The following is a 71,903-nucleotide window of genomic DNA, read 5'->3' as shown; positions in this document are numbered from 1 at the left end:
AACAACTTATTTTCCAACCTATTATTTCAGCTGGGAACATCATTTCCTGCATCTTGAGCCAAGTCACCTCTCACATCTGAGCAGCCCGAATCCACATCTCCTCGTGGAGTGTGGGACCAAAGCCTGGTTCAGTAGTGTTCACACTTGGGATTCTTGAGGCAAATGGACTGTGACACAGTCTATAGTGAGAAAAAAGACCTTGCTTGGTCACTTGCGACTCAGTTCACACAGCGCTTGTGACAACAGAAGGGTCAGTCGATCGACCTTCAAAATTGGTGGTCCAACTTTCGCCTCACCTTCTCTTTATCTAGAAAGTAACACCATACCATCCTTTTTGTTTCTGTCCCCCAAGTCAGAACGCTGCTGATTTCCACCATCCAATTGACTGCGATGCAAATAGATAAGGAATCATTGATCCTCTTGTGAGGTCGTTCAGTCTTCATGCAGCGTTCCATCACATGAAGGACGTCAGAGTTCAGTGATACAGCAAGATGAATGCTACCGTGCTAATAATAGAAACATCGAAGGTAAGATAAGAGCACGTCTGTTAATCCTCCAATTGGAAATTCTCTTGCTGAAGTTAAGTGCAGGAATGACTCTAGCAAGGTGTCAGTCATCCAAAAATGCAGCAACTTCTTCTTCTTCTTTTCCTTTCAGCTTCTCCCTTCAGTGGATCACCTTCCTCCATCTCCCCCTGTCCTCGGCTTCCTCTTCTCTCAAACCTACAGACCTCATGTCCTCCTTCACCACCTCCATCAATCTCCTCTTTGCCTTCCTCTCCACCTTCTGCCTGGCAGTAAAAATGCAGCAACTAAATTCCTATAGGTTCTTTAGACATCCTGTATATTCATCAGCTTCATTCAAGGTCGTCGGTTGTGGTGCCTTTGGTTGGCTGCCGCACCTCCTCACTAGCCCCATCCTTCCTCCTCCGACAGGAGGAGTCTCTGACGGAGTCAGAAAAGTAGGTGCCATGCTGAGGAGGGCGACGGTTCACTAACACTGACATGAGCGTCCGTCAAAGACACCATGGTGGATACTTCAGTCAATCCCCTCTCCAACGTCCACACACTCACACACACACATTACTCACATAGTTAAGCTCAACAACATCCAGCAGTAATAAAGACACAAAAGAGGGGATGTGTGTTTTGAAGCCCAGCAGAGCATGACACCGAGGAGAAGAAGTCGTCTTGTTAAAAGCTCAAGCAACTCTTCTGTGGCTCCCACTAATGGATGGGTAAATTTAGAAGTATAGCCAAAAGAGGGGAGCATGGGAGGAAATTGTTTCAGCCTGAGGAGCCTTCTTTTCTTCTTTTTTTTTTTCCTCCTTCTTCAGTCGAGGTTTGTAAAGAGCTTTCCTTAATACGGCGAGAAGGAGTTCAAAAAGAACAACCTGCTCCAAGTGGTTTAATCTACTGCGCAGAGGAGAAACAACAACTTCCCTTTCGTACGACACTGTGGAGTGGAAGTCAATGTCAGAGTCCTCTTTAAAGTATGAGAGGGTGAAAATGACAGCGGAAGGAGAACATCTATTGGGGGAGTGGAGGGGGGTCCCAGCGTAATGATATTCATCCTAATGCACCATCTGGAGTAATGGCTTTTGGATGGGCCTTTGACCGAGCCCCCAGCCACTGTGATTTAATGATTTATTGACTGAGGTATGACTCGTGGCTGAGGGTCTGAATAAACATCCATACTTGTCACTCTCGAATCATCATTCGATGCAAATGACATGTCGGTGACGCTGCCTGAGGTGTTGCACGTCACAGATATCTGTCAACAAGTTTTACTCTGGGTACTTCAAGTATCGTAGTTACGCAATAGAAAATAGTTGCCACGATAGAAATGAAATAAGACCATAAAAAATGAGGAATATTTGGGAGCTCATGGAGTTAACTTGAGATAGAAAAGATCTGGGCAAAGCGCGGCCCGGTGGCCACATGCGGCCCTTACTCTGTATTGATGTGGCCCTCATGTGCTCACAGCAAAAGTACAAATTAATTTTATCTTGTTTTCATCAGTCTTTTTTTGTCTTCATTTTATTTTAACACATTTTAATGGTGATATTTAAATGTTACATTAAATTCTATTGTCTTCTTGGACCTTAAAACACATAAAAGATGCTGAAAAAATAATATTTACGTTTTATCTGTTGCCTACATACTTCAATAGTCATGATTTATGTCGAGAATCTTTGAGTAAAAAGTCACAGCTGATTTTGTATTTTGTCTTTCCTTAACTTTCGTCCATGAAGAAGGGTTGTTGATGAATATATTTCACAGTAGGAGATTGGACTCATCCTTGAGTTTAACGGGTCCAGTTTTACCATTCGGAAAACACGACAGTGACATGCACAAAAACTAATCTCCCACGTCTGAAGCAACTTCTAGATAAATACATGTTTCTGTTTTCAACTAGAAAACTACTGAGATGAAAACTTCTACTTCCTGTTTATGTTCAGGGAAGCCATCTTGGATTGCGGAGTTGAGGATTCTCCAATTTTTAGAATATCACACCGGGTGACGGAGCAGTTCCCAGCACAACTGGAACTACCTCAAGTCAAGTAAATCGATGTCTAATGGGTGAGCTACACTACCGCCACCCGCTGGCCTGTTGAGATCAATTGATTGACATTTGAAACTTCCGCAATATTTCACATTAAGAAAAAAGTATCTAACTAGATGGATAAATTAGAGATGTGCAAAGTGCTTTTCCAGCTACCAGTACGTAATATAAATGATACAAAATAACCATATATTTTTTTAATAAACTGTGCTCCGCTAATGGGAATTGTGCTTTTATTATACAATATTAATATTGTTGGAGATACACCTCCCATGTAGCTCCACGCGTCCATCTACTCATGAGAATGAGTACCAAGAATCCAACAACTTATATCCATATATATATATATATATATATATATATATATATATATATCTGAGGTCTTGACCCCGTTATAAACAAAAGTTCCCCATGTGGCTTCCGTCCTCAGCCGTTGATGCCAGTGTCGGTCGCTGGCTCCCTTGTCACCATGGCAACGATTGCAAGGCTTGCTCCCCTCCTTTGGACCCAGGTGGCTCTTATCAGGACCAGCTCCTTCCAGCCCCGGAGAAGATGGTACTTTCCAACCTCTTCCTTCTGACCTTGGACCCGCCAACAAGTTCCATGTCTGCTCTGGCCTCCAGTGTGCTTCACTCCCGTCTTTGAACTCCACCTGTAACTTCTCTTTCTCACACAAACTCAACCACACTCCCTTCACTCAGCATTCGTCCATTCGTAAATAACTTCTTTATCAGTAGCACAAGCAAGTCCAACAATATCTATATTGTATAATAAATGCACAATTCACATTACCACTACTATCCCCTTTAAGACAACAAGAACAGATTTGAAGTAAAAACTTTTATTTTTTACAAATTAAAATGTAAGGAAAAGCTCGACTTTTGCAAGCGCAACAATTCACGTTGCCATTAAATATGCTAAAACTGATCAAATTTAAGAAATACAATCCGGTCGACACTAAATATAAATGTCCGCCAGCGGCTGTTCCAGAGATCAGCGTCCTCAATTAACCTTCCACGAGAGGAAGATTAAGAATCTCCAAGAATAATTTCCACCAACCACATTTTTCTCTTTCATTGTTCAACCGAGTTGTGAATTGTGTCCAGCAGCCTCCAAGAGAAAAGTGTTTTTTTATTCTCCCACCCACAGCAGGAAGAAAAAGGAAAAGTGGGCTTTTGTTGATACTTTAAATGGTCTGTCTGGTGGTTAAAAAAAAAAGAAAAATCCCTTCCCCTCCTCCTCCACACATGTCCTTGAACAAGGCATCTGCTCAGAGCTGCTCCGGTGAATTAGCTTCACGTCCAGAGGGGGCGCCGCCGCTCCCAGGTGACTTCACTTCTGCACCTGAATGAGCAGAAGCAGGACACTGCAGAAAATGAACAGATGTGATAATTTAGCTTATCCTTGGGTGATTTAGAGACGAGTGCGGTGGGAGGAGAGGGACTCGGCTGCGATGCGAGGGACAGGCCAGAGTCCAAATCTGTCACATCTTTTCTGTATTCCATCTAGAGGTTTCATTGGAGATTTTCTCACTCACTAGGTGAGAGATGACTCATCAAAGCATGATGGTTTTTGACCTTCATTACCTCATTTTCAGTTAATTTCAGTACGTCCTTATTGTTGTCGTACAAGGCATTAAAACATCCCATTTCTGAAGCTCGAGTAATTTCGTTTTTTCTATTTTTATGTGAATATTCTTGCATAAACTGACAAAATTACAAACGAAAATGTGCAGTGCTGAAATTCCCAAAAACTTATTATTGCCTAATTTTTTTGTGAAAGACTTTTTTCACTTTATATCTTTGTTGTTCATCCACAATTTGCACATCCATAAATTTGGTGTTATCTATTTATTTATTTTTTAACTTTAATTGTATGATTTATTTTATTTTATTTTACTGGAATTTTTAGTGCTTCAGACCTCACATAAGTTTTTTGGGTTTTTTTCAATTCTAGATTTGTCATTTTGAAGGCCCCATTTAATACCTCTTATTTTTAATTCACAGCTGTGTTAACATTGTTCCCCTACAATCTTCCCCTACAATATGATATATCTAATATAATCCATTTAAACAAAAATAAGTAATAATAGATGAATAAATCTCTTAACTTTAGCCTTGTAGCTCAGCTCTATTTTTATTTATTTATTTTTTTTGACGGACGGACGGAAGGACCGATAGATAGATAGATAGATAGATAGATAGACAGACAGACAGACAGACAGACAGACAGATAGATAGATAGCTAGATAGACAGATAGACAGACAGATAGATAGATAGATATATAGATAGATAGATAGATAGATAGATAGATAGATAGGCAGACAGACAGACAGACAGACAGATAGATAGATAGCTAGATAGACAGATAGACAGACAGATAGATAGACAGATAGATAGATAGATAGATAGATAGATAGATAGACAGACAGACAGACAGACAGACAGACAGACAGACAGACAGACAGACAGACAGATAGATAGATAGATAGATAGATAGATAGACAGATCGATAGATAGACAGGTAGGTAGACAGACAGACAGACAGACAGACAGACAGATAGATAGATAAATACACGTTTCTGTTTTCAACTAGAAAACTACTGAGATGAAAACTTCTACTTCCTGTTTATGTTCAGGGAAGCCATCTTGGATTGCGGAGTTGAGGATTCTCCCATTTTTGGAATATCACACCAAGTGACGGACTCTTTACTTTAGCCTTGTAGCTCAGCTCTATTTTTATTTTTTTTTATTTTTTTGATTGACGACAGACCGATAGATAGATAGATAGATAGAAAGAAAGAAAGATAGATAGATAGATAGATAGGTGGATAGATAGATAGGTGGACGGACGGACAGACGGACAGACGGACAGACGGACAGACGGACAGACGGACAGATAGACAGATAGATAGATAGATAGATAGATAGATAGATAGATAGATAGAAAGAAAGAAAGATAGATAGATAGATAGATGGACGGACAGACAGACGGACAGACGGACAGACAGACAGACAGACAGACAGATAGACAGATAGACAGATAGATAGATAGATAGATAGATAGATAGATAGATAGATAGATAGATAGATAGACAGATAGATAGATAGATAGATAGATAGAGTAGAAAGCGATGCAAAAGTCCTTGAAGAAAGTCATCGTCCATTTCCGCTGCAGCAGGATTGTTCTGGCTCCAGCCGCCGCGCGTCTCCTGCCGTAAGACACTGGGACACAAAGACTCTCACCACATCCATGCAAACAGGATTTTTACACTCTCACACCAAATGAGATTATTTTTTTCCTGCCCCTCAATTTATTCCGACTGCTCAAGCGCATATGTTTATCAAGGGGTGGAAAAGATAATTTAATGAGAACGGGAGTCGATTGCCGGGTTTCATCTCAGCTCATCACTCAATCTGGCCTCTTGACGTGCGGCTCAGGGAGCGGCAATGAAATGAATAATGTTTCCGACTGTAGACAAAATTAAACAAGTTCCCTCCCAATTCATTTCTCAGTCAGATATGGGGAAGTCTGGATGTCGGCCACTTAAGCCCGAGGTGGATAAGTGTTTGTTGTGGGGAGACTCATTGTCACAGACAACGCCTCACTGAGACGGCTGTGTTATTGTGTGAATTAATGTAGAGCGTTTTACAGTCTTCCACAGTAGATTCCTTCATAGAAAGAAAAGAAGCACATGTTCTCTCCTGCAGCTCAGAAGCTTTGACAGTTTGTAAATATAAAACATTTACAATTTGAATATAAAAATACAAACGTAAAAGCCATCTCATGTTTTCATATCAGATATTCTGCTATTCTGCTATTCTGTAGTGATGCGCTTGTGAGGCTTCATGAAACAGTGTCCTCACTTTCTGAGCCCACTAGATGGCACTCTCAGCACTGAAATCTTTGTCTTCACATCATATTTTAACCTATTTACATAACATATTTTAATATTAAGGAGCACCACCCACTGAGCTCTGAAAAGGAGGCTTCATGAAGCCTCATCCGCCCATCACTACTTAGGGGCTTACATTTTTAAACTACAGTTTTTAATTCACGCCGATAATTTCCATCTTATCGCCTTAATATTTTAACTTTTCTAAACTAATTTAATCTCACAAGATTTTTTTCATAAAAGAAATAGGTCAAGCACAATTTCATATTTTTTATCATTTATTTATGAAAAATGTGTTTGCTGAATTTGTTCAAATTAACTCATGCTTTAAGAAGTTTTTTTATTATTATGCATATACAGGTTTTTTATTTTGTATTTTTAAAAATGTATATGCATATTTTTTGCAATTTTACATACTCAGAAATTCATCACAAAAATTAGGGTACAACACCATTCTCAAATCCTTCATCACCGTTCGGTTCTCTGCTGCAATACTACAAGGCTAAAATATACTGCAGTGGTTTATTTATTTAGATAAGGAGTTTACACCACACAACTTGGTTGGAGGTAGCGATGGGTAGATCAGGTTTCATGACACCGTATTGTACTGTAAGGTTGAAGAGGTTTCATGAAACAGTGTCCTTGTGTTCGGAATTCAGTGAAACCTCACATCATTTGTAAACTCAAGAACTCTTTTGCACACCTTGCCATCATACTCCTCACTTGGGGGGAAGAAGTAGTCGGGTACGCTACACTACATAGTAATGGACACTTGTTCAATGTGCAATACCCGTCTCTGGTGCAATAACCTATTTTAATCTAGTTTAATTTTAACATTTTTTATTTTTATTTTTAGTTTATTAGTATCATTATTTTATTCTCTGTGTGATGCTCTTCCTGACCACATACCCTTTCTTGCCTCTATTGCTGCTGGAACTGTACATTTCCTGGAGGGAGTCATCCCAAAGGGATCAATAAAGTCGAGTCTAAGTCTCTCTAAGTCTAAAACTATTTTCCGATCTGAGGCTAAACATCATAAAGAGCATCACATTAAATGATAAATATACATTTAAAGTTCATGCAACTCATAATACCACAATGCCTGTAAAAGATGAGCTAGCTGAGTCTAAACCAAGAGCGCCATCTAGTGGCCTCTGAAAATTCCGACACTGTTTCGTCAATCCTCCAATACTGTTTCATGATACCTCATCCGGCCCTCAGTAGTTATCGGTTAGTTGAAACCAGTGTCATTCTTTATTCATGTTTGGAGACGCTGATGCCCGCAGTCAGTTTTAAAAAGATGTGTCTCAGCAGTCAAACTGGGATCACAGGACTCCGCTCGCTGAAGATCTCTCAACTTCAAATCCCGCTCCATTTCTACTCCCTTCATTTACTGCGGCGCCTTCATCCGGGCTCCTGTATTTGATGTGGAGCGATTAAAGCGCCACTTGTCAGCATCCGTGTGCGCTTCCAAATGATCAACGGCACTCGTGATTAAAAAGCTCAGCAGCGTCTAACAGGTAAACGTCGGCTCAGACAACAGTGAAGACGCGGCGGCAGTTCATTTCCCAAACTATTCCTGTGTGGCTTCAAATTGCAGCAATTGGATTTTAATCTGTGTACAACTGATTAGTCATTTGGCTCCCCAGCCGCCGGGTCATTTGTTCCACAACAGAGAACCGCACAGTCAAGTGAACACACACACACACATACAGTAGGCTGGGCTGAAACACACTAAGAGAGAGGGAGGGAGGGAGGGAGGAAGACAAAGGATGAAGGGACAGGTGGAGAGAAAGACGCCTCAGGAGTTTGGGCAGTGAATTACAGGATTGAAAAGTATCTCAGCGCCCTCTAATGTCCACTGAGAGCACTTCATTCTCTGGAAAGTGAGATTGATTCTGCGCATTAAGTGGAAGTTCAGATGACCAGAGGGGACACCAAGGTCGTTCACACTTCTCATCTGTTGGGACCGGAACAGCGAAGTGACGGGCCTCGGCTGGGACACGTCGAGGGAGAAGCCCGCAGCCAAAAGGCAAAGTGGTAGAAGAATCCCCAACCTGCGGCCCTTTGGCTGTATTTATGTGGCCCCTCCTGGAGTCTGAGTAAAACTATTGAACTGACATTCTCTCTAACATTTTTGTCTTGTGCGTTGTTTTGTTCTTTATGATGCAACTGAAACACAACTTTTCTCGCTTGATTCTTCATTTTTTCTTGTTTTCCGTTGGCTATTTTAGGAGTATTTTCTGTCCCGTAAAACACATCCGAATTGATGTATTTTAAATGGAATGCGGTTTAAATGAAATAAAACACAACAAACCAACGTCTTCTGAGGATTTTTAAAGCGTCATTTCATAAACACATGATGTATTATTTTCAATATTCTCTTACGCTCCTTTCTTTTGGTTTGACGGCCCCTTTCAACGGTCACAATATGTAACCCAGCCCTTAGGAAATTTGATCGCCCACCTCTGTTCTAGGAGGAAGATTGTCTGACGTGTTTTTATTTATTTATTATAAATTATTTAATTATTTATTTATTTAATTATTTAAGTTGTAATCATCTGGCCTTGGCCATTTTTAATGATATCATCAGTTGAATATTTTTGGGAGCTTTAGCTATCACGTTTATTCCCATAAAAATATTACAATGAGGTGTTTTGCGTGTTGCACACGCGGATCTTTTCTTTTCACGTTTTAAATCCATCTATTTTATATTTTAAACTGCACGTTACATTACTATTGTTCGACATGCAATGACTGAAAACGTTAAAATTAAAAAAAAAAAAAACTATAATATTACAATATTAGGTTGAATATGAGTAAGTATGCTGTTGCAGTTCGGATCGTTCAATTGGACTGTATTTGCCCTACGTAATTCCCCGTCGGTGCTTCTCAACATTCCCCACTAGATGGTGACAAATATGTGATGTGTTTCCTTCAGCACCCCTTCGTTCCAAAAATATTTCCAGTTGAGAGCGTTTCTTGTAGATTTTTGTGTATATATTCCCTTGCAAATAACTTGGATAAGCATTTTTTTGCTGACGTCATCACTTTGATGTGTACTTGTAGTTTCAATTGTGAAATGTTAACTGTCATTTAGAGAAACTGGCAGTAGTTTATATGACACAAGAACTGCAAAACTAACAACAGAAAAATATCTGGGTGCTCTGCTTGCACACAGTGTGCAGAAAGTCTTTGCTTGTAAAACTATTTCAGTTCACTAGTTTTTTCTTGCTGAGTTCAGATGTTCACTCGTAGCAGTAGGAGAGTTTGTGGTTCTCTAGTAGTGTCTGTAACACCTCAACCTGTAGGGCGAGTAAACTTTAGTAGAGTAGAGAGATTCCGCTCTCTGACAGACTAAACTGTTTTCAAGAGCCAATAGGATGCCATTATTCCCCTTTCCCTGGCCCCTTATTAGCATATAAGGCTTACTAGTAGAAGAAGTTGCTTTTTTTCTCATTTACTTATGCACTAGTGGACAAACACCATCTGAGTACTATCAGTGCTCTACTAGTAGTAATGGAGACACCTTTTTGTCCTCAAAGTACTCAAAAATTCAGTACTAGTAGAGATAAAACTTCCGTTCCTTATTACTGCCACAGAAACGGCACTGAGATATCACCATTATTTTCATGACTGCTATATTTTCACCCATGCTACAACCTTCACAACTCCTTCTATCAGTACTGTTAGCTCAAGAACCTGTTGCTACTGCTGCTAAAGTGGCAACTACTAGCTTTACTGTGATCCCTACTTCCACTACTATAATATTAGAGGATAATAAGCAGGTAATAATTACAATAAAACTTCAAATATTCATTATATTTTAAATCAAATTTGGTTTTTTAATCTTTAGTTTTTTACTAACCAGTCTATGCTGGTGCCGCCAAAAATATTTATTACAGTTCATCGAAACAAAAATGACATTTATTTTTTATTCTCAGAGGTCTGAGGTTTCATAACTTTTGATTTACATATTTCAAGGAAGCTTGTTTTAAAAAGTTAAAAATCACCCCAAACTCACCCCCCTTGAAGAACAAATCATGACGATTCATTGAGATATTCGATGATATTAACTCATTTGAACTGTGGACAGTCGCGTGTCGCAGTCATTTCACTTCTATGTTTGGCCGGTCACTCCTCCAACTTAAAAAGCACGTCGGCTTATGTTCAAGACAAACGGACAGATCTGAAGGTTCCAAATGCTACGGCACAGCTGGAGCTGGACAGTATGTTTGGGCACTTTTCCGAAGTCTCAGACTCGTCCTATCATACAGACACACAACATGCATTTTAGAGTCAGAAACCCGAGGATGGAGGAGCTCCAAAGTCAGCTTCTGCGAGGTGAATAACCTCAGCGCAGGTCTGAAGCCGCCTCCCACGAGCTCATCCCAAAGTGAATTTCGGCCATGTTGAATGATACTGAACTCACAATCGCGGCGCCTACTCCAGCAAAAGACAAACTATTCATTAGCTTGTTGGTCGCCGACCCTTAGAAACAAGCCAAGGATGTTCAATCAGACCACAATCAGTCCTGTTGCCATCACTTCAAATACTCCACGGCTCTTTGGAGCCTCTCCAGGCTCCGCCGGCCAATCAGACGCCTTTGTTGTCTCTCACCACAGGTTCATTAAGCAGACATTCAAGGTGCAAGTCTAAATTTAGCGATGCCAGGGTAACACCCCAGCTGTGGGCGAAGGGATGGTCAGGTGGAGTAAGATCTAAACTGTGTTCTCCACGGAGACAGTCACTCGGACACGCATCTGGCCGGGCAATTTTGGGTCCTTGAGCCGCAGAGAAACTGGTGCTGTGTCATTTGCATGAGCTGCTGCTTGGTCTTTCATCTCTCAAGACAGTTGTGTGATCCATATTTCATCACTTTGTTTGAGCACAATAATCTCCCTAAAATTATAAATAACTTTTTGTGGGTGTATGAAGTGATGTAACGGAAGAAATATTTGTGGATGGAAGGCCCAAGAGTTTCTTTAAACTGGATTAACATGAACAATTACTTTCTCACTAAATCTGAGGTTCACCCTGGACAAAACTGTCAGATTTTCTTAGTGAAGTAAAAACACCTTTCATGCAACTCCGCTTTCATCAGGCCATGATGCCGACACGCTTAAATTTAACATAGAAAATCACTTCAAATACATCGACTTTCATCTTTTGCAGGCCGCATTAAATGAGTTTGTGTGCTACATTTGGCCCCCAGGACTTGAGTTTGATACATGTGGTCCTGCTAGATAGATAGACAGATAGATGTGATAGAGTGACTCAAAACACCACAAAAAGTTTGTATGTGCAAATGCATCCAAATACAAATAAATAAATAAACATCAACAGTATATCTGAGTTTATTTGATCAGATATTGGGGGGAAATGAAGCTATAGTTTTGTGCACTACCAAACCCCAACAGCGCCTCTGTTCCTCTCCAGTCTTCATTAACACAGCTTCACCCCGACACGCCGACACACGACGCTGGCCTCTCCTGACTACCAAACCTATGTTACCAGGCAACGGAGACTCCTTGATGTGATGTGGGGGTGTGGGTCTGGACGAGAGGACATGGTGGATCGAGAGCACTAACTGCTTCCTCTTCTCAATATTGCTGCTGCCCAATTAGACCCACACCCTCTCCCACAAGGCCACGGAAGTATGGACACTTCTTAGCCGCACGCTGTTTGTTTGTTGTATTATTACTCTCTTCTCTTCTCTTCTCTCCTCTCCTCTCCTCTCCTCTCCTCTTCTCTCCTGTCCTCTCCTCTCCTCTCCTCTCCTCTCCTGTCCTCTTCTCTTCTCTCCTCTTCTCTTCTCTTCTGTCCTCTCCTCTCCTCTTCTATTTTCTTCTGTCGTCTCCTCTCCTCTCCTGTCCTCTTCTCTTCTCTCCTCTTCTCTTCTCTTCTGTCCTCTCCTCTCCTCTTCTATTTTCTTCTGTCGTCTCCTCTCCTCTCCTGTCCTCTCCTCTTCTCTTCTCTTCTCTTCTCTTCTCTTCTCTTCTCTTCTCTTCTCTTCTCCTCTCCTCTCCTCTCTTCTTCTCTTCTCCTCCCCTTTCATTTATTCATCTCCTCTCCTCTTCTCCTCTCCTCTCCTCTCTTCTTCTCTTCTCCTCCCCTTTCATTTATTCATCTCCTCTCCTCTTCTCCTCTCCTCTCCTCTCTTCTTCTCTTCTCCTCCCCTTTCATTTATTCATCTCCTCTCCTCTCCTCTTCTCTTCTCTTCTCTTCTCTTCTCTTCTCTTCTCTTCTCTTCTCTTCTCTTCTCTCTTATCCTTTCTTCTCTTCTCCACTTCTCTTCTCTTCTCTTCTCCTCTCCTCCCCTCTCTTCTCTTCTCTTCGCTTCTTCTATCCTCTCCACTCCTCTCTTCTTCTCTTCTCCTCCCCTTTCATTTATTCGTCTCCTCTCCTCTCCTCTTCTCTTCTCGTCTCTTCTCTCTTATCCTTGCTTCTCTTCTCCACTTCTCTTCTCTTCTCCACTTCTCTTCTCTTCTCTTCTCCTCTCTTCTCTTCTCTTCTCTTCTCTTCTCTTCTCCTCCCCTCCCCTCCCCTCCCCTCCCCTCCCCTCTCTTCTCTTCTCCACTTCTCTTCTCTTCTCTTCTCTTCTCCTCCCCTCTCTTCTCTTCTCTCCTCCTCTCTCATCTCTTCTTCTCTTCTCTTCTCTCCTCCTCTCTCATCTCTTCTTCTCTTCTCTCCTCTCCTCTTCTCTTCTCTTCTCTTCTCTTCTCTTCTCTTCTCTTCTCTTCTCTTCTCTTCTCTTCTCTTCTCTTCTCTTCTCTTCTCTTCTCTTCTCTTATTATTCAGAGATATTTTTCACCTGGGTGTAATACTTCCACCAAGTTTGCCAGCTGTCAGTCATTGCTGCAGGTTTGTGCTCTGATAAAACTGGTGTTAACATCACCATGCCAGTAAAAAGTGTGAATGTAATCCTTTATGTAACATTTTTACACAAGACCTGTGTGAATTCTGTGATATTTTTAAAGATGTCCACTGACAAATGTTCGACAGCCAGGTGATGCTTCATATATCATGAGGTCAGGGTCGACGACTTGGCTGACATTTAGGAGCCGCTGAACGGAGCGACCACAAGTCTGCGCTTGGTGGACTGAATCCACAATAAGGGAAAAAGCAGCTATGACACATCAAAGTGCTCCCAGCTGGAATAAGACCATGGCAACCAGTTCAGCTCGCCCTCCACCACAGCAGCCACTCTGTGTGCAAACGCTTTATCTGGCCTCTCAGTGAATGAGGCTTGAAAGTATTAGTCTCATTGTGAGAGCCAAGTGACAAATCTAAACACTGTTTTGGGTAGCTACTTGAAAAGCATGTGTCATAGCCATGAATTCACCATGTAACACAACTTTTATGGAGAATAGAGGCACCGTATTGAAACATTTTTCACAGAAATTGTTCTTTTAGATATATTAAAAAAATGCTTTTGCAGTTTAACTTTCAAGATAAGAGGCAATTCTGCTCATGCTGGAACTCCATTCAGATGACCAGTCTACCTAGGCGCCTTACCATGGACAGTTCCGGGATGCATCTGGATAACCTCAGCAAGGCTGTTCAGGATCACTTGGGGTGCGTGTCGGAGGGGCCCTGCCTGGTGGATAACCATCATCTTCATCATGGCTGAACAATGAATCATTGTGACTGAAGATGCTACATCTAATGTGTCAAACTCAAGGCCCAGGAGCCAAATCCGACCGAAGGAGTCATTTTATGTGGACCAGGAAATCAACAAAAACATTCACGGAATATTGATTTCAAGGGAACCAAACATTTGGTCTCCATTACCATAGGTCATGTACTGATACCATGCAAATGGAGATTATTAACGTCTAGAATTGATCTGGAAAATACCTGGAAGTTGAGTAGATTAGATTAAATTAGATTAGATGTCCTGCTTTTTGTCCCACAAGAGGGAAATTCGACCCCATGAATGTTTTTATTTAAGTTTCATAAGAAAGAATATGTCATGAAACAGAAACAATGCAGGACTCAAGTGCAAATAGCACCTGGAAACATGGAGACAATGAGACAGCGAGGGTTCTATTTAAGGTGTTTATTAACACGGACAGGAAAAGATCACACAAGACGACAGAAAACAGACAAAGAAGCAGAGTAAGGAGAACAAACTAGTGTATGAATAACTGGGTAAACTGCTGTGCGCCATAAACTGAGAAGCAAGAAACAAGAAGGCAGGAAAATAACACAAAATAAAAGCAGAACATGGCAAAATAGCATTTAAATTGTTTGGTAAAGTGGAATTTAACTCAACACACGCCTTATTCTCTCTGAAATTTTGACCCCTTGCAAGGTCGCGTCCGACACCTCTCTGCCAACCCTCTGCCCACCTCATCCTCCATCCTGAGCTGATGCTACAGAAGGAAAATACCTTTCACATTAGCTCCCAGTTATGACCAGCGATTGCCTAAAGCAGGAACTTTAAAATCCCGATCATGCCAAGGCCAAAAAATTCGAACCACATCTTAGTCTCATGGTGAAATAAAGGAAACTAGTGGAAAAAAGAAGAAACAGGAGGCTAATGTTGTCGATGTCACCAACATGCTCTTTCAATGACTTTTGAATAAGATTTGAAATTTGGACTTGCAGCCTGACTTGGAGGGAGTTGAGTTTGAGAACGTCAGAGCAACAGAAAACAGGAAATGGACTCACTCGTGGAAAAAGACCACGGTAGTCTGAAACTGCTGATGTTGTCATTTTGACGACAAGAAAGTGCGTCATTTTAAAAAGAGCTATGATGCGCTGCCTTTTTTTCCTCATTGAAATGGTAATGTCTGTGGTGTCTTCGGTGAGCGTTGCAAATACATGTCCTTCATTTTCAAGTGATATTTGTGTGGATGTTTATGATAATATTAATCGGGGACAAAGCTTGTTCGTGGGGCAGCGAAGTGTCTGAGGGGAGCAGCCGAGCACACCAGTGCTGAGGTGCTCCCATCAATGTGAAGCACATTGTTTCTGCTATTCTCCCTGGATTCAATCTTCTTTCAAAAAAACCTGATGGGATATTGACGTGCCACACTTCGTGGAGAATTCCACAGCTTTCTATACAGTACTGTAACCTATTTCTTGGTTACTATGGTTACTTGAGCTTTGTGGAATGAGGGCAGTAGAACTGCACAGAACACGAATTGTCGATACGCGTGCCTGCTACAGTATGTGACTGTACTGTGAATAGTGGAGTCTGCGGAGCAACACGTGAAATGACACAGCAATTAAAGCAAAACGTTTGGGTGGAAGCGACTAGATTATTATGATGCAGACCACATATAGTGAGGAGCGGAGGTGGGCACATATAGGACCACACTTGGGGAAGCAAAAAAAGTCATCAAAACTGTGGGAGGAATCCGGAGTGCCTGGAGGAATCCCACTCAATAACAGGAGGAACTCAAAAAAGGTTTGAACTTGGGACTCAAATTTGGTCTCCCTTAACTTTATAACATTTTCCAAGACTGTTGTAGTACACTATGAGAATTGTAGTATGAAATACTGACCACTTTTTACTAAATATAAACAATATTGTGATGCTTGGAAAGTTGTTACGTCGACTGTGAGATTTGACTTTTAAGATGAGCCTCCTTCGACTGAGGTTCCTCTTGACTTGACCAGGAAATAGTAAAGACAAAATTTGACACATAAAAGGTCACAACGCAACAAGGTAAACCTTCACTTCCAGGTCCTGTGCGTTGGTCACCTCAACTAAAAGACAGACCCTTGACCCAGGAAATTCATTCATTCATTAAATTCACTTAACAGACAAATTAGTATGAATATCGAAGAAGTAACATTTGAAACAAACCCAAAAATCACTTTGAATTCACTCAAAAGTAACTCTGAAAAGTGCATCAGATAAAAACATGTTTTTTTCTTTTTTTTCAAACCAAGATGTGTGAGTTCCTCTGTCATTCTAATAATGAGTATTGAATGAGGATGCCGTTTCAGCCACACACTCGCCGGCTTGACAACACGACAATAGAAAGGTGTTTTCATTCTGTTTGCGAGCCGCGCAAATGGAACCCTCACCTCAAGCTGATGGCTTTGTTCCTGTCATCACAAGTGAATGGGTTTCACAAGTTATTATCCCTCTACTTCAGCGCTGACTTTATTTTCAATGAATCTGCTGAGGCAGATTTCACGCCGATTTGCGTCGCTCCTGTTCATGAATGAGATGTTTACGATCAGCGGCTGTTCATTCTGAACTCTATTTCATATTATTGTAGGATTTTTTGTTATGACTTTTTTTTTTAAATCTGTGAATGTGATTCAATTTATTTCTGAAGTGACGTAAAAACATCTATTTCTAAATAGTTCACTCGCTAGCTAAGGCTGTTGGACGTCTCCATGGAGTGGAGTTTATTTGAATGTTTATGGGACTCTGTGTTCGCTGTTAATAGCCTCTGATGAAGAGTGAGTATGCGTGCGCACGAGAGGGTGAACATGAGGAACATGATATGGATGCGGTGCATTTATAGAGTCATTGCTTGAGGATTCTGATGTCAACTGAAAGGAATTCATTCAGTGCATGTAGCTGTGAGTTTAAGGTTTGGGTTTTTAAAACCGGTTCTCCTGCTGTTCCTGTCCTTTAAACCCAAAAGTTAAAGCTCATATTTTCAAGTCAAATTTAAAAACTTAAAAATGCTGACTCAAACATCTAAAATCGTGGTCTCTGGATCTCAATGTTTTTGGTCTTTAACTGAAATCGCAGCAGCAGGTTGATGATGCAGTGTGTCCAAAACATCGTCCATCGTCTTTTTGTCCTGAACAGATCAGGTCCAGGTTCTTGCGATCTACTTCCTCTCAGCTGGTGCTCAACTCTTCTATTCTTCCACGACACCCTGCCTCTGCTTCCTACCCTGCTGCCGGTAATAACCACTTTGCACCCTCTTCCTCCACTGAGATGATAATTTCCTGTCTCGAAGGTTGTCAAATGGTAGTACGAGCTCCGGGTCTCCTGTCGCACACTAAAAACCCTCACCTGGTCTCAGACATGACCATCAATTGAATAATATTCCATCACTTACTGCTCACTATTGTTGGGTTTAATTGAGTTTAAATCTTATTGTAGTTCATGTCATCCTGGCTTTACACCCCCATGATGGTTTAATGCATGTATTGTTAGAAAAAGAAAAAAAAAACCCACCAAATCTGTCATGACCCGCACAGTCTTAAGGCTCATTTACGCTCTCTTGATGTACAAAATTGTACCGGTCCAATGCGTTCCTTGTATCGGTATTCTGGTTCACCAACATGTCCACCAGGGGGAGCAGCCCAGAGTCAAAAGTTTATGACCGCTTCAAACTCCATAACCAACATGGTGACTGTGGAAGAAGTATTGATCATGTAGCTCTTGCACAAAAGAGGAAACGGAGGCAGCGGAGTAGGAGGAAGTGAGGAACGTTAAATATGACACCGTCTTCTTCGTGTCTCATTAGAGCTACACATCGGGTACACTGTAAAAAAAAGATCAATTGAGACAACTTCAACTTTCAAACGTTTCAAAGATTTTTAAATTGTGCCAACAACATTTTCGTTCCGCATTATATATTTTTGTTACCTGCATTCAAATTCCAAAAAAAAAAAACAAAACTCCAAATCAGCATTTCCACACTTTAATTTTGCAGTGAAAAAAAAACTGTCAAGAAAAGCACATGTGCTTAATATTATACTACATTGAATATTTAAATTAGTTGTTAACCACCTCGGGTGTATAGGCATCAATTGCATGGTAGATAAAGATTTAAAAAAGAAAAGAAAATGATGAGCCAACATGCAAGACGATGGAACCAATATCAGTGGAACGGTTGAGAAGAACAGACGCAATGTCAAACTCCATTGGTTTAAAGACGACGTTTCTTCTGCGGCGACCGCACGCTGTGTACAATCAGAACCGGTTTCCATGAAGACATGTTGAAATGTCTCAAACGTGCTGATGGAAGATCTGGCGTATCCTCCAGGACAATGGTCTCCTCCAGAATCCCACATATGTTCTGCCATGAAGCTCCACTCCAGTGACCACACTGCTGACCACGCGGAACCCAGGGCCTTGCTATGTGAAGTGTGAAACCCCGTGGATCAACATCAGAACTGCATGATGGGAAATTATTCTGCGAATTTCCCATCACATATTTGGCCATAACTGAGATGCATATTATTCATATGACATGTATTTTACTGTTAAAAGGTTGGAATTTTAATTTTTTCATTCAGACAATTAAGAATACTAACTCTTTTGAAAAGATTGTCGTACAGTGTAGTAAGAGCAACACTGCCCCGCATGGTTTCTGGTGGTACTGCGCCGTTTGTTTCGCATTTGAAAGCTTTGTAGAAAGAAATATGGACGAAATGAACGCATGGACACAAGGTTCTGGATCCTGAGCAGTATGTTGTGTTGAGCTTGAATGGGCCTTCCAGAGTCTTGGTTGACCCCCTTTGTTCTCTGTTTTGTCCTCTCCGAGGCTTTACAGGACTTAGCAGGCCCGTCTGTTGGCCCCCTGACCCTGAATTATTCATTACGACCTGTACTTCCGTGGTGACATTTGCTCACAACATCCAGGAGAATATGGACAGGAACATGAATCCCTCATCAGGCATGGTAAAGGTCAGACGGCATCGATCTCTGGAAGCAAATGTAAATGATTCTCCAAAATCCAGTTCCAGGTCTATCAATACCACAACCCTGTCTTTTCTCATTAGGCCAACTGAAGGCCCAGATTCAGAGCATTTAAAAATCAGAAAACTTTCTCAGAAAGTATTGATTTATTTTCTTCTATTAACTATATTAAGGCCAGTCAAACATCCCTGCTGAATATTACATTATGCTTGTCATATGAGCTGAATTTCCATCAGGGGATGCAAAAGCAAGTCATCCTCCCCCGCCTTCCTCATCCTTCCAAGTTACACCTTTCGTCTTCATGTCCGCTTCTCCATGGTTGTTCCTCCTCCTAAAAGGTGTAGCCATTGAATGAATGTTTCACTGTTGAATTTTATTTCATGCCGCTTGGTATATAGCACCTCAGATGAGCAGGCGGTCGACTTACGCCTTGCACTTGTTGGCATTTTGAGTGAAGCGCATGACCACATGAGGTCCTTAACCCCTGTCCTTCCTTTGATGTGGCGATAGAGGGGAAATGTTTGACTCCATTGAGATGCCTGTGCAAGAACATGGACCACGGAAGGCTGACTTCGGCATCAGATAATAGTCTTTAGGTGACGCCTTAGGAGTGAGAATGTGTTGGAACGAACCACCAGCCGAAGTGTTCCATAGATTCCAAGGGTGAAAAGCAGCCGCTCACAATACCAATCCTCCGGTGACCTAAAAAAAACCCATACAAGCTTTAATTTGACTTTTATGATGAAAGATCAAAGATTGTTAAACATGCCTTGATCATGAATCACATGGCATCAAAGGCATTAGAGCATAAACTGCTACTTTAAACTGAACAAACAAGTCCCGCAGCACTGACACAACATGATAACATCATGGCATTGACACACTGGTGCTGTTGTGGTTCTGGCCTACTAAACAAGAATAATTTAAGACTGGTGTTGCTGACGCTCTTCATCATCATCTACCTCATGTGCGGAGCCGTGATCTTCTCCGCACTGGAGCAGCCAAAGGAGCAGGAGGCAAAGCTGCGGTGGGAGCAGAGGTTGGAGCTCTTCAGGCTGAGGTCCAACCTGAACCGGACAGAGATCGACAGCTTTCTCCAGAGCTATGAAGAAGCCATGGCAGTGGGGATCCGAGTGGACGCCCTCAGGCCCAGATGGGACTTCACTGGAGCTTTCTTTTTCGTGGTGGTCATGCTGTCATCTATAGGTGAGAGAGGGAGACTCACAAAATTCACATTGTATACCAAGAGTGATGTCACCCACTCAATATTTACTAGACGTAGGTGTAAACCTCGTCCACTTTAACCTGCCTTGATCAACCTCCCTAGTCTCCGTCTCCCTCTGTCTGAGTTTCCTCCCTCCTGTGAGGACCAGTTTGGACACCCCTGCTCTTAACCATACTTCATCTCAAGTCTCACTACAGTCCTATGGTGCGTCCCTTTAATTCATCTGCTACTGGTGATGGGTAGATGAGGTTTTATGACACAGTATTGAAAGGTTGAGGAAGTTTCATGAAACAGTGTTCTAATTTTCAGAGGCCACCAGGGGGCACTGTCTGCTGTAATATGCTTGGACTGGAACACCTTATTCAATGAAACCTCATATCATTAATGTAATTCAAGAGCGCCATCTAGTCACCTCTTAAAGTTCGGATAGTTTCATGCAGTACTGTTTCATGATACCTCATCGCCCCCTCACTAGCTGCTAATTTTCAGTCACAGTTCTTCTACACCTGCTCCACCCTCGCTGCACTCTCTTCTTCACATCTCTCGATCTCCATTACTCTGAATGATACACAAGGTTCTGCAGCACAAGTGAAAAGGAACCAGAGTGCAATGAAAACCAAAGGCAGCAGGTTACTTTTTCGCAAGTAAACAATGACTATTCGAAATGGTTATTTTTACTGGATTTTGTGGTAGAAATAGATTTTCGATGTTAGTATACACCCTGTGGTGCCGGTCCCAAATCCTCCCCACCAACTCCTAAACAACTCGCAGGTTTAAATGTTCGTATTTTTTAAGGGAAAGATTAGATGACTGGGTTTCTAATCACGCCAACTAATAACTATAATAATGAACTGTACCACACCGGAGAGAAACGAGGCTGGTCGGGAGTCGGTTGCGTGTGTGGCTGCGCGTAAAGGCGCACTGGGGAGGAGACTGTGGCGAGGGAGGCTCTCGTCACTCCAGCACGACTCAACAGGTGATGATCATTGTTTCCAGAATCAATCGCACTGGCTCCGGCAAACGCAGCAATTGTGCCTGACTCTATTTTAGGCGGGTTTTTATTTCTATTTCAGCACAGAAGCAGAGCGTGTTCAGTTGCCGTTAAAGCTCTCCATCATGCCACTGGTCCTCCCGCGCAACACGGACGCCGCGGTAACATCAACATAATGGCATCCAAAAGCGGGTGCTGCTGCGCTTCTGGTCCAATAAACGAGGATAATGCGAGGTTCGTGTTGCTGGCGCTCTTCATCGTCGTCTACCTCATGTGCGGAGCCGCGGTCTTCTCCGCGCTGGAGCAGCCGAAGGAGCGCGAGGCGAAGCAACGGTGGGAGCAGAGGTTGGAGCTCTTCCGTCAGAGGTACAACCTGAGCAGGACAGAGGTCAACAACTTTCTCCGGAGCTACGAGGAGGCGAACGTGGCAGGGATCCGAGTGGACGCCATCCGGCCCCGATGGGACTTAACCGGCTCTTTTTATTTCGTCGGGACCGTGGTGTCGACCATCGGTGAGAGATGGATACGCTCAAAGTTTACATTGTCGAGCAAAAGCGATGTACAAACCTAGTTGATGCAGGTCTTGTTGTGAGCTAAATTTTATTCTGATCTGAACAATGGATCTCCATGGTGACTTACTTTCCAAAAAAAAGTCCATAAAAGGTCTTAAAAGCACGTGACCAGGTACAAGCATCTTTCACCTGCGTATTGCGCTTGGTGCCGTGACCCCTCGGTATTGTGTGTCAATCCCAGCGATGTAGCTGGGTCAAGGTCTTGTGACTTCATTCGACTCGTTCTGTTACTGTGTGGGAGAAAATGCTATTCACATTCACATAAATTGCTTTTTAATAAAGCATCTGCTGTAAAGTAGCATTTCACAATGTACCCAATACTTTCCATGTAAAGTCACTTTATATGACAAAATGTAGTCATTACAACCGAACAGATTAGAAACACTTGGCTAAACTATGATTGCACTATCTAAAACACTGTTTATTTATGGGTTTCCTCCTGCATTATTGGAGGCCAGGAGTCAGTGAGTGCACAGGGGGAGTGTGTGTGTCATGGAGGGCAAACGACTAAAACAAAATATTTTGATCAATATTAGAAGCAGGTTTTCATGTCAGCCAATCTCTGCAAGGCACAGAACCATGCTATATTTGTTCATTTACTGGTGGATTGACTGAAAAACAATTGTCTAGATTGTCTAGAAAAGAAAGCAGTATTCTGAGCCATGAAATTCAATTTATCGCCAGTTACTCTTTTCAAATGATCTGCCTGATAAACTGCTCACACTCTTAAGTATCAGAGAATATATTAATAAAAAAAAGCTAAATAATGAACTCTGAAATAAGGGAAACGGTTAAATGTTCTGAGCCGTGGAAATGTCTCCAAAGTTTCTGCTTGTGACCATGTTTTTTTGGCTACTAATAAAATTTTCTGAATGTACCTCATATAATTTTAAAATATAAGGCGATAGTCACTGACCCATAATGCACTGCAAGGATTGAAGAGCTCATAACCATCTATGATGGAAGACCTTGTATTGTGGATTAACCACCAGTTTCACAAAATTCCACAGAAGACGGTCTTGTTTGACTCAGGGGCCGATTTACGGGTCACTCGCGCTGAAAATGTGCGAAGCAAGTTGCAAAAGCTGCGTAATGGTTTGTGTCTTTCAAAAGGGCTGCAGCCCATGTGTGGATAAAAGAAAATGAGTCTTTATTTAGCCTGTTCTAATGGTTCGATTGGACATTGTGTGGGTGTAATTGGGTGCTGGATGGTCCAGGTCGAGCATTGCAGTCCAGAGTCTAAGACATCTCCAATGGTTTTGTGTGTGTAACTTCACGCTAACAAGTCTCAGAGCTCTATTAACAGCACTTCTACTAAAAGTAAACTGCCCACTTTCCGTAGCCATTCTTTCTGTTCAAACTTTATAAAGAAATTGCCCGTTTTTTTAGTTGGGTTTACTAAATTAAATTCAGTTAACACCCGTTTAATTGCTTTTTTTTTTTTTGAGTTTCAACTAGTTATTTAGAATCACATCATTGCTGTTGAATATAATAATTGCTGCTTGCTCAAGCTTCATTATCCAAAAACAAAAAAGTTGATTAAATGAAGCAGGATTTGCTTTGCTTCACTACATTTATATGTCTGTACAAAAAAAAATACTGCGTAGGAGTGATCTGTTTACGTCTGGTGCACAACAGTGAGGGGAATCAGACGGATAAGACCCAATCAATCGGTGATTTTCCATCATCTCTGAGGACTCTTCGAACCAGGTCACATGGCGCAGCGAAGCGGCTGCGTGTTTAAATAAGGGGCCACCACATGCAAAACGATTCCTCCCTTTCAGCTCATTTGCATGGCAGCAAGTCACCTCCCCAGTTGTCACCTGCATAAAATGAATCAATACTTTCTTGCTTGACTGAATAAGAAGGGAAAAGGGAGGATTTTTTTATGTATACAATGCGATAAAAAGGGCTCTTTGTCATTGCATTACTAGGTCTCGATAGCGCCAAGCTGCACCATTTGAACCTCATCCTACAGCCGTATCATTTTTACGTTCTTGTGTCTTCGAAGGTTTTGGCATGACGACACCTGCGACCGTCAGTGGGAAGGTCTTCCTGATGTTCTACGGCCTCCTCGGCTGTTCCGCCACGATCCTCTTCTTCAACCTGTTTCTGGAGCGGGTCATCACCGTCATCGCCATCGTGCTCAAGTCCTGCCACGAGCGGCGGCAGAACAAAGCGGTGTTCCCGCAAAGCGGTGGGAAATTCATAGAGGAACGTGGAGACGTGGAGGGACGAGAAGAAACCCATCCCGGCTGGAAGCCGTCAGTCTACTGTGTGATGCTTATTCTGGGAGCCGCCGCCGTCCTGGTGTCCTGCTGTGCCTCCCTGATGTACTCAGCCGCCGAAGGCTGGGGTTACCTCGACTCGCTCTACTTCTGCTTCGTGGCCTTCAGCACCATAGGGTTTGGAGATATGGTCAGCAGCCAGCGGCTGGTGTACGAAGGCCAAGCCACCACGGCGTATCAACTGGGCAACTTCTTGTTCATCCTGACAGGCGTTTGCTGCATCTACTCCCTCTTCAACGTCATCTCCATCGTCATCAAGCAGGTCCTGAACTGGCTGCTCAGGAGACTTGAAGCCCCGTGTCGCTGCTGTTTATCGAGAAAGGGCCCCCTTTCTCACAGACATCCCCGTCGGAACGTGGTGGCCCCGGGACAGATGCGCTCCCGCAGAGACCCGTCTATTGAAACGGACGGCATCAACGAGAGTGAGACCGATACTGGTCGGAGGATGTCGGGAGAGATGATCTCCATTAGAGACTTTCTTGCTGCAAACAAGGTGGGAGATTTGACTCCTCAAAGGTATCACCACAACAACATGTGTGCTACGTTGCTATTATAATTTTTCCAGTCAATATCGTCGCCGTCTCTCGCCAAAACCAGCTTTAATCTGGATGAAATGTATACTGCAGATTCGTCCCATTAAAGTTATCTACAGATGAGACTATGTAAGAAGGTGGGGGGTTTTAAGTACTTGGGCTCAACAGTCCAGGACAGTGGAGGGTGTGACAAAGAGGTGAAGAAGCGGGTGCAGGCATGGTGGAATCATTGGAGAAAAGTGTCAGGTGTGATGTGTGACAAAAGAGTGTCGGCAAGGATGAAAGGGAAAGTGTCCAAAAGGGTGGTGAGGCCAACAATGTTGTATGGTTTGGAAACAGTGGCACTGAGGAAAAGACAGGAGGCAGAGCTGGAGGTAGCAGAGATGAAGATGCTGAGCTTCTCTCTGGGAGTGAGCAGGATGGATAGGATCAGAGGGACAGCACATGTGCTCAGGTGTTTAGGAGACCAAGTCAGAGAGGCTCGGTGGAGATGGTTTGGACATGTACAGAGGAGAGAGAGAGAGCCAGTACATTGGTAGATGAAGATGTTGAGGTTGGAACTGCCAGGCAGAAGGTGGAGAGGAAGGCCACAGAGGAGATGGATGGAGGTGGTGAAGGAGGACATGAGGTGTGTAGGTTTGAGAGAAGAGGAAGCAGAGGACAAGGGGAGATGGAGGAAGATGATCCGCTGCGGCCACCACAAAAGAAGACGCTAATGTTGACTGGGTGGCGTTAGGAAGTGCAGTGGAAAATGGGAACATATGCTACAATTGAAAGCCAGATGCATCGATGTGCAACACTTGAGGCTGACGGGTGTGTCAACATAGGACGTCCAGGCTGACTTAAAGCACAGTTCCTTGATGTCCAACATTGTATGGGGACGACAAAAAAAGTACTCATTTCAGTAGCTGCTGGATTTGTCGCAGGGTAAACTAATAGTGGCAGTTATTTTCATCTTGATCTGAATCTTGATCTCTAATGTCTTCATGAGTCCTTAACAATGGGTCCTGGATCCAGACGATCCGGATCCAGTTTTGCATTTCACATATTTCCTGACGATTTCACCCAAAATCCATCCATAACTTTTCAGGTTTTTTCAGGTTATTTTTAGTAGTCCCACAGCTGGCTTTAAAAAGTATAAAAATACATTCCTGAGGAGGATATAAGTGCACAATTACTGTTTTGATTGATTTAAGTGGCTCTATAAGGAGCCTTTTAGTGTCTTGCACTGATTACAGTGTTTTACCATGTATGACTGCTGAGCTCCTGGGAAGAAAACCCAGCTGGGCCCAACGTTTGCGAAACCCCTCCAGCTGATATGAAGGCTTGTATTAGACTGACTAGCACAATGGTAACTCAAAGTATTGGAGTTTATCATTATGAATAGCAAATATCAAGAAGATTTTTCTTACGATTTGGTTACTGACAGGACGATGAGATATCATGAAACAGTATTGCAGTGTTGATGAAACGGTGCCCTAGTTTCAGATGCCACTAGATGGCGCTCTTTCTTTAGAAATGATGTGAGGTTTCATTGAATTAGTCGCTGAAGTCCAAACATTTCACAGCAGACAGTGCCCTCTGGTGGCCTCTGCAAACCAGGACACTGTTTCATGAAACCTAGTGATGCACTGGTGAGGCTTCATGAAAAAGTGTCCCACTAGATGGCACTATTTGCTCTATAATCTTTGTCTTCAAAAGACTAAATCAATGGGACCTCACATTATATTTAAACTGAAAGTGCCACCCACTGACCTCTGAAAAGGAGGACACTGTTTCATGAAGCTTCATCTACCCATCACTAGGTTTGGTTATAGTTAGGGTGAGGTCCTCAAACATTGAATTATTTGCCAGAGAAAGTACTGTACGTTCATGATGGAGCTGGATTGGCCTCCTGATCTCTGCTTCAGTGTCTGGAATCTGTCTCCAAGACCAAGACCATCACGGAACCAGAGTCTCCTGAGCTAGCTTTTATTTTATTCATTTGAATTTATAGCATTGGATTGAAGACTGAATGGCCAGAAAAGGGAGAGAAGATGCAATTTGACCAGCAGCAGGTAGAAACAAGACGTCGGTCAGGGAGACCTGAAGAAGAGGAACAGGGTGCTGAAGGTTCGGTCCTAAGAAGAAATGGAGGACAGACAATGAGGGACAGCAGTAAGTTGGGAAAGTGAGGTATTGCATTGAGGGAGGACATCACATGACAAGGAAAATAATGGGCTCATTTGGATTTTAACAATCTGAAGCAGCCGTTCTAAAACGCATTTCATTGCCCTTCATTATGCAGGAAAATCTAACGTGAGTAAAAAGCACATTCGCTTTTAGAGCGATACTTCTGGATGCTTCCCAAATAAAATGCAATTATTTTTTAATGTGTTTTTCTGCAGTTTCATCTTGATCTCATCAAGTGTAGATGGCAGTTTATGTATCCATAGCGACCGATTAGTCTGGCTGTGTAATTTTAGGTGGCAATGTTTTAGAGCCTTTGGGCTGTGTAAACAATATTGCTTTTTCTCATTGCTTACCTCATTGCACCGGTGAAAAGTTGCTCCTGGGGGGAACAGTTTTTAAATCTGCCTCATCAGCTCAGGAATCTATTGTCCAGAGGATGAGTGAAGACGCAGGCGAAAACACTCCAGCCAGTTGGGACCAATCGTCCAGAGCAGCAGGAGAGGTGAAGAAGAGAGTGCAGGCAGGGTGGATGATGGAAATGACAGCCATTATCATGTAGGTAGATGATATGCAGTTAAAAAAGATGAATTTTTTTGATGAATTTTGGGTTGTCAAAAAAATAAGATTTTACTACTAGTAGTGGTACTAATACTATTACTGATAATAACAATAAAAATAATAAGAATAATAATGAGAAATTGACATTCAATATCACAATAGAAAAATGTAATAAAAAATGTATTTAAACTCATGAACAGTGGGACTGAGAACTTTGACATAAACTTCAATACCTTACCATAGATTGAAGAGGTTTCGTGAAACAGTGTAACAGATGGCTCCATAAACTTGACTTTGAATTACCTTTTATAGAGACCTCATGTGGTTTTAACCCAAGAACCTTGTTCCTTTGCGGAAACATCGGGTCTCGTATTTATGTATCTGAACTACTCACCGTTGTCTGTTTAAATGTGCAAAGAGCTTTATTTATTTATACGGCCCAAATACATGGACACCCGATATCAGATCATAAAATATTAAAGAGAACATCTGTGTCATCAACCATTCATAGTTAGATCAGCGTCTTGTCTGCTAACACACTACGTCCTCACACTTTAACACACCAGCTGATTCAGCACATAATGTGGCACATTCAGAAACCGGTGGGAGACATATTTATTTATTTATATTCTCAATCTGTTCGCACGTTTTGATGTTTCCGTTGCAGCAGCACTTCGCCAGGAGAAACAATGTGGTGATGAATCTGTGGGTTTGCACGCTGGGCCAACAGGCGGTGGTGGAACACTTTGAACGCAAAAATGACAATAATGTTTTCCCTCTGGTGTGTTTGTTTTTTAAGTGAATAAACACATCTGGGGTTTATTTATGTCTCTGCAAGCGCTGGTAGTAGACATTTTCTTAAGATCATGTGTCCACAACGTGCCCTTAATAATAAGCAAGAGATGCTTGTGTCAAACGCATGGCTCAGGGCCTAATTCTACCCAGCAAGTCATTTTATTTGGCCTGGGAAAATATGAATTTGTAACTGTCCAAGAATAGATCGTCGCAATATTGTGGTTGTGGTGAGGTGAAGTGAAGGTGACGTACAGTGGTGGAGTACAATGTATTTAGTTTGACTTGAATCACGTGTTTTGGGATCTTTTTTAAGGCAGGTTCACACCAAATTTGAATATGCGACCAAAGCATCTTATGCATCTGAAGGCAAGATAACATGCTGCAGTTAGTAGTGTTACAGTATTGGAGCATGGGATGCAACACATTTGAGGCAAGAAGGTTGGAGTTTCTGCATATTTCTGGCGACACGTTTCTGGCAACATTGGTGGCGTCAAACAACTTGGGAACTTGGACGACAACATATCGGGACGACCACATACTGGGACACTTCATCACAAAGATGAGGAAGTGAATTGGCGGAGAAGCTTTTCGTAGCGGTTGCTACTGCATTGACCTTAGCTCCTTCCCCGAGGTGAATGACCTTTCCTAACATGATTTCAGAGGCAGGGAAATGTCGGTTTCAGCGACGGCGGAGGTGTGAGTGGCCTTATTAAGTGACGCCAAGTCGCATTTGTTGTGAACATACCTTCAGAAAGTGCCCAAAATTTTGGGCCCATGTGTGACCAGAGAGATTTTCGGCGAGACAATACACATAATTTACCTATATTTTTATATAGCTCAGAGTTGCCTTGGCTAAGGGGAAAAATATGTATGTATTCTATGGGAAAAACAGTCTTCCCCCCCTCTAAAACTAGAGAATGAAATGTCCATGTGTGTTTGTGGGTGGTAAAAACCTGAATAGTTCTTCACACATTTTTCAAAAGTCAATAATATTCACTTTCAAGAGAATTTTGCACATTTTTACAACTTGTGAATTCTTGGGAACACGGTGTTCCACTGCTTCCGTGCACACGTACAGAACACTCTCTGTTCTTCTCTTATCCAGGTGAACTTAGCAATCATGCAGAAGCAGCTCTCAGAGATGGCCAACGGTCATCCTCGCCCCTGCGGCTCCAGCTCCCGTCAGAACGGTTTCTCCGGAGGAGTGGGAGCTCTTGGCATCATGAATAACCGGTTGGCGGAGACCAGCGTGGACAGATAAGGAAGACGGCGCCCATCCTCCTCAGGGGATACAAAGATGAGACCTGGCCGTGCGAATCAATGCCTTTTTGCGACAATAGTTTGTTTCAGTGGTTGCACAAAGGTCTGAGAAAACCACCTTCTCATCAGCAACATGTCAAGAGCACAGACACATGAATCATGCATGGGAGTTCTGCGTCTCACAAACGGAAGAGGCTCAGTTTGCTGGAATGTTCGCAGGCTAAGGACATCTGTTGCCATGGCGATGAAAAAAAAATCTCTTGTTTTCAGCTGCGAAAGCTGATCAACCATACACTACTTTTTCAGCAAACAATATGTCTCTGTTAATGTGCATGCTTTCCTAGTCAGAGTTAACAGAAGATGAGCGAAGGCGCATCATCGACGCCATATGTTTACTTGTATTAAGACAGTTTCACAGCCATGTTGTAGCATGATCAAAGCAGCCACGGTGTTGTCACTCACTATTACAATAAACAGACCTGATTAAAAACTCTTCGGTCGCTCTGTTGGACTGGTTTGTTCCATAACTTTGTGTGACATGTAAACTATTCATGTATACGTGTATGCTATTCTGCTGAGGTAGAATGAGACTATCCATGCAGATTATAAAGAAATCAACCCATAAAATGATTTTTGTTCATCTAAAAACAAACAAAAAAAATCAGACTTTTCTCCTGAGATATTTATGAATCTATGAATTTCAACTTTGCCGCATTATTATTTCCTTGCACAGGATATGATCCGTGTCAGCCCATGTCTAATCTCTTGTTGCAATCCTTCATCCCACAGTATGAAAACATATACAGGTGGATCTCAATCGCCTGTGAGTGGGATGTTCACTCTCACTCTTTCTTCACCAAAGCACCTTTCACGTCACCAACAAGTACAAGTAAAATACATGTTTCACTCCGTTTATAGTTGTATGTTTCAATTCAAGCCACATTCAATTAAAAGTAAAAGTGTATTTTAAACAAAACAGCATACCTGTTATATCATTGGTTTATCTTTTGTAGTTTTTCTATTCTCTGCAAATTCTGTTATCTGTCTACATTTTATTAACATCCTCTGGATTTACTTCTAACAGAATGCTTTAAGATTTTAAAAAAACAAACATTAAATTGGTAATAAATATTTTCAATAATAACCAGAATAATAATTCATTTTCATGGTGAGTCTGTACTGGACTTGTTTGCCATGAATATTTACTTCATATTTTGAAAATACAATCAAACAAGGAAACATTTATTTGGCCACATTAAAAAATAAATATATGCAGCTGCTGGAATAAATCATCTGTTTTCTATGACTGTTATACGGTATAAAAATCTCTCACAGCTTGATGTGCCAATGTCAGATTTTATATTAATAATTATAGTCGTAGATGCATAATAATAACAGCATATTTTGCAAAGAGCATATGTTTGTTTATCTGATTATAATTTCTATAGACTGAGAAGATTTGAACATGTGGAGAGGAGAGACATAATAAACGTAGAATGTTGGCGATGAGAAGAAAAAAGGAGAAGAAGGCAACCTATGAGGCTCATGTAAATGAGATTCAGGATTCAGGTTCAGGTGGAGGAGGCTCAGCGACTGAAAGAAAAGTGATGGGAATATTCATTTCTATTACCCAACCGTCTTTGATAAAAAGATTAATTACATCTTTATTAGGTTTAGAACACTAGATTTGTTTTTGAAATATAGCTCATAAGCTTTGCTGTTGATCTACTCTGTATGTGTAAGTGCATTGAGGGGAGTCAAACACAACAACAGATAGCCTTTGTTTCGTGTCTGAGTCATCGCACGCAGAGATTCTAACATAACATCTTCACTACTGATGCCATTTGAAGAGCACTACTGTGGACATGGTCCTTGTGAAGGATGGATCATCCAAAATGGCATTTTTTTTGTCTTTTTTTTTGTGTTGCATGGTTATTAATGAAGCATTCACAGGTGACACAGGAGGCATTCAACAGGCAGTAAACAGATTGGACTCACAACAATAATTCTGTATGGAAATTCAACATTCAACACATAAAAGTATATATATATATATATATATATATATATATATATATATATATATATATATATATATATATATAATTTCAATAATGTTCTGAAGCATCAGTAAAATTAATTAATGAATAAATTAATCGGAATACATAAACAGACATCTTATTAATGACACACAAATCCTTGCAGCCTTTGATATAAATTAAAATCTCCAAGCGACTGATGAGAATTATTTTAGTTCATCGTGACCTACTTGTGGTTTTCCCAGATAAACATTTTTAATCATTTAGATGATATTCTTGATAATATAAATTAAAGTCTATTTCCATCCCGTGTCATTTGCGCATCAATATTGATGATTTCATGGGTTTAGTTATGTATTGTTTTTGCCTCGAGAAAAATCCTCTCCAGTCGCCGTACATCTGACGTCATAACATAGCGACGAGCAACAATGGTAAGTGAGCAAGCACTTTTCTTCTCTTCTTACTTCTTCTTGGAATATGATAGATTTCGCCAAACAACGCGTTTGAATTTAACCCGATATGTTCCTATATACTATCAACTGCATCCGAAACGTTTATTTGGTTTCTATTTGGTGCGCTTAGAGGTCGTGTTAAGAATGCCAGTGAGCCCGGCGGCTAGCCCAGTTAGCGCTAACAGCGGTCTGCATTACTGAGCCTGTTTACATACGTTGTTTGGAAACTAAATGTCATTAATTCTATATATTCGTCGGTGGTCGGTGAGCCGGTGTTATCTGAGGTTTGTGCGAGCATCAAACCAACGCGCCAGTGGTCAAACTGAATCCGTGTCAGCGATGTTGTCATTGCTAAGCTAGTTTGCTACGTTATTTTCGATTAACATCTTGAGCACTGCTGCCTCGTAATTGTAGTTGTATGTTTAGTGATGTTAATATTGTCATTGTAGGGTCAAAGCCAAAGTGGGGGTCACGGTCCTGGGGGAGGCAAGAAGGATGACAAGGTAAGAATGACGCAGCGTCGTTTCACTTTGATACAACACTGTCAAGATAATCTATTGTGATTTATAACTGTTATAGTATGTGGGCTTTTTTTGCAACAGTAAATCAACAAAATCACTAGTAAGATGGATTTGTAAATTCTCCCTCTATTTACAGGACAAAAAGAAGAAATATGAACCCCCAATTCCAACCAGAGTTGGCAAGAAAAAGAAGAAGACCAAGGGACCAGATGCTGCCAGCAAACTTCCATTAGGTGAGGAACTTCTTGTGTTTTATTTAAATAAAACCGATACATGTTTTACCCTCATACTTTTCAAATGGTAATTGTCTTGGTAGGGCTGAAATAAATTCACAAGAAATGCACTATAAACATCATAGAGCAAAATAATGTTTACTAAATGTATTACACATGAGTGTGCACTGACCAAGAGCAGAAGCTAAATGCTTCAAGCTTCTTCAGCGCTTGTTCAGCGATCCTCATCCATTAGCCAATGGTGTCCCCCCTCTGAAAGAAAATAAAAACATTAGCTGTAGGTTTTTCATGACAGGGATCAGAATAGCAAAAAACATTTTTTGTATAATTCCTATTATATTTGTGAGAATTCACGACTAAATATTGAAATAATTGTGTTTTTTATCTGTAGTAACAGAATTAAAATTTGGATTATTAACATTCCACTCATTGATATTTTAGGTGTCTGTATTTGTCTTTCTATCATGATAACAATGTTGTATTATTTCAGTCACCCCTCACACTCAATGCCGCCTGAAGCTGCTAAAACAGGAGCGGATCAAGGACTATCTATTGATGGAGGAGGAATTCATTCGAAACCAGGAACAGATGAAACCCTTAGAAGAGAAACAGGAGGTCAGCCATTCTCACTTGTGACCCGTTGGCTTCCATTGCACTTGTTATAACCAGCACAATGGAAAACATTACAGGAGGAGCGATCGAAGGTGGACGACCTGCGCGGCACCCCCATGTCCGTGGGCACCTTGGAAGAAATCATTGATGACAACCATGCCATCGTTTCCACCTCTGTGGGATCAGAACATTACGTCAGCATCCTGTCATTTGTGGATAAAGATCTGCTGGAGCCAGGTTGCTCAGTTCTGCTCAACCACAAGGTGAGTTTAGCGACGCCAATGTCAAATAGATCCTGAGACTTCAAAAATGATCTAATGTCGTACGGACACCTCACAGGTCCATGCTGTGATCGGGGTGCTGATGGACGACACCGATCCCCTTGTTACAGTGATGAAGGTGGAAAAGGCTCCCCAAGAAACCTATGCTGACATTGGTGGACTTGATAATCAGATCCAAGAAATTAAGGTGGGATGAGTGCAGTCTTGCAGTTACTCTGACTGACTAATATGTAAATTTAAATAATTTCTAATTATTGTTGTTTTGTAGTGTACTGTTTGAGAAACTTATTGGAATGGTGTGTTTTCATTCTGTAGGAGTCAGTTGAGCTGCCTCTGACACATCCTGAGTATTATGAAGAAATGGGCATCAAACCACCCAAGGGCGTCATCCTCTATGGACCACCGGGCACAGGCAAGTGCTCGCCTTATACTCTCATCCTGGTTCCACCTTGGACAGGGTTTTAGCTAGTGGGGCGTCTGGACGTCTCCAAAACATGGAAAAATTCTTGACCGTAGTTTGGCCACCAGATGTCGCCATATGCTAGTAAAATCCGACTTGCGACCTGCTGGACTTGCGTCGACGGCCAGCAGATGCTTATTTATTTTTATTCAATGTCTGGCACCGCAGCAGGTAGCAGCCCGACAACACGTACAATAGTTACGGCAGCACAGTATCCCAGCATCTCACTGTCACACGGCGATCTACCGCTCCAGTAGCACCTATAACCCTTGCATCAGCTATTTTGAATGGCTTCCGACCGGTCCTGGTCGGAACCGATACTGGTCGTAAGTCGGATCTTACTTGTACCAGCATAATCTGGCGGCCAAGAATCGGGTATCCATTTTTCCAAGTTTTGCAGACGCCCAGACACCCTCCTAGCTAAAAAGCTTAGCCCTGGAACTGTGTTGTGCCGCTGTTTTTGGTTTCTTCTGAAATGGAACTCTGTTAACTCTCCACCAGGGAAGACACTTCTGGCTAAGGCCGTCGCTAACCAAACGTCCGCCACTTTCCTGCGTGTGGTGGGCTCGGAGCTGATTCAGAAGTACCTGGGAGATGGTCCCAAATTGGTTCGAGAGCTTTTCAGGGTTGCAGAGGAGCACGCTCCGTCTATCGTCTTCATCGACGAGATTGACGCCATTGGCACAAAGAGGTACTACAGGCAGATGAAACGATACACTGTAAATAAGCATTTAAACAGCTACTACTGTCTATTAGACATGAATGAAACTTGAACTGAAACTCAAGTGCTTGCTTCTTCCCACAGCTTTTATGTCCATATTATTATACTTCTACTTTGAGAATCACTCTTATGTTGGTGAATAACCGAGTCAGATCAAACTTTCACTCACCGTGTTTACTGTGTCAGGTACGACTCTAACTCCGGAGGTGAGCGGGAGATCCAGAGAACCATGTTGGAGCTGCTCAACCAGCTGGATGGTTTTGACTCGCGGGGAGACGTCAAAGTGATCATGGCCACCAATCGGATAGAAACACTGGATCCAGCTCTCATCAGACCCGGTTAGTAGTTAGAGACAAGTCAGGGTTTGGGTTTTGTAGTGGAAAAAAAAGTATTTTTCCATTTTCTTAAAAGAAATAATAATCTCATGAAAGGCTGCTTCTGATATGTTATCTCCATCCTGACCTCTACAGGACGAATTGACCGCAAGATTGAGTTTCCACTGCCCGATGAGAAAACAAAACGCAGGATCTTTCAGATTCACACCAGCCGGATGACAGTAGCAGATGATGTCACCCTAGATGACCTCATCCTGGCCAAGGACGACCTTTCAGGAGCCGACATCAAGGTAAGAATCTGACCTCCTCTCCTCTGACTGGAAATGTGACTCTGTGGACAGACAAACTGAGTAGAAAGCTTTTATTTTAGAAATATTTTTTTCATAGTTAAGGACTTAAAAAAGGAAAAAATATGGTTTAAAACATGGGAAATGTAGTGATCGTCTATGGCGAGTCTTCAAAAAGTTGTCTTTGCTTCCCTCTTGTGGTCATTTATAGAATGTCACCTTACTTGGCTATTATGGAAGAGCTTTCTTTAGTTACACTTAGAGAGACTCAGAGATATTGGAAAAAAAGGTTTAAGATGTTAAGTTGTTGTGACATCACTTCTGGATGTAAATGAATAAACTTTTCCCTGAAACGAAACCAACAAACGCATGACTTCCTTCCAGGCCATCTGCACGGAAGCTGGCCTCATGGCTCTGCGCGAGCGCCGTATGAAAGTCACCAACGAAGACTTCAAGAAGTCAAAAGAGAACGTCCTGTACAAGAAACAGGAGGGCACGCCAGAGGGTCTCTACCTCTAACCTTAACCCCTCCATCTCCCATCCCACCCTGTGTGTGTCCTTGCTCGTGTGAAACGGAGGAGTTCTTCGTCTCATCTGAGAGAGTTTTGATATATTTCGTGCATGTCGGGTCCCCCCCCGCATTCTTATCTGTAAACATCATGAATAAATGATAGAACAGTAGTTTAGTGTGGTTATGTTTGCGACACTAATGAAACACTTTAGTATGTGCTGGAAACAAAGGCTTAAATCTATTTTACATTCAGGTCAGTATTAACAAAGTCATGATTTATGACCTTCAGAGGCGCCGTCGTGCTCCAGACTGAACGTGCTCGACTTGCAATGGCGTTTTATATAAAACAAATCTGTCGGATTTAAAGAACGTCCTTGAAACCTGACCCTCTTTGAAGACCCTCCTAAAAACGCTGGACTTGAACAACAGCTCTTCCCACTCGCAGCGTTCGACTGGAACACTAGCCTGCAGAAGCTGTGTAATGTCAGCGGACTAATGCTCCGCTGGAGTGTAACTAAGCGAAAAAGAGTGTGTTTGGCTGCTCTGTCTGATTTAATATTGCTGCCTTCTATTAAAATCATCCTTGAAGTTATTACGCCCTGGTTTAGTGAAGCCAGCTAAGCCGCCCTTGACGTGCAGGGGGGGTGGGGGGGAGAGAAAAAGATGTCATTGTTGATTTAATTCCTCTTGATGTGGATCCATGTGTAACCTCGAGGCTCAGCACTGAGAGGCCCCGTGCAACCAATCCATTTATGAGAGCCACCTCCGCTCGAAAAGACTATCAGTCACGCACTTCAACAGCTGCACAATCAGCAGAAGGAAGACAAACATTTAAATCAGCCACGCTGCGCTTGACCACGGCGGCTGGGAGCTGGGAGCGGCGCGGGCTTTAATGAGGCGTCTGCCCTGTCAGCTCACGGCGACTGGGATGCACGTTGATTTTTTTTTTTTTTTTCCGAGCCGGCCCTGTGAAGCCCTCAGACACTGATGGCTGCTGAAACAGCAGGCAGAGCTGACCGTGGTGCTGGCATTCTCTGAAATGTCACATCTGTGTTGTTGTTCATCCGTGATGTGTACACAATGTCCTTTACGCATTAATACTCCGCTTCCACAGAAGAGCTCTCAGAAGAGTTTTGTTTACTTATCGACTTCTTTCTCAAATTTATCGTCATGTTGCATGACCTCTGACCTTCAGGCATCCTGGTTTTCATCCGCTGCAAGCTCACGTCTCCCATATAAGCGGACACATTACCTTGCCTTTCACAAGGCTCTGTTCTCAGCCCTCTATCCTTTTAACGCATCTCCATTTAAGACCAGAGACACTCTGGTGTGATCTGAGGGTCAGAAACTTCAAACTTGAACTCTGAAGCTGAAGATATCTGAGTGTCCGAACACTGAAGATAATGCTGTTCAGTTAATATTCTCTATTATAAGTGAGATGAAATTACTATACGTGTGTCTCAACATGTGTGTGCTTTGAGGGAAGCTCAAAATCTTTTAGTACCTGAAGTTGTCTTAAGACTTCTGATTTAAAGTTCAACACAAACTCGATCACCAACCATTCGTGATGGGTATGTGAGGCTTCATGAAACAGTGCCCTGCTTTTCAGAGGTGCTGTCTGCTGTAACATGTTTGGACTTGAACAACTGATTCAATGAAACCTCACATCACTTGTAAACCAAGAGCGCCATCTAGTGACACTGCTTCATCAGCCCTGCAGTACTGTATCATGATACCTCACCGACCCATCACTACTTGTTATGAATGCATACTCTTCTTTTGTTTTTGGCTGTGTTTCTGTCTAAAACAGCAACTGCTACTCAGGAAGAGTCTCAGTTTCCTGGCCGGAGTTTGGCTCGGAAGTTCGTCTATAGGAAGAAACCACTGACGTAAGCGATGGTGTAGTTTATGAGCAAAACGAAAAAGATGGACGCATTGCAAGGCAGTTCTGAGTCAACAAAACGGATATTGCAAATATAAGAATGAGTAGTGGACAGTGCTAAAACAGGGGAGGAAGTTCCGAGGGTGCAAGTCCGATACTGCATTCCAGTTACCTCGGAAGAGAAAAGTGGGAGCTGGGAATTACATCAAAGCTGACTTTCTATATCATTTTTAGACTTGGACTTAGATGTACTTTAATTGTCATTGCTCAAAGATAACACAGCAGTGAGACCTTGGACACTAAATGCCATTGCTTGGCTTCCGTATCAAATGAGTGCAAAACTAATATTACAAGTGCAAAGTAAGTGCAATTACGTAAAGTGCGAAACAGAAAACAGAATAACCGAATGACCAATATGTAAACTCTACCAACAAACAAAAACAGAAACAATGTTGCAGCTGGGAGGGTTGTTGCACAAAATGTATTTATTTATGTTTTTTGTTCATTGTACCAAATTGTTTCATGTCCTCACTGACATTGGCAATAAAGCTGATTCTGATTCTGATGAGAGCTATTCTCACCCGTGCCTTGTACCATCTATAAGCAACTTGTTGATAAAAGTGCTCAGTTTGCTGCTAGAAATCCCGCAGGATGAAGGTAAATACAAATTTGTGGAATACATTTTGTTTCTCTTGATGTATTTCATTGAAAAACGTCGACTTCCTGTTTAGGGAAGCCATCTTGGATTTCATGCTCTCCCAGTTTGCACCCTGTCACTGCCTGATGTGGTGTGCCGGAAATTCCGGGACTGGAACCGGAAATTGCGCATGTTTTACCAACTGACGTTTTCTGGTAAGCACATTTCTCTTTTTCTACTTTTTAAAATGTGTACTTTTACAGTCTAGATTAAGGGTTTTGGGTTCGGGTTAGGTCTGTGCAGTTTGGGTGTGACAAAGAAATAAACCAAAGTAAAGCTTGTTTACCGAAAACCGGTTCGTCGGTAACTTCCTGCTCCAGCACCATCATTTCCGGCGGACCACATCAGGCAGACGGACCAGATCGTACTTACACATGCGCGTAAAAACGTATAATGTCCAGATTTTACTGTTAAATCTAGACTATTTTGACAACTAAATTTACGCGATATAACCAATAAACACAATGCGTAGACCTTGCGCATGCGTGTTTCTAGTCCCGGAACTTCCGGCGGACCACATTAGGCAGTGACACACCCACAGGCCCAGTCTTGTAGCTCTTCTTCTTCACTTGTCACTTCACCTGAAACCTTTTAAAATACACTTATAAATAAAGTATTTTCTCCCTCCAACTGTTGCAAAGTGCAGTGTAGCAAACCCTGCTTCTGCCAGACAGTCAGGATGAACCCATGACTGGCCACAGCCAGGGGTCCTCTTCAGTACCACCCTGACCTCCAGCTACACTATATTCCGTCAGGCTGAAGACCCCCAGTTGTCAGGGAGACTACAAGTAGAATAAACAATAATCAAAACAGACAAAATACAGTGCAAGCTGTAATAGAATCAGCCCTTTATATGAGATATTGTTATAGATCTGAGTCTGCACTTGCACCACCATGTTAGTACCTATGATTTCCGTGCTGAAACACCACTGTTTGTTTGCCACTATAACAGTCAAACTGAAACCTCACCTCAGTTTTGGAGCCTCAACAGTCTCAGATCTCATTTGGACACCAGTCAATAAAGTGACTGTAGGAGACTGTGACCTTGCAAGGAGTTAGACCTTTTATTTTTAAGCATGTGGAAGATCAATACATATGGAAGGACTGTAGAATATGACCATATAAGGAGAGGATCTGGTGAATGGGGTTGTGCTCCAGTCAATAATGTTGGAAAGTGATATATATTTATATTGTTTTAACGATTATTCTAGCGGATTTTGAAACATTATTTTTTATAAAACATGTCAGCCCCCACATCAGTCCCAGGTTGAACACTAGGTGGCGCTGTGGCCGGTTACAACTCCCGCAGAGCGAACGTGGAACTCTTCTGTCCACTTTGCTTTGTCATCCTAATATTTATCGTTCCACATAATCACACTGGCCAAACATTACGCAATTGAATTTAAAAGAACAAACTGTATTTTCTTGGTTAAATTTTATTATTGTATTGTTATTGTGTTAAAATGATGAAACGGCTGCTTAACACGGTTCTTATCGAAAAAGTCGCTTAAACTATTAAATATTTCCTCGGCCACTGCAGCGCACCACCCGTAACATATATGCGATTGTTTAAATTAGCGACATTTACATGAAATATATTTTCATCAAGCGCCACTGCCTGGTGCAATGCAGGTCCCGTGTATCCAATCAGCGGCGTCGACACATAGAGTATAATATTGCGGGTCTGCAGCAGCCAATCGGGAGCGACTTAACACCGGCCACTGCAAATTCTCCTGTGCCAACCAGACCGCTGTCTGCACAGGCCGTATCCCTCCGCGTTGGAAAAATAGGTCTCCCGGAATGCATGGTCGCGCATTGCTTTCCGTCATATTAAACGTCAGATATTCGCTTTGCATTGATCAGTATGCGGTATTTCATATAGAACACAACTAACTTACTTTATTTATTTAACGTGCTAAATTGGTGACAGTTTTGCTGCTGAGTGTCGCAGTTTTCTCTTGTTTTAACACCTGATGATTATGGCGACCGGTAAACACGGTGTTCATCCACGAAAACAGCATGTTAAAGTGTATTAAAGTTGACATTAAAGGTCCAGGTTTGTGGAGACATGTGGTGCGCCGGAGTCTGCCGCTGTCTGAATTGAAATAAGGAAGTGAGTGATCAGTGCCTGCGCGGCGGAAGGATACACAGTCAAGCCTCCTTCAGTCCGCGGCCGATATACTCGCCGCTAACCCATCAGTGCAACTCCATCTAACGGACGAGCTCGCTCCGCGTCTGCCGCCGCTCACCGACAAGCACACCGCCCGTCCGACATGGTACGTATCTGCACTCATTCTTTAAACTCCTGCCTTCTCTCCTATGTCATTTTCAGCGCCGCATTTCTCGCATAAACCTGGCGTTTTTGTCTTCTTTCGCGCGGGCAATGCGTAACATTGGAAACGCCCGCCAGCGTTATTTGATGCAGTAATTCGACGCTTTGAGATGAATCCACATCAACGTTTATTCAACCGAGCGATCATATTTCAATCTAGAGTAACGGTTTTTCGCTCATAACGGCGCATTTCACGGAGCATTATTCTCTACTGGGTCAAGTAGCCGGCTGCAGGTCGAGCCAACCTCCGGAATAGGTTTTCTCGATTCCATATTTCTTATGTTTCTTATGTTTTTCATGCGGTTTTTAGCTGGTGTCCGAGTCGAGGCGTGTTTTACAAACCATGTGCTTGGGACCTGGTTGACGTTTAAACGCGTACTTTTAATAAATACACTTCCTAACAAGCGGTGAATTTCACGGTTCGGTTTTTTAGATCGCACCGCGTTGTTGCTGCGCTGGAGATTTCATGTAAGTATGTATCGAATGAGGACGTTTTCAATGTGGTACATCGCACTCCAGGACTGAGCCATCCGCTTATTTGGTTACTCCCTTGCAAATGTGTAGTTTTAACCAAATGACCAGTCAAGCCTGAGTCATTGCTCATTCAAATACAACAACAACGGCGCTTTCATTGATTTCTAAAACAAATGTACCATCTAATATGACATGACAACAGACAGTCTTCTAAGGAAAGTCTCACTGCGGTGCTTCACTTTCTTGAATGTTCCACTGTGTCTTTGATTCGACAGCAACACCAACTTGTAAACTGCATATTAGAAATGACAAGGCGCCGTCGGCTTAAATTGACGACCAAATATGCTTTTGTTTTAGTTGAGTTAATAGTCGGCCACATTTTTCAATTTGAAATTTGAGGTTTGAGTGGGAAGCTGATTGAAACGCTGCGTGTGAATATCTCCGACGTGAACCCGCAGACATCAATACGGACGGCCCTTGAAGTGGAGGCATTCTCGAAGTATTGAACGTGTAGTACGACCAAGCCCAGGCCCTATCCTGTTCCTGTTACGCTCTTGTTGGCTGATGTATGTTTTGTAGCTCGTAGGACACTTGAACCTCAGCGATGAATAATTTACACACTTGACTGACGCCCCATCCCATGTCCCTGCTGTCGAAGGGAATTTTGCTTAGTCGGTGGTGGCCGGGCGCAGTCCATTCAGCGCTTCAGCCACGTCTGCAGGGCACTGGGATGTGTTATACCCTCCCGTCCTCTCTCCGCTCCCATTGTGAAGGCTCCCACCTCCGGGGCCTTCTTGTCTTTGTCCGGTTTCAAAGCGATAAGTGGTTGTTTGTGCAATGTGCTAACGTTGTGTGCATGTGTGTCACACTATATGCACATGTCTACTCACCCTGCCACAAACGACGAGAGCTAGTGTGTGTGTTAGTGTCACACCCATCTGTCATGGTGACAGCTGGTCTTTGGTGACTATTGAGATGCTACTCCAGGAATTGCTGGTGTACAAGAAAGTAACTGAATCTCCTGTTAAACGTTGACCACCTCACAAACGTTTTGCCGCAGTTTCAATGACTGTTTACCCTTTTCCTGGAATATAAATCCCAGGATTGATGGAAAACCTAGTTCACAGTGCAGGTGCTTCCTATGCTGTCTTTCTGCAGGAATAGTCTAGAAACCTGTCCAACAGGTGTTATGACCCAGCATCCCCTTGCTCTACCAAAGGTTAGATTCTAAATGGAACACTTTGCTAGTATTGAGAACTAAGTTCTCTCTATTATGTCATTGTATTTTTGGCTTTTATCAAATATATTCAAAAGGCTGATCTTTCTATCAACACACTACTTGAACCACTCCAAGGCCCCTGGCATGGATGACCAATGTGGGCAGGGAGTCAAGCCCTTACATCTTAAATAGTTGTAGACGCATAGAGTATAATAGTGAAAAAAAATACTGACCCAAGAAGATGCAGAGGCCTAAAACTTTTTGTATCTATAGATAAGTACTCTAGTCTAATTGGACTGAGCTGACATTCTTTCTAATGAGGGGTCACTGAGAAGAAAGTTCCCTCGCTGACTCGCCTGTTGCTTTGCCAGGCTGCCGGGGCAACAGTGGAATGGTTGTCCCAGCGAAACGCCTCATTTATCCAATGAGACAAACCATTCATTAGCCTGCGTTTAAAGGTCTTGTCTGTGAACCACCTCGTTGAGGTCGGTTAAAAAGGGGCGATAAGGAAGGGATGGGCGATTGATCTGATGTGGTGCAGCTGCACCGGGAGACATGAAGGGTGGACGTGGATACATCACAATGAGTCATCAAACTCCACGGTCCAGGGGAGGGCAGATGGCTCTGACAAAAGGGAGTTTAGCAAGTCAGTGTTTCGAACGTAGATTTAGACAAAGAAATTTAACCACGATGTCTTGACTGTTGAGGCGTACACTGTCAGTCGTGTTGGGCTACATGTTGTCAACTTCAGGCTGCATTATGGTCTGACGTTTGCCATTCTTGTAGATAAGGAGGATGCATGCGGGGGGAAACGCTGATGTTATTGAATTAAATACTGCTCATTGAATCACGTTGGCTAATCATATAAGCACATCTCAAGTTACCCATGAGCTTCCAGGTGCCCAACCTGCTCCTCCATGAGGAAGGGAGTGGGGGAAGTTCCTCATAATTTGCCACCCAAACATGGCCTTTAAGTCTTCACAACTTGTGGGTGAGTGTGTAAAAGGACAGGTTCATCGGTTGCGTGTTATGGTTTCCTACAACGTTGTTGCTAGTTGGGGAAAATGTAAACATGGGCTTCAGAAATCTGTTCTGTGGCTGAGCAGACTACTTCAGTTAAGAAATATGAGGCCGGAAAGTATTGATTCAAAGTAGGTTTCTTGTTTACCGGTTGCCTAGCACCCTCCTGTCAATATGGTATGTCAACAATTACAATGTTTTATTTGAAAGGCAGGGAACTTCAGCTTCCTCATATAAAATAGCGCTGAGGAAGGTGCTGGTTCGTCTGTGAAAGACAGACGACGGTCTTCTTTACTCCTCACGCCGGTAGAGTCGTTGAAAACTGTCTCATGTCCTAAAATGATCCTGCCTGACTCTTTCGATGTGGTCTGGAGACTTGTTTCATAAGCCTACCTTGTTGCTAGGCAATGCTTCATGTTGGACAGCCAGCCACAACCTCACCACTGTTCAAGCTCTCATTAAATGCCAAACGTATCTTGGACTGTTTTACTGTGTTTAATCAGGAAATCAGAGTTACGGTTTGACGTATTACACCACAGCACTGGCTGAAAGTCTTCATATCCGTTCTGTCTGGTCAATCTGAGCCAAAAGTGTGATGCAGTACTGTTTTTACTGCCACCACGCTTTTTTATCAAGGCTCTGGTTCTGGCACTGTTTATTTTCTCCCTTTCAAGATTTCACCCAGCAAAATGTAAAAGCCGTGCGCACCTTGTCTCCTGTGTGCCAGTGTTGAATTAATCATTCCATCTTGAGATTAAGTATGTTTACGTGACTTACGTGGCAAGTGTACGTTCCAGTCGCGCTTGACTGCAGTCGCGATGCCTTCTGCCATTCGAGGGTTAAATAACTGTGTTTTGGCTGCAAGCTAGCGTGACTTGGGATTGATTGCCAGATCGTCTTAGGTATTTTTTGGCAACTCATGAATAGGTCCTTCACAAGTCCAGTGCTGAGCTCGGACACTCTGTCCACTGTGTGGAAGTCTGTGGGTTGGGTTGGTGTGGAATGTGATGACAATACTGCTTGGAATTTGTGATAAATGCCTGCTGAGTAAGTTGTTTGTAACGTTTTCTTCTTTTTTTTTTATTCCCCCGTAGGCTGACCAGCTAACAGAGGAACAAATTGCAGGTATGAACACAAGCCTGTTTTTATTCATTTCACAAGCGACCTATTGAAAAGTAGTGCTTAACGCATTCGACAGCGTTAAGCACAGTGCAATAATATTGAATTACTGTTGGTTATCTGCTGTGAGTGAAGCAGTTAGCTACCTGTCAAAGTCCTTCTGGAGCTAATTCGCTTGTGCTAATGCTCCAAGGCTAATCCTCGCCGGTGCTCTATGTGCCTTAAGTTTAAGTAGTCTCCACTTGATGGGATGTTGGTCCTTAAATATTTCACGACTATCCTTTGATCAACCTCTCACTGTGACATAATGGAGGTGTTGTCTGACTCTTGCACCCGTAGAGTTCAAGGAGGCTTTCTCCTTATTCGACAAGGATGGCGACGGCACCATCACCACCAAAGAACTTGGCACCGTCATGAGGTCGCTGGGACAGAACCCCACAGAGGCTGAGCTGCAAGATATGATCAACGAGGTTGACGCTGACGGTAAGTTCTGTCTTAAGTTAAGTCAGATATGGCATTTAGTGGTTCAAGAAACACTGGTGCAGCAAATTTAGAGTAAGGTTGCGGTCATGGCTCATGATCTACTCGACATATTTTGCCGCTGGTTTTCTTCTCGTTTAAGTGTCCCACCTCTGAAAACAACTAAACAAAAGTCAAGTAAAACTAGAGGTACTTGTTTGCAAGGAATGCTTTAGGTAGGCAAACGGATATCAGTTAATCTGGAATCTTCAGGAACATATGACCCTTGTTCTACATGAAGCTGAAGGCAGATTATGAACTGTAACAGCTACAGAACCAGAGTTCACCCTGGGAGCAACATACTGGGCCCCTATACTAGGAATTTCCCAACATAAGGCTTTAAGAGTTTTCACCTTTTCTTTTGTCAAAATGCAGTGAAATATGACAATGTCAGTGAGCCCTCACTCACTGTCAGTCAAAGAGGACACTGCTTTTTAAGGTGGGGTCCTAAGGAGGACCACAAGCAATGTACTGTGCACGTTGCGTCTTTGACAGGTCGCAGCTCCCATCCCTGATCAGAGACACCTAATCTGCTGTTATCTCTGATAATGGGTCAAACCAAATCCCTTGTTTTTGCTCAGCCTTGCTGGAGTTGACGTGTATTTAAGCGTGAGTAAGAGCCTACTGCATATTCTTGTTTTGATGATTGGCTTTGGCAAGACTGACTTTTGTTGACTGCAACCTCAGAAGTAACAGTTGCCAGAGTGGAACATCGGTCACGTTTTCAGCGATCCACCTCTTTCTACCAACTGTCTGAGCCAACTGTCGGACCAGCTTTCCCATGAGGTGACGTGTCGCGGTGTGTCAGCAGTTTAGCGCTCGGCTCTCTCACAGTTGACGAGTGGAGTCATGCGTGGTCGCAGGAGCCAAGATACGTGCCGTTTCTGAATATTTGGGTGATCAACTCTTCTGTTTTAGTACGAATGAGATTTACACTCAGATTAACGGGCGCCTTCTCGCAGTTAACTGGAACAGCAGATGTCTTTGATAATCTGATACAAAAGGGCCCAGACTTTAGCAGCCATTTTAGTTGTCATCCCTGTCAGAATGTGGAATCCAGCTTGAAATACAAAAGATGAATCACAGCTGCGAAGCGACTCGGTGTTGTGGGTTGCTGAGAAATTAGGATTCTTCTGCTCCAAAGCGCGACCCAGATGTGATTCACCATAGATTAGCGTGTGGCGGATGTCGAAGTCGTTGATCCGGCTGCACGAACAGTTGTGGAGCGAAGGAAGTGAACGTCCAGCGATAATTGGAATACGGTTGGGCTGCCGTTTCAGGAATGTTGGCGTTCAGGTGGGCTGTTTTCTCCAGAGTCAGCTTCTAGGGCTTAGTAATTTGGACAAGATTGACCCAGGAAAATCAATGGCACATTCTTGCTTGTTCCTTATTGAAACGTCTTCACTATCATCATCGCTCTTACACACACACACACACGCCGCTAACATCCCCTTGTTCTGCCTCTGCCTCCCTTGGCTGATGCAATCTAGGTCAGACGGCAATGAAGCTAGTAATGGAAAATAAAAGCGGTTACATAAGGCCTCACTGCACTTAGCACATCTAGTACCCACATCAGCAGCCATAGGATGGCAGCTGGCCCTTACAAATTCGTCTTTATTTACCAACACTGGGGCCGATTGTGGAGTGTAGCCAAGGAAGAAGCAGTATATGGAAGGTAAAGGCTGGAGGGAGGGGGAGCTGCTGGGAGAAGTTCTCGCCTTTCATTCAAGTGAGCGTGTTTTACCCACACTGCTCCTCTTTTTGTGACGCTCAAAGCAAGAAACACTTCATGTCACTTTACTAGCTCAAAAAAAAGCACTCGTTCTAGCTCAGGAACTTTCCTTGCCTGCCGTACGCACTCCCACTCATGATACAGGAAGTGATGTCCACACAGTCATCCATGCTCAGACGCCTCAACCTTCCATGGTTTTGCGTCATTACCTTTTATGTGTAATCGCTCCCACTCACTTCGTCCTTGCATCCCCTACTCTACACTCCTCAGTCGCGTCATGCTTCCCACCTGACTCTTTCCCCCCCTTTTCCCACCCCACTATTTTCTCATTCTGCTTATCATGTGAACTTCTTATCCTTCGACAAAAATGACGACCCCTTCTCCTCTTTTTCAACCCCCAGTGGTGGCATGTGCTGCCTCGTTTCTGCTGGATTACGATGTGCATTAGCTCTTTAGATTCTTGCCCAAGGCCTCGAGCTCACCATCTGCCCCTATCACTTTACTGCTTCCCCTTTTGCTCTGTGCACATCCATTCCCTTATTTGTTTTCCCCTCCGTGGTGTTCTTTGTCATTGGCAAATCTGCGTACAAACCCCCTCCCGCCTTGAAGCTAATCCTCCTGGGTACTTTGCCCTCTGTAACCTTCCTTTTATCTCCCAAACGAATGCACTTATTTCTTTTTTTATTTTTTGGATTTATTGTTATAGTCCCCTTGCAAATTGAGTCCTTGTGGAAGCAGGAGGATTTAAACCGGCACCCTCCTTCCTGTAGCTGCAGTCAGTGAGCCGCTGAGCTGCTCACAGGTTCTCCTCCTGTCAGAGGGGTCTGATCCCCTGGTAATCCCGTCTTGACAAGACAACATGGATATTGATCCTCATGCAAGCATACATGGACCGATAGCACAGCAGCTGCCATTAGCACAACTTCCAGTAGGACCACCACAGTTCACATCAAGTGTGTGTTCAGGACAGGGCAGCTGAAGCCTAACTTTGCCTTTAAATGTCCCTCACATAGGTAAAAGCGAGTGACCCTTTCCCCCGGTTGTGTCGAAACACTATGCTAATTTACCTTTGTGACTTCTGAAACCGTGTTTCAGTTCACTCTGGGTTTCAGCTGGCAGTTGAATCACTTCCGTCTGGCAGTGGCACCAGGCCTGTCGAACACCAGGTACTTTGTTGGAAAGAAGTGATGGATCGATGGGGTTTCATGAAACGGTGTCCTATTTTTCAGAGCCCACTAGATGGCGCTCTTGAAATGATGTGATTCAGTTGATGTCCAAACGTTTCTCAGCAGACTGAGTGCCCTCTGGTGGCCTCTGAAAATCAGGACACTGTTTCATGAAACCTCATCCACCCTTCGCTATTGGAAAGTACTGTCCGGATGTACATCTTGTCTGTCTGGTAGAACATGGTCTTTAAATTTAAGAAATGCAGGCGGAATCCTTTGGCCCCTCTGATCAAGGTCAAGGGTCTGTGGACTTCATGATTTAAAAAAGGAAGACATGACCCAAAGGTACAAACATTTCCCACTGGAAGCGTTTCGCTCACTTACACTTCAGCTCCTCTGAATAAGGGTGGAAGAAGATCATTCAGGATTTAGCTTTTATGTCAAATTGTCACAGTGAAAACAGGCACCAGAGCACGGTCTTTGGTCGCCTGCCTCTGTCGCCTGAATGTCCTGTTACATCATCGCGCTCATCTGCTTTTAGCTAATTGCAAAAGTGTCTCTCCGTTGATTGAATGAAGCCCGTCTGTTCCAGGTAATGGAACCATCGACTTCCCCGAGTTTCTGACCATGATGGCGAGGAAAATGAAGGACACAGACAGCGAGGAGGAGATCCGCGAGGCATTCCGGGTATTTGACAAGGTAAAGCCAGGGTCATCCGTCACCGCGGGGAATTTGAGGCAGACGGGAATGTTTCTCTTGAATCCGCCTGCACGTGGTTTCAGGACGGGAACGGCTACATCAGCGCCGCCGAGCTGCGTCACGTCATGACGAACTTGGGCGAGAAACTAACAGACGAGGAGGTGGACGAGATGATCAGAGAAGCAGATATCGACGGAGACGGACAGGTCAACTATGAAGGCAAGTAACTTTCGCGTCACTCCGAGGTCGCCTTTCTGAGCGCCTTCCCGTCAGTCCGCGGCGGAAAACAAGTTTCTGGGCTGCGGCTTTTATTGAACGCTTTATTTTTGAAGCGGCGTATTTCTCTGAGGAGACTGTTATTAGCGCAACGCTGCAGCGGAAGTCGGCGGGAGCAGAGATGGGAGAGAACCATCCTTCTGCATTATCATCAGCCTGCCAGGAGCCTCTTCACTTTTCCTCCTCGCCGCCCCCCTCCCCCCCGCTGCCAGTCCCCGAGCACATTACATGAGACACTGCGCTCATTTTCTAGAAGGCTGTCGGTATATTATTAACAGTCCATAAGTCTGGTTTGAAAAGTGTCCTACTTTTGCAATTTCACTGTTTCGTGGACAGAAGATTGACTTGGGGCGAAGCTGCTTTTTCATTTTTTTTTTATATATATATTTTTTTTAATTAAACAGGATTAATGATCTTGGAAGCCGTTCGGATGGCGGACACTAATTAAGACGCGCTGTACTTTGAACACTTTGGTGGCCTCTGCGTCTCACCCTGACTCTCTCCCTCTCTCTCTGCAGAGTTTGTACAGATGATGACTGCAAAGTGAAGCTGGCTCGCCCCGTCCTGTCCCCTCTTAGAAGAAAGAAAGAAAAGAAAAAAAAAAAAAATCCAAATGTTTTACTTACCTCTTGGAAAAGAAAAAAAATGTTCATTTATTCATACTGTTTCTGTATAGAAAATATTGAATGTTGAAATGAAATATCCTTCTGTCCACACAGGAAAATATGAAAAATCCAGAAAAATATCTGCATGATAACAATGGTTAGTGACCCCGTCCCCTCGCCCGGAGCGCAGTTTAGCATCAGTACTTAACAACAGCGTAATAACGACAACAAACCCTGTAACTACTACCTTCAGCGGAAGCATTTGGCGGACTTCCTCCAGTTCCATTTGCTCGTGGTCAATGTCTGGGACGGCCATCTCTTCTTTCTCTCTGTTTTCTGTTCTTCATGCATGCAGCTTGAGACTGGAGCACTAACCCCCTCCCCTCCCTCCGTCCCACCCCTCCGGGCAACCAGAGCGTGCTGATTCCACTATAAGCTGTCCTCTTGTTGGTTTGGTACAGTTTTTTTTTTTTTTTTTTTTTTTTTTTTTTTTTTTTGTATTTGGAGAAGGAACCCTGTGCTGTTAGGATGAGGGGAGATGATACCAGGTTCTGACTCAAGTGGAATGGGACTTAATTGTATGCTAGATAAAGAGGAAAAACTATGTACAAAAAAAAGACATTTTCAGATGTTTGGCATGTTCTTCTGTTCTGTTATGTTCGGACGGTCATCTTAGTTGTGCCCTTTTTTTAAGGAGGGGACTTTAAAGAGTCTTACGGTGAGCTTTTTTCTTTTTTTTTTTCTTTCTTTTCGCTGAGATGGAGTCTGTCCTCTTTTCTTGCAAGAGGGAACCACTGGCCTTCACATTTGTTTTTCTTCTGTTTCTTGACTCGGACTTGGGCAGTGTGGGGAAGTACTCGTACTAGTGTGTCGTTGCTCTCGCTCCTCTGCTCGGTGGAGTTCAGTTTACATTCATTCCAAGTTGTACATGCTAGTTTTCTTTTCTTTTTTTTTTTTTTTTTTTTTCAAATAAAAGACCATGAACTTTACAGCTTCTATTGTCATTTTTTTTACTCCACATTTGATCGAACACTTCTCCCTTCTGTGTGAAATGCACCATGGTAAACAAGTCAATATTGTTAAGCGCCATATTGACATTTTAGAATCTCTCTCTGATTCAAATGTCAAATTGAGCCAGAATTTTTCTCCCCCTCAATTTCAATATGCTTGCGGCTTACTCATAATTGATAATTCTGCTGGTTAGTAGTACTATAGTATGTCTAAAAAATGTAAAAGTTGGTGAGCTTTTTGGATTATTGTATTAACAAGGGAAGGAAATCTACTCAATAGTTATAAAAAAAAAAAAAAAATCACTGAAAATGCAAAAAGCTGTCAAACCTGTGGCTCGGAGGCTGAATACAGGCCGCCAGTTCATTTTCTATGGACCGCACAAACTAAAAATGAAAGCCGATTTTGTGAGTTCCCCTGAAACTAGATCACTTCCAATTGCAAAGTTTGGCCCCATGGGTGACTTAAGTTTTACCCCCAGTTTTGGATGAAGGTGTCTGGGACATTTCCAAGACTTCATTTCAAACAAGGTTTGTGTTTTGCCACACTCCAATTGTGACGGCAGCACTTCAAAAAAATCTGTAGAATTTTCTTGACTCACACAAGTAACATTTTTTTATACTCGTTTATAAATTATGCATATTTATTTGTCTTGTGTGTAGCTTTGTTTTTTGTGTGCTGATGCTTTGTGGACATCTTTGATTATTTTTTGTGTCTTTGTTGTCATTGGCTGCTGTGTCAAGTGGAATTTCCCTACTGTGGGACAAATAAAGGACATCTAATGTGATCTAAATCCAACTACAAGGTTATTGTATACATTTAAAACCACCCAGAATTTTACATTTATAAACAGGAACATCCTGGGCGGATGAAATTTATCATTGCTTGCCTACAAACATGTGGATGCTAACACCATTAGCCGTAACGGATGCTATATCCGAAGTGTCAATCGTGTAGTTTTGATCAGGAATACAGTTGTCTTGCGAGAGCTGCAACTGTTGCAGTGCATTTCGGGACCTTCGAGTGACCAGACAGGGGTCGTAGTGTCAAACTCTCGGTCGGCGGTCCAACTCAGGGCCTCTCTGTTGTCTCATGTGGCCTGTGAGATATGAAATGAAGATTTTTTTTAGCTTTTTTTTTTTCTCATCAGGGGTTCTCACTGCAAGTCCGCCACCTTCACCTCAGGAGCCAGAGGTCGATATGTTGACATGATAGAGGCGTCGATGAGCGGCAGGAAAACCATTTCCTGATCGCGAGTCAGAGAAGAGAAGGAGCCGCTCACTGGGGAGCGAGTGTTTGCTCTCGCGTTCAGCCGTGAATATACATACACATCTATGACGCCTCTTTCCTCTCTCAAGACCCAGCTGGTTGCTAGGAAACAGGAACATGCTGTAACTGGGATGTTTTTTTTTTTTTTCGTTTTTGGAGAAGGCAAGTGGGAGTTTGAATAAACCCTCCTGCTTGTGTTGATGACTCTGTGTTGGCTTGTCCTAGTAAGGCAAAGCAGGCCACAATGCTGGCTGCTATTATGAAACGGAACACACACCAGACACACACACACACACACACACACCGCACTCTAGAAGTGATCGAGAAATAGTCAACACCTTTGAATTCAAACCAAACTCCCCTTGCTTTATTTAGACGGCAATTTAACCATGTTAGGAGAAGAAGTGAGGCAGCTCTGCTCCCTCCTACACGTCCCCATCCATTATCCCTCTGCTATATATAGACATACACACACCTTATTAGCAAACTGCTGTATGCTGAGGACAATCTCTGGTGTCGGGATCTGTTTTACATGACGGATGTTTAGAAACAAGCCTTGACATTGTTGACCACCCTGGTCAGCGCACAAGTGAAGTGCCGTTTGTCATCATCCTCTTGTCAAACCTGCTGCTTGAATTGACCGCCTTCAGTTTTCCTGCCTCTCTGGGTGGAAGCCACTGCTGTGTTGCGTCTTTGTGCTGCAAGAAACGCGTTTCCCGTCGGCAGCTTTGGTCACAGGGATCAGAGAAGAAGTCTTTTCAGAGGTGTTCGGGTTGGTTTACGACTCGGTTGTGGAGTTGTCCGACCTGAGCAGTGTTGATCCGGGTGCCACATGCAGCCTCGGAAGCGCCATCTTCTGGCCACCAGTAGTGTGCTAGCAATGTTTTAAATAGTGTAGTCTATTTTATACTTTTTACTACTACTACTTCTTATTGTTACTCTAGTCACTGCATGGTCTTACTCTAGTTACATTGTGTTGTTGCTCTAGTCCCTTCATCCTGTAACTCTAGTCACAGTGTGTTCATGCTCGTGTTCTGTTATGCTGTTGCTCTAGTCACTTTTTGCTGTTGCTCAAGTCACTTCATATTGTTGCTCTAGTCACTTCTTATTGTAATTCTAGTCACTGCATGGTCTTAGTTTAGTTACATTGTGTTGTTGTTCGAGTACCTTCATCCTGTAACTCCAGTCACTGTGTGTTCATGCTCTAGTTCTGTTACGCTGTTGCTCTAGTCACTTTTTGCTCTTGCTCAAGTCACTTCATATTGTTGCTCTAGTCACTTCTTATTGTAACTCTAGTTACTGCATGGTCTTACTTTAGTTACGTTGTGTTGTTGTTCGAGTCCCTTCATCCTGTAACTCTAGTCACAGTGTGTTCAAGCTCTAGTTCTGTTACGTTGTTGCTCTGGTCACTTTTTGCTGTAACTCTAGTCATTGCATGGTCTTACTCTCATCCCGTTGTGTTGTTGCTCAAATCATTTTTGTTGTTGCTCTAGTCTAGTCACTTCATATTGTTACTCTAGTCACTGTTCATACTGAGACTCTCGTCACTACATGGTCTTACTGTAGTTACATTGTGTTGTTGCTCTAGTCACTTCATAGTATAACTAGTCACTGTGTGTCCATACTCTAGTGCTATTACGCTTTTGCTCTGGTCACTTTTTGCTGTTGCTCAAGTCACTTTATATTGTTGCTCTCATCATTTCTCATTGTAACTCTAGTCACTGTATGGTCTTACTCTAGTCCCATTGTGTGGTTTCTCAAGTCACTTATAATATAGGACAACCAATCTCATCTAACCAGTCACTGTGTGTTCATGCTCTAGTCCTGTTATGTTCTTGCTCTAGTCACCTCAAACTGTAACTCTATTCACTGTGTGTTCGTTCCTTTATGCTATTATTTTGGTCATTGTAGGTTGTTTCTCTTGTCTCAACATTGTTGCTTGTCACTTTATATTGTTGTTGTGTCGCTGGTCAAGTCAGTTATAACCATTTATAACCAAGGTTAAGAGGCACAACACTGTTATTACAATATCTGGGGCAGTATTTAAGAGTGAGAAGGTTCACACACACAAGGGCTGAATAAATACAGACATGTGAGGCCATGTGTGGCCACACCTGGTCCACCTCCGTTCTCAGGAGATGTTTTTTTTCAATGAATATATGAGTATATTTAGCAAAGTGTCGTGGCTATTGGTGTCATTCCGCTGTCAAACAACAAGCCGAGACACAATTCTATCAACCAATCCCGTACGCGGGGGTGTTTTTTTAAGCACTAAGGATTATGGGATGTCTAGAAATGGCCTCCCCGCTGTTGAGGGCTGGACGGGACACCTGAGCAGGCCGGGGTTTAAATTAAGAACATCAATATTTCATGTGTAAATGAAGCAGCACTGCAGCGGCAGTAAGAGGAGACGGATTGACCGGCCATAGGTATCATGTGACAGCCCCCCTCCTCTTTATGACAAGCAGCACAAGTGTGTACTGTATCTGCGGCAGCGCGTGTGCAGACAGTGATGGTGAAACCTCCCATTGCTGCTGTTGTAGTGCCACAAATATTATCACACAAATATAATGACATTGTTATAACTGATCTCTCTTGAGCTAAACGCTAACGTCGCTTCGAGAAACAGACTTTCATTCAGCAACAGATGAACCTTATGATGGAAAACGTTTATTCATAGCTATTGAAATGTATTAATAATGCAGCTCGAGTCACTTCATACTGTTGATCTGGTCACTTCATGTTGCTGCTCTAGTCACTTCATGTTGTTACTCTCATCACTTCATGTTGCTGCTCTAGTCACTTCATGTTGCTGCTCTAGTCACTTTATGTTGTTGCTCTAGTCACTTTATGTTGTTACTCTCATCACTTCATGTTGTTGCCCTTGTTACTTTATGTCGCTGCTCTAGTCACTTAATGTTGTTACTCTAGTCACTTCATATAGTTGCTCTAGTCACTTAATGTTGTTACTCTCATCACTTCATGTTGTTGCTCTGTTCACTTTATGTCACTGCTCTAGTCACTTCAAATAGTTGCTCTATTCACTTTATGTCGCTGCTCTAGTCACTTTATTTCGCTGCTCTAGTCACTTCATGTTGTTGCTCTTGTTACTTTATGTCGCTGCTCTTGTTACTTTATGTCGCTACTCTAGTCACTTTATATTGTTATCCTAGTCACATCATATTGTTGCTCTAGTCACTTTATGTTGTTACTCTTGTCACTTCATGTTGTTGCCCTTGTTACTTTATGTCGCTGCTCTAGTCACTTAATGTTGTTACTCTAGTCACTTCATATAGTTGCTCTAGTCACTTAATGTTGTTACTCTAGTCACTTCATATAGTTGCTCTAGTCACTTAATGTTGTTACTCTAGTCACTTCATATGGTTGCTCTAGTCACTTAATGTTGTTGCTCTCATCACTTCATGTTGTTGCTCTGTTCACTTTATGTCACTGCTCTAGTCACTTTATGTCGCTGCTCTAGTCACTTCATATTTTTGCTCTAATCACTTAATGTTGTTACTCTTGTCACTTCATATTGTTGCTCTAGTCACTTCATGTTGTTGCTCTTGTTACTTTATGTCGCTGCTCTAGTCACTTTATATTGTTATCCTAGTTACATCATATTGTTGCTCTAGTCACTTAATGTTGTTACTCTAGTCACTTCAGGTTGTTGCCCTTGTTACTTCATGTCGCTGCCCTGGTCACTTTATGTTGTTACATTAGTCACATGATGTTGGTCTGATGACTTTATGCTCTCGCTCTAGTCACTTTACATTATTGTTCTAGTCAATTTAGGCCATTTATATCGTAACTATGCTGCCGCTCCAGTCACTTCATGTCACTGATCTACTCTCTGTATGCTGGAGTCACTTCACGTTGTTGTTCGTCACTTTGTTAGCTAACTTTATTATTTAATATGAGAACTACGAGAAATAAACTTGAGAAAAGCAAAAGATGACATTTAAGTCACCTGACCGGACGACATCCTGGGATCACGTCGGTCCAAGTAAAGAGGCGTCATCGCTCAAAAATAGGGTCCATCTCTGCCTGATATAGGCTTCGCTCATTGAATCGAGTCTTCACAAATGTCTCACGGTGACACGCTGGGGACTGGACGCGGTGACACATGAGCAGTCCATCACAGGACAGTGTGACTTGTGTCTTCCAAAGTGATGAACGAACGCCATTAACATTCCCCCTGCCTCACCTCACCCGCCTCCTTGAGCCCTCCTTCCCCGCCTGAGATCATTAACACCCATAAAACCAAAGCAACATGACGATAACCGACTCATTCGGATTAAACTCCGATGTTTTCGCTGCTTATTCTGGACTTTGCAGTCTCGCGTTCGCTGTGTTTCACTAATGGCGACTACAGAGGTGCTGAAGCAAAGCGCCGCAGGGGGTTGAGCTCTTCTTGCTCGCTGTACTCTGCAATGCAGCGTCCCCCCCCCTCCCCCCGCCAACCCTCTCAATCACTCTCCCTCCCCAGCCCAAGCCGCTTCACCAATCCTAGAGAACCCGAAGAAGCTCCCGCTCTAAATCAGTCCTGGTGCCTTTTCAATTACTAGGGGCAGTTTGGTTCTCCCACTGACTCCTCTCCGCCTCTGTCTCGATGCCTCTCATCTTCCTCTTTCATCCTCATTTGCTTGCTCCTCATCTCAGCCCGCTTCATTTGTCATACGCTGCGTTTTTATAGGCTCCGACCTCTCATCAATTTAGCCCGTTTGTTTAGCAGCCGACTGTGGGCTTGTTCTCATTCATGCCACTCTTCCTCTACATTTACATAGACCAGTAGCTCCATCCATCTTGGATTGTTGTAAAATATTACGACAAGCAAGCACCCCTCGTCCTCATGCAATATTCAGAGGCGATGATTTAGGATTCCCGCTGACGGGAAAAAAAAGCTGCAGTTTACACAAACAGCTGTTTAATATCGGGCGGTTGAGTCACCCGTCAGCTGCTACATGTGTTATGCCACCAATGAACCCGCTCACCTTGCGTTTCTCAGCGTTAGCACGGTGATAAATCTTTCATGTTTATTGCTATAAACCACCTAGCACTGTTTCCCTGTTAGACCTGCCACAGTGTTTTGAATATAGCTTGTATTGCGTTAGGAAGTTCTCCCTGTTCTTCCTCTGAGCGGTCCAGTTTTTTTGCAGGTAAAAATGTGTTAATATTGTACGCGCCCTGTTATGGACTGGCGACATGTCCGAGGTATCCCTTGCCTCTTCCTAGTGAAACAGGGGAAAGTGTCCTGATTTTCTGAGGCCACTACATGGCGCTTTTGGTTTGGAAATACAGCGGTACCTCGGTTCTCGACCACAGTCCGTTCCAGACGGACGTTCGAGAAGCGATTTGTTCGAAATCTGAATCGATTTTTCCCCATTAGAATGAATGGAAAAAGAAATAAAGCGTTCCAAGCCTTAAAAAAGGCTTTTGTAGGAGTGAATGTAGAGTGTCTGCTGCAGGTGGCTGTTCCTCTATGTGTGTGGCCGCTGCATGTGGGAGGGGTTGCCGAGTGAGTGACGTCTCTCCAGAAGTGAAGAGGTGCCCGGTGCGTGTCCAGCTCTGAATGTGCGCTTCTGTGCAGTTTGGCTGTGACAAAGTCATAAACCAAGTCACGCTCTGTCCCAGACTCGCCTCATCCCTGTCCCAGCTCCAGCCCACAACAGGACATCAAACCCTGGAGTGAGCGCTCCAGCACCTCCCCTGTGACACTCTACCATGGTCCAGTGCGGAGACAGGAAAGGTTTTACACCTCAATATGAAGAAAAAACAGCCAGTAAATGTAGGGACACGTCTGCATACAGAGACTGCGTTATACACAATAACAAAGCGCATCGTGGGTCAGCTGATCAGTCCGCATATTCCCTCAGTCTGCGTCACTAGATTCTTCACTGTATGAGTTGTGCGAGCGAGTTGCAAAATGCTGCTCTGACCTACAACTCTATGGCTGTCAATGATATTTCAAATGCCACTAAAAGAATCCAGACACAGGGGTTGGACAAAATAATGGAAACCTTAAAGGTTTTTTTTTTTTAGCTTTAAGGTGTTTCCATTATTTTGTCCAACCCCTACAGTTTGCTAAAATGAAAGTTAGAATATGGGAGGTCTGCAGCGCTTTCTTTTTTTGTGTCGGGTTTTGCAACACTTTCCAGTTCACACTTGAATGGTTTTTGGTGCAGTGAGAGTGCACACAAGTGCATCATGTATAGCGAGGCTCTGTGCTTCTATAAGGTAAATGTAGGCTGATGCAATGTTTGAACGCATTCAAAATAAAAATATAGGCTTCAGGAAAATAACGGTTTCTGAGTAGTCGAAAAGCTGCAGTGGTGTCAGATGAATGGTGCACAGCATAAGAAGTAGTGAGAAATCTAAATACTAGTACACTCACAACCTTCCAAGTAATCACGCTTCAGTATTCAGAATCCGCAACCTGATTTATTTTTAATGGCCTGACAGTTGCTCCGCACACCTTTTAATGCCGACACAGCACATTTAAATGCAGTACAAACTGACACTGGTACTAAAAGCAATTCAAACATGCAGAGAGAGGGGGCTCGTGTGCATGTGGAGGTGGATTGCATCAGCAGCTCCTCCAGTGGGGATAAACCCCCCGGACTGAGAGAATGAAAAGAGAAGTGGATCAATGCACCGGGAGCGATTCAAAGAGACAGAAAGAGATGTGGTGGGGAAAAAAAAAAAAGTCGGGATGAGGAGAAAGGGGGGGGAGGAGAGGAGGACGAGGCATTGGGAAGAGGAGGGCAGAGGAGGGGGGGAGAAAGCACCAGGCTGGGATCTTCCTGCCCGGGGTTTCCTCCATCTGATGTATTCCCCACCGTTTTTAGTGCAATGTAATCCAACCCTGGTGTTGTTGCACTTTCAGCAGTGAGATGCTGCAGTCGTGGTCCAGCTCAGCACCCATGAGGCAGGTGGAAAATAATATATGAATAGGGGATGAGAAGGAGAAGGTGGGGCCAGTGAGGGAAAAGGGCGGCCTTCTTGCAGAGGCAATGCAGAGCGGGCCGATGCAAATGCAACATAATGCGGAGGAGCCGGCCCAGGAAGCGGAGGTGAGATGAGGGACTGAAAAATGGGAGATGAAAACAGAAGAAAACATCCATGTCATGGAACAGACCACGATAGCGTCATGTTAGCTCTCTTGTGCCAAAGGCTGCGTTGCTGGCGAAGGCAAAACCTCCATCTTCATTGAGCGGGACGCCAAACATCCCATACCATACCCTTACCCTGCCATACCATACCATGCCGTTCTCCACCATACCATACTGTACCCTAACATACCGTACCATACCATACCAAACCGTGCCGTTCCCCTCCATACCATACTGTACCCTAACATACTCTACCATACCATCCCATAGCATACCATGCTAAACCATACCCTACTGTACCCTAACATACCCTTACCCTGCCATAACATACCATGCCAAACCATGCCGTTCTCCACCATACCATACTGTACCCTAACATACCGTACCATACCATACCAAACCGTGCCGTTCCCCTCCATACCATACTGTACCCTAACATACTCTACCATACCATACCATGCTAAACCATACCCTACTGTACCCTAACATACCCTTACCCTGCCATAACATACCATGCCAAACCATGCCGTTCTCCACCATACCATACTGTACCCTAACATACCGTACCATACCATACCAAACCATACCGTTCCCCTCCATAGCATACTGTACCCTACCATAGCATACCCTTACCCTGCCATGCGATACCAAAGCACACCGTTCTCCACCATACCACACTGTACTCTAACATACCATACCAAACCATACAATTCTCCACCATACCATCCTGCCAACATACCGTATCATTCCATACCAAGCCATAGCATACGATACTAAACGTACTATACCATAGCATACTATACCAAACCTCACCACCCTATGCGATACCATACCATATAACACAAAGCCAAGCCACACCAGGTCATATCATCTGGTACCATACCATGCTTCAGTATAATTTACCATACCAACTTCAAGGCTGAAAATGATTGAGGTCAGGTATGCGTCCATTTACTACTACTAACAAAAATCCGCCGACAAAATCTCTGCGTCGATGTGTCGTGTTGCTGTTGTTGTAAACACACATGATCTGTGGGATGGACATCGAGAACTGGTTGTTATACAGAAGCTGTGAGAAAATGTCACATTCTCTAGAATCATTAAGATATGTTCACTTCTGTTCCTTTTAATTGGTTCCTGACTGAGCTCCGACTCCAACTAGCTGCCGTCGCTGCGCGTCCCCTGGCTCGGCGTCACCACCTCCGACTGACCGCCTCAGTCACAGTCAAGGAGGAGTTCGAGCGGCGACGGGTCGTAGTGTTCAGAAGTGTGGCTTTGTTTTGTTTGCGAAGATAACACGTCTCAAGGATGAGCAAACCCCTTCGACACCATCGTAGAATGATGAATGTTCCGTGTTTAGTCTGTGACGCCACACACCCTCCAGCTAACAGCTAGCATGTCGGTTAGCATGGAGCTAACTTGGTGTAAGTTGTAGATGTAGTGAAGTGTCCTTGGTCTCTCTCCTCCTCCGAGGCACGTCGCACAGGTTTAGCACCAGGCCTAGTCAAGTCATTGCTTACTGAAGATGTTTGACTTGTGACAAAAGATATGCTGCACCGACCAAAGTGGAAAATAATCTGAAGACAATAGCAGCACCTGGTAAAATGATCTTTGCCTTGTTTCCCTCGACCTCGTTCACTCACACACGCATGCACACATATGCGCACTTGGCCTGTAATAGCTCAATTATTCATTATACACACCTTCTGGACAGAATACAAATGGCTCAGATGTACCTCGACACAAAAGCAGCGGCGTCTTCAAAAAGGGTGATGTAGACATCGCTGTCTGTGCTGACGCAGTGGGGAGCGACGTAATCTTCACAAGCAATCTTGTTTCAGCTTTGTCGGACTGTGACTGGGGCGGCCTCGCAACACAATTCCATCGCCTCCGAGCAAAGTGTCTGGACAATGTTCCCATAAATGTTCACACGCCTTTTTTTTGCTCTTCGTTTTTAATAATTCAATAACTTAAAATGGTCTGTTCTCTGGTTCCTGTGGCTGCCAGGGACATTTCAATTAGGCAGGCAACATGAAGTGACAACCCGGTTCAGCTTGGATCCCAGTTTTGGCCTTGTTTTTTAACATCATAGCCAGTGGTGACAGTGGGATTTATTCTTTGGAGGGCACTCCCTGGTACGGTCCGTGGGCCTGTTCCGTTTTTCCTTTTTCCTTCATCTGAAGTCTTTCTAAGTGAATTTAAGAGCCATTTTTTCTGTTTTGTTTTTTTACATTTCAAAGTGTCTTTAAAGTGCACCTACTCGTGAGAGAGCTAGGAACGTACTGGTCTGTCCTCCCGTGCAAACGGACCTACAGCCGTGGAGAGCCCAATTTAACCTCTGTTCGTGGCTGTGCTCCCTGTCTTCTTGCACTGAACGCTTTAAAAAAGCTGAGGCAACAAGCCGAGTCAGACCTTTTCCATCCTGCTGAGATGAGCTGTGGGCCGTGTTTATGCTGCAGGGGAGCAACCTACTGTCAGTTGGACGGAGAAGTTCGGTGAAAGGTGCTGACAGGAGACAGTGTGGGAAGGACGGATCGCTCGTCCTCTGGATGTGCTGGTCATCTGTCTGACGGTGCGTTGACAAACAGTCACCAACAGATAGCGCATTGTTTTGCAGCACAACAAAGGCTTTCTTTTACTCTCTGGCATTTTACGGTCACACGATGGGCCCGATGTGAGCAAAATGGCGGCTCCACAGAGGCCAAAACGTGAACAAAGGAGTCCAAAAGAACTTTGACAAAAACAGCCCAAAAATTAGGTCCATGGAACATTTTCAAGCTTGAAAAAAAAAACTAAGAAAGTTACAATTTTCAGGTTTAAAAAAATGGAACCCTTCAAAATAAAAGCTCAGAATGAGACCAAAAATGTCAATTTTCAGAAATTAATAAAATAAATAAATAAAAATACAAACCCCAAGATTTATTTCATACACTTGATAGTTATGATCAGAATGGAAATCAAACAAAAGTTTTATTCTACATGAAGAAAAATGTTTCTGTGATCGGGTGCGAGTGCCCATGATGTTAAAGAGGCCTGTAGTCTGTCCAAGCTAGGAGGCCCTGGACAGGTTGCTAGTTCCACAGAGACAAACATGCAAGCACTCACACACTCACAGATTCAACAGGGAGTAAAGGAAATGCCTGACTATGTGAGACAGTTTTTGAATCCTCAGCTCTTTTATTTGTTACTCTGCATCTCATCTTTGTGTCATCTGGAAGGTCACAGTCAAATGTTGTTTCACTCGTGCTGCCGCTCTTCTGTCACTCTGCAGTCTACCCTGCCAGCACTCTCTTCTTCACATCGATCTGCTGCTCTGGATCATCCATCGCCTACAATATGTGAGTTGAGATATGAATCTTAGAGGCACTGACAACATCCTCCCTGCTTTGGTAACAGAACTCATCGATCCAAGATCCTGGAGGAGCAAGTCTGGAAAGGAAACAGAAGAGCGTTTGTTGGAATTGGCATAAACAGTCACATTGCTAACCAACACGAGGCAGCCTCCAGATTTATAGTTCCTCCTCCCTCTCACTTCACCCAAGATTCCGACTTCAATTCCTAACATTGTGTGTCTCCTGGAAGCAGTGACGACGTGTCATGGCACCGATCAATGAGTTGTTTACTCAGATATTAGCGCACATTGCCGTCAGCCTCTTGAAATCGAGAGACAGATTACGTCTTTTAAATATGAAATCTCATTGATGTCTGAGGCCGCGACAACTCCTGAGGGAAATCCACGCAGTCTGGGTTTATATTTGTTTAAGTAGCTAATAGCTGCAGTTCTGTTTGTGTGAAGCAATGCTGGAGGAGTGATGCATAACAATGAACGCTGGGGCTTGCGAGGATACCCTGTCGGCTGTGGTTCTTGTGGTACCTTATCCTGGAGAGGCTCTTGAGTAAAGTGAAGTGCTCAGTGTAAAAGTCTGCAGTCCTGACTTCTCCACCAGATGGGTGGGTGGATAGATTGATAGATAGATAGATAGATGACAGACAGACAGACAGACAGACAGACAGACAGACAGACAGATAGATAGATAGATAGATAGATAGATAGATAGATAGATAGATGAAAGACAGACAGACAGACAGACAGATAGATAGCTAGATAGATAGCAGACAGACAGACAGAAAGACAGATAGATAGATAGATAGATGACAGACAGACAGACAGACAGATAGATAGATAGATAGATAGATAGATAGATAGATAGATAGATAGATGACAGACAGACAGACAGACAGACAGATAGATAGATAGATGAAAGACAGACAGACAGACAGATAGACAGATAGATAGATAGATAGATGACGGACGGACGGACGGATAGATAGATAGATAGATAGATAGATAGATAGATAGATAGATAGATAGATTACAGACAGTCAGACAGACAGACAGACAGACAGACAGACAGACAGACAGACAGATAGATAGATAGATGACGGACGGACGGACAGATAGATAGATAGATAGATAGATAGATAGATAGATAGATGAAAGACAGACAGACAGACAGACAGATAGATAGCTAGATAGATAGCAGACAGACAGACAGAAAGACAGATAGATAGATAGATAGATGACAGACAGACAGACAGACAGACAGATAGATAGATAGATAGATAGATAGATAGATAGATAGATAGATAGATAGATAGATAGATAGATAGATAGATGACAGACAGACAGACAGACAGATAGATAGATAGATGAAAGACAGACAGACAGACAGACAGACAGATAGACAGATAGATAGATAGATAGATGACGGACGGACGGACGGACAGATAGATAGATAGATAGATAGATAGATAGATAGATAGATAGATAGATAGATAGATAGATAGATAGATAGATAGATAGATAGATAGATAGATGAAAGACAGACAGACAGACAGACAGACAGACAGACAGACAGACAGATAGATAGATAGATAGATAGACAGACAGACAGATAGACAGACAGACAGACAGACAGACAGATAGATAGATAGACAGACAGATAGATAGATAGACAGACAGATAGATAGACAGATAGGTAGATAGACAGACAGATAGATAGATAGACAGACAGATAGATAGACAGATAGGTAGATAGATAGATATTGATGGATTCTTGTGTTTGCAACAGAGAAGAGTGGGAACCATCCGCAGCTTGGAGTCCTCCCACACAGAGACACAGTCACCAGGTGGGCAGCTGGTGGTCCAGTCTCCCCTGTGAGCTGAAGCATCTCTGGGGCTTATTCAGACCTGTGAACTACCTTCTTATAAATAGCTGTCAAACTTTTAAGAAGTCTGAAGGTGCAGAAGATGAAGAAGTTTATGCTTAAACTCGGAAACATTTGTTCATTTCATTAAAAATGAATTAGAATCACAATAACAACAGTAGTTTCAGCGACTGTGAACCGTTAACTTGAGCATCCATCTGACTATTTTGGTGTGTGAGAGAGAGAGAGAGGAAGAGCTCATGAAAAGGTTAATGCGCAAATGATCCCCAATTAATGTAACCAGGAATAAACTATATTTAACACAGCCTCCCATCCCCCACCCCCCTGCCTCTGTAATTACAGCCCTGCAAACGAAAAAGATGGATCTGTTCATTAGATGCGAACAATAGCCTGTTTGCCCACACCAAACAGGCGGATCTGCTTGTGTTTGGATGCAGCAGGTAGGGCTGTGAGGTTGAAGTGCACCGGGCAGGAGACAGAATGGTGCGACCCGTAGTCACAGACAGGGGGCCGAGCACACACAAGAACACTTTCAGGGGTTTTGGAGAAAGAAAGCAACACTCCACATGACTGTTCAGTTAATGCCACTGAGCCGAACAGTGTGTGTGTGTGTGTGTGTGTGTGTGTGTGTCAGTGGGGGTCGGAGAAAATTGAATGAATGAAACAAATGCACTCGGTCCACGGTTACCAGGGAGACCCGCGGGAGGCTCTGAAGATGAAAACCTGAGACGACAGCAGTGGCCTGCTGAAACTCGCCACCACCAGCTGAGGCGTCTTCTGTTTCCAGCAGAGCCTTTCTGATGGGAACCAATCACAGGCCTTCGCTGCGACCAGCTGGTGACTGATGGAGCGTCAGGGATCAATGGCGGCGTGACGGCGGCGGGTGTCAACGGTCCGAAGTCAACATTTGAAGCAGCCAAATGAGCCGCTAATGTGACACAGGATCCTAAATGATAACAGAGTTTTATGAGAGGTCATCCGAGACGGATGATAAATAATGGACGGCCTCTCGAGGGCGAGCACGTCGTGGACAAAACTCAGCCCCGGAGTCGCAGTTGCCACGTTGGCGACAGGCAGGAGAGATAAGCCTCAAGTGAGAGGGGCAAGTCGGGGCCAACAGGCGTCAAGCCTGCGTGGTGCTGAGATCACCACTGCAACACAACCAGTCAAAAATGCTTAACTTTTGAAGCGGCTAATGTGTTGCAGCATCCAAACATCGTGAGGGAATTAGCAAGACACATTTAGGTGACGAATGCTCCACAGAATTATGTGCCCAGAGGGGCCACATGACTCCAGAGTCAGAATGAATTTGTATTTAATTTTGACAAGAAAAAAATCTTCTATTAGATTCATCTTATTGGATAGAAATGTGTATTTATATTTCCTTCTTTACTTTTTCAAATGTTCAATTGAGCCTTTTAGTTTTTCCCCACCGTTTCCTGTACTGACTCCGCCTGAAGGGAATCCAAATATATATATATTTTTTCATTTATTTTCACAATTTATTTCTGTATTTTGTCAGTAATAGTCTTCTATATTTTGCACCATCTCACTCTGCCAAAACTCTGTTGTCGGATAAAGGTTCTAAGGCATCGGAATATTATCACGAACCCGTCCGATCCGATCCATAAACCCAGTTATCCTCAGTTTCAGTGACATGCCCTCATGTCTTTTCGCCATGTTTCAATAAAGCCAAAGCAAACACCTTCAACAGATTGGTGTTTAACAGGTATAAGGAATCGGATCAGTATCGGTCCTCACAGCTACAGTATGGATGTCGGATGGGTATCAGGCCATACCTAGTTCTAAATGAACCAAAAACAATTGGTTTTATTCAACATCGTACATGGCAGTTGCCTGTGCTACCTGTCCTCCCTGCCTTCACTCTGCTCTTCACCTCCTTTGATCTCTGCTCATTCCTCCCAAAACACTCCAACAGTTTGCCTTCCTCTTCTTCCTCCACACATCTGCACTCGATTAAATGGCATCAATCTCAGTTTGCTGATTGCCTTTTGTGTATCTACCCTTGTTTCATTAAACCCTATCATGTATCCCTTTAAACCAATGTTCCAGCCCTTATTATTTTTTTTTCTATCGACGCGCCACTGTGGCTGCACTTCCAGTTAACTCCGAACAAGTATTGATTGTAATGTGACCCTTGGGAAACAAGCTTTGGAATAATTCGTCCCAGGAAATTCAGCGGCAAAGTAAAACTACAGAAACATGGCTGCAGAAATAGGAGTGTAATGGGTACAATATGACTAGTTCTAGTTAGGATTCAACCGGCTGTGTCAGTGTTGCGAAGGGACACGCGACGCCACAACAAAACTTGCATCAACATGCAAACTCTCATCGCCCTATTTTCACTCGCCGCCTCACTAGTGTGCTGATGGCAGGTGTTTCATTGGAGTGGCTACGATTTTCTGGTGACGCTACAGTTCAACCTGAGCCATTGAAATATTAATGTGGACTCCTAATAGCGGCAGTGGAAAATCCGGTGCTCAGCCTTTTTGGATGTACTCTCCTATATTATTAAGCCACATTATTAAGTAAAGTTGCACCAGACTGTGTGCGGTTATAATCGCCTCAGAAGCGCCACAAACACGGCGCTATAAAAAGCTCTTTGGAATTATTTGGACTTGAAAAATGATTGGATGATGGGGGGGGAAGGGTGGCGGGTGGGTGGGGGGATTCCATTAAAACCTTCCTGTTCTCCTCTGCTTGTTCATGCTCAAACACCCTCCCCTGGCTTTCTCTCTCACCATTAAAAGGATGCATCCATTTCACAATAATAGCCCTTTTTCAGCAGCCTCCGCCTCAGTTCGCTGACAGATAAAGGCGCTTTCTCTTCTGCTTTAAACTTGCATGCGGACGGAGGGATGGGTCAGGTAGAAGTGGCTGGAGCTGCTCTGTCTTTATGTTCCAGTGCACAGTCTACAGGGCTTAACACGCACCCCGAGGCATCGCTGAGACTCAATGAAGACAGCGCATAAAGACAGAGCGGGCCTGCTCCTCCGCTTCCCCTCCTTCCACGCGTTACGTAAGAATGAAAGACACAGGCGTTCTGGTGAAAGTAGGCCTGTTAAGGCAAACGCTGATAGGGGTCTGTGGTTGCTGTATGCAGGGGGGAAACCGAAGGACCAGGCAGTTGGATGGGAAGAAGGACGCCTTCCTGGAATGTCCTGCGGATATACCGCATCACATGATGGAGCTCGCGCTCCTCTGAAATCTCTTCCGAGACTCCATCTGATTTCCAAAAGCGCAGGAGTTTCCCAGCTGCGTCACAGCCGTCCGTAATGCGGCTATGAAACATTGATTTGTCTCCGGAGGGCTCCTGCAACCGGCTCGTCCTCTGACCCTTCTGCTCCTCCGCCGCCACCTCGACCAGGAAACGACATGAAGCTTTTATCGAAGACAAGAGGACCTCATGAATATTCACCGTGCTGGTGAATTTGCTTAGATCAGCACTGAGAAATCCCCATTGTGCAGGAGGAACACGAGAGAACACGTGTGCGAGATGGTTTCCATGCAGCTTGCTGCAAACATGCAAATGTTCCAAGTGTGAGGGGGGGTTTCTAAATCATGTAAATGAGTCGCTGGGGAGGCTTCGTGAAACAGTGGCCACTCGCTGCTCCAAAATCTTCAGACAACCATTTCAACAATCCCTTACATCATTTTTAAACCGAGAGCGCCACCTTCTGGTATTTCAAAATGAAGACGCTGTTTCATGAAGCCTCGCAGACTATGACTAGTTGCGGTCCTTGTATTTCATTTTTCATCCACATTGACCATCAGCTATTGAATTTGTCTTCAGCCTTTGTTATTTTATTTTATTTTATTTATTCCTAGGCACTTTCCTCGTTGGTGGAATCCCCACTGACCATGGCAATAAAGTTGAGTCTGATTCTGATTCGGAGCAAAACCTTTAAAAAATCCTGACGTATATTTCGAAAGTCCCAAAATCTTAGTCTGTTCCTGTATGTCAGCAAACGCCACCTTGTGCGGCACCTTGAGCTGATGAGGCGTCATGAAACAGCGTCCTCAGTTTCAAAACTCAGAAATCAGTGCTCTGGTTTTGACATTTAAGTCAGGTTTCATTGGAATAATACTTTCAAGACACATTTTTGAGAAATAGACTGCCATCTACTGGCCCCTAAAATGAGGACCTGAAGTCACATGCTAACCGCGACTCATTTTATGGTGCTGTTTCATTGCGCTTCACCCGCCCATCACTACCGATACATACTGTAATGTCTGAGCTTTATAAGAAACAAACTTGAAGTGAGAATTTGTGCACCTCTACAGCAGCTCGAACCCTTGCTCTTGCCGAACAGGAAGTGCTTCATTTGAGTGAAATAATTACTGTATCAGCTGCTACTGTTTTCTCACGCTCTAAACCCAGGTTCTACGATGTGGCAAATATATATTTTCAATCATTCAGTTCGCCAATATATCGAGACTTGCTGATCAGATGGTTAAATCACTGGTTTTTTTTTTAAATAAACACGTTCAGTGCAATGTTTCCACCCACTGATATTCCTCCAATATCCGGACAGCTCCGCCTCCACAGCCGCTCTCAGCTACAGCACAAAGTTGCAGAACACATTGCACAACACAAAACATTGCATTTTTTCATGTTTATGTGATATTGATACCTGTAGTGAATGTGCACACATACTTTTATTTTGAAACTAACATGTTTACATAATATTATCTGATCTAAAACAAAAAAAATAAGGCCGAAAGCATCCACCATCCCAAAATGCAATGTGCAGCACAAAGGTCCCTCCCACCACCGTCACCACGCTGCCCAGGAGGGGCTCCTCATGTCGTTCCGGCGAACGCCAACCATAGAAATTTATGAATGAAGCTGCTTCTATTCATGCTTGTGAGTGTCTAGGGTCAAAGGTGAAGGTAGGAATGATTTAAAAAACGGCAAGCTTTACCTTCTGGTTTTTTAATCTACTGCTCTGCTGACTAGCAAGCGCAAGACTTAAACTTGGGGTGACCACGCTCGGAGAGATAAGTCAAGGAGACTGAATGCCCTTTTAGATAGACTCATCACCAGTGCTGTAGCCACTGTATGTGTAAGAGCATGTCATTGGCTGTTGCTCCACCGTCTGTTAAAGTGGACCAACTTTCATGCTGGCAATGGCTCCCACCTGTGACCCAAGGCAGTCTGCTTGGGCTACTGGCCCTTTCGAGGTCGGAAAACTGAGCCGAAAATCCATTTTAAACTGAAGAAGTGGAGACTTCTGAAACTGGAATAGCTACAGTCACAGTGAAGATGAACTTCACACTTGACTTAAAGGTCATTTTTTTCCCCTTATCATGTCCTCAAATGGCCGTGTGATCAACACCTGCCTGCTTCCCCGCCGCCGCCGGTCGCTCCCGCAGAGCTCGCATGACTGTGAGGGGAAACGGCAGCCAGTCGGGTGTTTGCTTTAGAGACTAGTGAGGAGGCCAACGCCCGCGGGCCCCGACGCTGACAATCACTTTCACATTACGCCGCTGCTCAGATGACAGCTGTGTCCTTTGTGTGGATTAATGAGTGAAACGCAGCACTGAGCGCGACCAGGAGTCAGGAATCAATGATGCACTGTGAACTTTTCATTTGCTCTAATTGAGGTCTTTGTTGAAGAATTGCACTGCGCGTAATTTGATTTAATAATGAGAAGGCTGTGTTTACTTTTAGCGTGAGCAAGGAGGATGTGAGAAGACATGAAGATTACGTGTGTTTTTTGGAGGCGGAGGGTTAAAAAAATGGTCGGGCAGCCAAGACAAACCATGCAATATGTGTCAAACTCAAGGCCAGGGGGCCAAATCCGGCCTGTTTTGTAGCTTAATGTGGCCCACAAGAGGTCAGTATTGCTGACTTGAAATGAAACTCTGTAGCATTGACCAGACTCCCACAATGTATGTTGTTTTTGCCAACCAGAAATATTTTTTTTTTATTTTTTTTAAACTCTCAACTTGGGATGCTTTTGAATTTCACAATAATATTGTCTTTTCAAAATATAAAATGTTTTTTTTTAATCATTTTTTTCAGTTTCTTATTTGCCATGGACATCCAGCAGTACCTCAGACACTCCCAAAAAATCTGGTAAATAAAAAAGATACATATTTTGTGTGTCATTATATTATTTCCATTAATAAATTCCACATAATTCAAGTTTATTTTCTTTTTTAATGCCATATAACATGATCAAACATGCAAACACCAAAGCACCTTTTGTCATTATTAGGTGTTAAGTGTGTAGGGATCCGCGTTTTTCTCGTGGAGTCTAGACTCGCTGGTGTAATGATTCTCTGTTCTTCATTCTTTCATGGCTTTGATGTCTCCGACCAGCGTGTGGCATAACCTCATACAGTTAGGTGATAAACACAAAGTGACCTGGAGGGAATTCAGCTTGTGCATTTAGATGAAAAAATGGCATTGAGTGATACCATAGTGCTCACGTCCATGTAGTGAAGAAAAGCACCCTGAGGGCCTCTGCGCTGGGCTAGCTAACGCAGGCCGTAGCATAGATGCTAGTGATGGGTAGATGAGGTTTCATGAAACAGTGTCCTGATTTTCAGAGGCCACCAGAGGGCACTGTCTGCTTTAAAACGTTTGGACTAATTCAATGAAACCTCTCATTACATTACTAAACCAAAAGCGCCATCTAGTGGTGTCTGAAAATCAGGACACTGTTTCATCAACCCTACAAGACTGTATCGTGATACCTCATCCACCCATCACTAGTCACATCTGGATTGGAAGAAGAAGTGTCTCAGCGGCTTTGTCAACTTCAAGCTGATGTTTCTGTGACAAACTAGGTCTTCTGTCGAGTAACTTCCTCAAACATTATAAATGTCAGCGTCGAATGAGAGACTGACTCAGCCTTTATTGTGAGGCATGTTCCCACACAGTTGATGAAACTGAACTTTGTACTTTTTATTAGCATTAAATATCATGGCATTTTACTGTTACCTTTGGATCTGCTTCTGTTCTTTTTGGATGGAGCTCCAGGCCACACAGTGACAGAGTAGCGCAAGACGGTATTGCTGGGCTGGTGAGGCGTCATGAAACAGTGTCGCAGCCCCCTTTGAGGGTTTCCTGCATCTCCACTCTAGCAAGGGAACATCTTGAGACGCTTCAGCAATCCCAGTAATAGATTGGAAGTTGAGGAATACATGGTAAGGCAACTAGAGACCTAGATTTCTGGTCGATCCCAAGTTGACAACCATGACATTTTTTCAGCCAATATTATTGCGACCCTGATTTTCAGAGGCCACCAGAGGGCTCTGTCTGCTGTAAAACGTTTGGACTGGAACAACTAAATTCAATGAAACCTTATATCATTTTGAAACCAAGAGCGCCATCTCGAGGCCTCTGAAAATCAGAACTCTGTTTCATCAACCCTGCATTACTGTTTCATGATACCTCATCGGCCCATCACTAGTCACATCTGTCCTGGAAGATTCCTGAAGGCCCCTACATCAAAAGTAAAAGTGAGGAGCTGCCCTGTGGCCCCAATCGGTTGCCGAGGCTTGGACCACGAGATGAAGCTACTTATCAACGCTGTGTTTTTTACCTTCAAGTCTGTCGGTGTCGTCCTCTCCCT

General features: G+C 43.3%; 3 protein-coding genes across 8 annotated transcripts; all 3 read left to right on the top strand.

Annotated features, from left to right (window-relative positions):
• The first annotated feature begins 19,930 nt into the window (after nucleotides 1–19,930).
• On the top strand, nucleotides 19,931–29,956 carry kcnk13b (potassium channel, subfamily K, member 13b). 6 transcript variants are annotated; one of them, XR_008416275.1, is made up of 4 exons: nucleotides 19,931–20,298; nucleotides 23,892–24,661; nucleotides 26,698–27,428; nucleotides 29,332–29,481. XR_008416275.1 is itself a non-coding variant. In XM_053881827.1 (4 exons), the coding sequence occupies exons 2-4, from the start codon at nucleotides 21,484–21,486 to the stop codon at nucleotides 29,485–29,487; spliced, it is 1,263 nt and encodes a 420-aa protein (XP_053737802.1). In that variant the 5' UTR covers nucleotides 19,931–20,298; nucleotides 21,391–21,483; the 3' UTR covers nucleotides 29,488–29,956. The 6 variants fall into 6 exon arrangements, 2 of the variants coding, with proteins under 2 accessions (XP_053737802.1, XP_053737801.1); XR_008416274.1 differs by having other exon boundaries at nucleotides 23,892–26,858; nucleotides 27,307–27,428; XR_008416273.1 differs by having other exon boundaries at nucleotides 23,892–26,858; nucleotides 27,287–27,428.
• A 1,962-nt stretch (nucleotides 29,957–31,918) lies between these two features.
• Nucleotides 31,919–36,108, top strand: psmc1b (proteasome 26S subunit, ATPase 1b). Its single transcript, XM_053880664.1, has 11 exons — nucleotides 31,919–31,956; nucleotides 32,427–32,480; nucleotides 32,635–32,731; nucleotides 33,222–33,346; nucleotides 33,421–33,606; nucleotides 33,683–33,811; nucleotides 33,940–34,036; nucleotides 34,586–34,775; nucleotides 34,992–35,143; nucleotides 35,276–35,430; nucleotides 35,812–36,108. Exons 1-11 carry the CDS (start codon nucleotides 31,954–31,956, stop codon nucleotides 35,944–35,946), a joined length of 1,323 nt encoding a protein of 440 aa, XP_053736639.1. The 5' UTR covers nucleotides 31,919–31,953; the 3' UTR covers nucleotides 35,947–36,108.
• Nucleotides 36,109–40,655: 4,547 nt separating this feature from the next.
• On the top strand, nucleotides 40,656–50,667 carry calm1b (calmodulin 1b). The gene is made up of 6 exons (XM_053880734.1): nucleotides 40,656–40,793; nucleotides 44,657–44,687; nucleotides 45,021–45,164; nucleotides 48,691–48,797; nucleotides 48,881–49,016; nucleotides 49,592–50,667. Exons 1-6 carry the CDS (start codon nucleotides 40,791–40,793, stop codon nucleotides 49,618–49,620), a joined length of 450 nt encoding a protein of 149 aa, XP_053736709.1. The 5' UTR covers nucleotides 40,656–40,790; the 3' UTR covers nucleotides 49,621–50,667.
• The last annotated feature ends 21,236 nt before the right edge of the window (nucleotides 50,668–71,903 follow it).

Source organism: Synchiropus splendidus, chromosome 12 (genome assembly GCF_027744825.2).
Source record: "Synchiropus splendidus isolate RoL2022-P1 chromosome 12, RoL_Sspl_1.0, whole genome shotgun sequence".
Lineage (NCBI taxonomy): Eukaryota > Metazoa > Chordata > Actinopteri > Syngnathiformes > Callionymidae > Synchiropus > Synchiropus splendidus.
This window is presented reverse-complemented; position numbering and strand designations above follow the sequence as displayed.

Bases quoted from the DNA above. Each gene is read 5' to 3' on its own strand.
- calm1b (XM_053880734.1), top strand. The intron at 44,688-45,020 runs GTATGAACACAA...TTGCACCCGTAG, and splicing joins AACAGAGGAACAAATTGCAG to AGTTCAAGGAGGCTTTCTCC. The intron at 49,017-49,591 runs GCAAGTAACTTT...CTCTCTCTGCAG, and splicing joins CGGACAGGTCAACTATGAAG to AGTTTGTACAGATGATGACT.
- psmc1b (XM_053880664.1), top strand. The intron at 32,732-33,221 runs GTGAGGAACTTC...GTATTATTTCAG, and splicing joins TGCCAGCAAACTTCCATTAG to TCACCCCTCACACTCAATGC. The intron at 33,347-33,420 runs GTCAGCCATTCT...AAAACATTACAG, and splicing joins CCTTAGAAGAGAAACAGGAG to GAGGAGCGATCGAAGGTGGA.
- kcnk13b (XM_053881826.1), top strand. From the start codon at position 19,962: ATGGCATTGACACACTGGTGCTGTTGTGGTTCTGGCCTACTAAACAAG. The intron at 20,299-23,891 runs GTGAGAGAGGGA...GTGTCTTCGAAG, and splicing joins GGTCATGCTGTCATCTATAG to GTTTTGGCATGACGACACCT. The intron at 24,662-29,331 runs GTGGGAGATTTG...TCTCTTATCCAG, and splicing joins ACTTTCTTGCTGCAAACAAG to GTGAACTTAGCAATCATGCA.